Source organism: Perca flavescens, chromosome 14 (genome assembly GCF_004354835.1).
Source record: "Perca flavescens isolate YP-PL-M2 chromosome 14, PFLA_1.0, whole genome shotgun sequence".
Taxonomy (NCBI): Eukaryota; Metazoa; Chordata; class Actinopteri; order Perciformes; family Percidae; genus Perca; species Perca flavescens.
Genome location: NC_041344.1, coordinates 35171818 through 35243906, shown reverse-complemented (window position 1 = coordinate 35243906; position 72089 = coordinate 35171818). Strand labels below are relative to the sequence as shown.

Genomic DNA, 72089 nt, shown 5'->3' with positions numbered 1-72089 from the left:
TGCTCTGCCCGTTAGTCGTCCTCCCAATTCCCAGGAAAATTATTTACTCTTAGGCTTTGCACCAAAAGAGTTCCAGGGAGGACTGCCACTTGTTGATTTATTATCCGTTCCACAGCCCTCCTGTTTGTTTGTGGTCTTGCTGGTGCTAGTTAGCCGTGTGTTAGCATGCTTTTGTCCATTGTTTTGGTTCAGTGGTAAAGTGGTGTCATTTCCACAAGATCTGTTCACTTCCACGTTTACTTCTAACCGGTAAATTTTGGTTTCCAGAACTGCAATCTTCTGAAGGAGTTTGTAGTAGTCCTCCATGGAGAAGGAAGGCATCTTGCTGCTAATTAGCTTTAGCTACAGTCACTTTGACAGGCTTGAGCTATTTGTAGGCCATGCTCACGCAGAAAAATGTTGAAAAATGGCAATAGCCTACTATGCCTATAACAAAATGTATAGTCCAGTATAGTCCAGTGATTTATAAGTATCCAGAGCCACTGCTCATAGTTTCTCTCAGAGGGAAAGCAAGATTATCAGCAGAAGTATGCAAGCAGAGGCAAGAGCAAGCAGCAAAGCATCTGCACTGTACGAAGCAGGAAGCAGGGCTTTATTTGAGCATCCTGATAATAGGGAATTACAATAGTCCAGCCTGGAAGTAATGAATGCATGGACTAGTTTTGAGACAGGATGTTCCTAATTTTAGCGATGTTACAAAGGTGAAAAAAAGCTGCTCTAGAGGTTTGTTTTATGTGGGCATTAAAGGATATATCCTGATCAGAAATAACTCCTCGATTTCTAACAGTAGTGCTGGAGGCCAGGGCAATACCATCCAGAGTAATTACATCTTCAGCTAATGAGGTTCGGAGGTGTTTAAGGCCCAGCACAACAACTTCAGTTTTGTTTGAGTTTAACATCAGAAAATTGTAGGCCATCCATGATTTTATATCGTTAACGCATACTTGAAGTTTAGCTAACTGACTGGTTTTGTCTGGCTTGATTGATAAGTATAATTGGGTGTCATCCGCATAATAGTGAAAGTTAATTGAGTGTTTCCTAATAATATTACCAAGAGGAAGCATATATAAGGAGAATAGAATTGGTCCAAGCACTGAGCCTTGTGGAACACCATGGCTAACTTTAACATACCTGGAGGATTTATTGTTAACATTAACAAATTGAGATCGGTCAGAGAAATAGGATTTAAACCAGCTTAGCGCAATTCGATAGACTTTGGGCTAAAGAAATGTATATATATGTGTATATGTATATATATATATATATATATATATATATATATATATATATATATATATATATATATATATATATATATATATATATGTATTGAGGTAATGAATGGGTGAATTAAATCACTAGATGCATGCATGTAGACAAGTTGCTAGAAAATGCATGTAGGTATATGGGTTTGAGGCATTGTCCAATCACAGTGAGTAAACTGAGTGACTGACATGTCCGTTTAAGCCAATCAGGTGCAAGTAGGAATAATGGCACGGCCTACCTGTCTGAGCTAAAAACAAAAACTGCGGAAGAGAGACGTGACGAAAGATAACAGAAGTTTACGGAGAAATCCTGCTGTTTTATTGTCAAGAGCTTGAGAAGTTAAATATATTGGTGTTAGATCTTGCAGAGATAGTTGACGGTTAGTCGGGTCTTTGCATCCGCGAGGCCTCGTTGGAACTTGACAGCTTCGCTATTGAATCTGTTGGGCAAAAAGAAAAAAGACGCGCCAGGAGTTTTCTTCCGTGTTATCTTTCTTCAACTAGTTAGACAAGTAAGGTAAAACACTACATTGTGAATTAAGATGCATTATCAAGTGTTGTTCGCTATTTTTATTCTGTGAAAGAGTGCATATGTTTAGTAAGTTTATTTTTATTTCGCTAGTTGTGGAGATCTCGTGGTTGTGCTGGGTACCGCCATTTTGGGTGTGTCCAGGCTGCTACACCAAATCGGTGAGAATATTGATTCAATGAGATTCTATTAACTGTTAACACAGCACTTTTGTATATTGTGTATTTCTCTTGAAAATGTGAATTTGTGTATATTGTAAAGCAGCTAGTTTTACATTGTTCATTGTAATGCTGTTATTATTTATCAATTATGGTTAATAACAAATTGAACTTGATAATTTGATATAATTGATACTTTTTTTTGGTGAAGTTGTGTCACCCAGGATTGATGGCAAGCCTTCCCCCCAGGAGTCTGAAAGAGTTTTGAGTCTGTTCATGTACACTGTATCCGCTGGTGCGGTAGGACAGCTTTTGCACACATTCATTTCTGTACACCTGGACTGAAACATACACTGGTCTTACCAGCTCAATTATCTTGAGACTGTACTGTAATAGGTTATGCAGGGGTATATGATTGTGATTTCAATGAATGTATGTTTCTTTTTTTTCTTCCATAGTAACTTGAACATCGAACTGTAAACCTGAAGTGTAGTGTGACACAGGTTAGAAAGATGCACCTAAATAATTAGAAATAGAAAAAAAGGGATTGTAGGATCTTTATTTGCCAAAATTGTAAATCTTGGTATTCAAACTGTTGTCCTTATCAAATTGTCTGTTGTATTGGATCCATTTACCATTTCTTTATATAAAAAAAGCCGGCATTGTTCAACTTCAAAGCACCTAAACCTAAAATTCTTCTGGGCCCATAGTCATAGCAAGTGAGTATATGTTACATCTGCAACAGTTAGAAGGTCGTTAGTAATTTTCACCAGTGCCGTCTCTGTGCTATGATGCTTTCTAAATCCTGACTGAAAGTCCTCAAATAAGCTGTTGCTATGTAGAAAATCACATAACTGATTAGCAACTACCTTCTCAAGGATCTTGGAGAGAAAGGGAAGGTTAGATATAGGTCTATAGTTGCCTGAGACCTCAGGATCGAGGGTGGGTTTTTTCAAAAGAGGTTTTATCACAGCTACTTTAAATGCCTGCGGTACATAACCTGTTAATAAGGACATATTGATCCAACCCGGTCTCACGCCAGGTCGTGTAATAGTCACGTTATTTTGATTCATAAATTTGTGTACAGGTTACGATTTTGACGTTTTTTTCGTATATATGCAATGACTTTTGAACGTGTACAGGTCACGCTTTTCGAACCTGCTCTGGGGGACGCGACAACGGGGAAAAGAGGCGCCACAAGCCGGCCAAAACAACGGGACGGGCCACCACTCTCAGGACACGATCCCCGGCACAGGGGCACACAACAACGGGGAAATGAAACACTACAACGGGGAAATGAAACGCCACAATAACGAGACGGTTGGGGTTAGGAAATAAAAAGAACGGGGAAAGGAACCGTCACACGCGGGACACGCCAACAAAGGAACTGCAACTGCGACTTTCGCCTTATCAACTACTCGCTACCATCAGCGTTCTGGGATCACAAAATATGCTTCCCATTAAAATGCATTGCTTTCAATTTTGTAATTGCCAAACGAAAAAAACAGCATTTATGTAACCTGTCCACGACTTAATAGATTACAATAACGTGACTATATAACGACCTGGCATGAGACTGGGCTGTATTGATCATGTCTAGTAAACGAAGTGTTAACCACGGGTAACGCTTCTTTAAGTAGCCTCGTTGGTATGGGGTCTAAGAGACAGGTAGATGGCTTTGCTGAAGAGACCTTTAACATTAATTGTTGAGGGTTTATAGGATAAAAATCAGTTTAAGTATATGTCAGGTCTAGTCGTTCGTTCTAGCAGTATGTCATGTAAAGGTGAACCGTTAGAGGTTGAGGGCAAGAGGTAATTGTTTTTATTGTATCATTAAAGAAGCTCATGAAGTCATCATTACTCAGAGCTATCGGAATAGATGGCTCAGTAGAGCTGTGGCTATCTGTCAGCCTGGCTACAGTGCTGAAAAGAAACCTTGGGTTGTTCTTATTTTCTTCTATCAGTGATGAATAATAGTCTGATCTGGCCTTTCTTAGGGCCTTCCTATAGGTTTTCAGACTGTCTTGCCAATCTAAACGAGATTCTTCCAGTATGGCGGAATGCCATTTACTTTCAAGTTTTCACGAGATTTGCCTCAATTTACGAGTTTGGGAGTTATACCAAGGTGCTAGTTTCTTTTGCGTCATCGTCTTCTTTTTGAGGGGAGCAACAGAGTCTAAAGTAGTCCGCCAGCAGGCCGTAGCACCATCTACACAATTATCAATTTGAGAGGGACTAAAGTTGACATAAAGGTCCTCTGTTGTATTAAAACAAGATAATGAGTTTAGTGCTGTTGGAATTGCTTCCATAAATTTAGCTATAGCACTGTCAGATAGGCATCTAGTGTAGAATCTTTTATCTAATTTCGTATAATCGGGTATTAAGAATTCGAAAGTTATTAAGAAGTGGTCTGATAATAAACGATTTTGCGGGAATACTATTACATCTTCAATTTTGATGCCATATGCCAGCACAAGGTCGAGGGTGTGGTTAAAACGTGCGTGGCCAGCACTCCCTTCACCGCGCTGTAGATCACTGATTTAAGCACAGTTAGCTGCTTCTCCAAGACCGATCGATTAATTCCTCCATGTTAGAGAGCGTGTTCACATTAGCCACCACTCCATTAGCCACACACATGCTAGCAGACTTCTCCGAATGAGTAGACAGCCCAGATAACAACGAGACCCGCTCTTTTGTGCCTGCAGGCGTTTCACCGAGTCACCGTGACAACAGACAAAATTATTTGGCGTCGAAGAAAAAGTAAAAGACCTGGTTATTTAAAGAAATACGGAGGTGAGTGTAGGAGCTCAGTCTGTTGCAACCATTGTGGCCACGTGTGGTCACGTGCTTCTCCATATTTCATTATTTGTAAATGAACTTAGTATTTTTCAATGTAAATATATGTGTAAATCTCCTTCTATTTGCATGGGTACGTTGCCACTAAACAATTTGTGTTTCAAGTGACGATCCCAGCACTCTCCAGTAGATGGGGGTGTTAAGTAACTATTCCAGCAGTCTCCAGTAGATGGGGTTGTTAAGTGACGATTCCAGCACTCTCCAGTAGATGGTGGTGTTAAACTACATAGAAGCCCATGAAGCAGCCTTGTTAAATGTTTCAGAGACAGTTGGCAGAATCTACTTGACGTTCCTCCGGGTAAGTTGATATTATTAGGACTTTGTTGTCAAATAAATTACATTTATGTTTTCAGCATCATTGTTGCAGTGCATTTACAATTTGCTTTATGTTACGTTCACGTTCTTGTAGAGCGATGCTAACTTTGCTTGTTTAAGTCAGCCCTGTAACATGGGCTTTGTATGGAATTGGCAGGCTGAAATGTTATTAAGCTCTGCTTAAACTGTTAGTGGGCCCAGTTGTAAAGCTAGTGAATATGTTTGGTATCATACGAAAGTAGATGATCTAAGGACTCAATTGATGGTGTTGCAAGTTAAACTATAAATAATTTAAATTTAACATTTGCTCAACATATTGTAAACATTATACTTATTAGTATAGTAATTGTCACGTAAACTTAAATACATGCTGTTCCTTTATTCAAGACTAAATGTATGTGCAGTTGTACACCGTGATAAAACATGATAGCCTAGTTTAATCTAACACAGAATCTGCCGTGTTTTACAGATCTGACTGACCACTGATGAGGTGTACTTGGACCCACCTCTAATACTGTGAGGAGAGTCACAGTATGAGAAACATTCAGGGGGAAGTTATTGCTGTCATACTTCTCTACTGCTCAGTAACCAAAGTATCAACAGCTAGTGTGAGGACTGTACTGTGTCCATAGACATTGATCAGGCTGTGTGAAAGGGACTCTTGTTTCACAAAGTAATTTAGAGATTTTCACTTGAAGTTTTTTTCATCCGTTATATTTATGCTGTGAAATGTTTTTCAAGCTGCAGATTAGATTTAATACCCATTCAAAATACTTCAGTTTTATTCATATTGTCATCTGTCAAAACAATAAAGTTTAACTGTACTGTCACTATTACCTGCCATAAAGGATTAGATTTTCAAAGTCAGGATGTTAAATGGACTAAGTGTTTGACCCTTCTACATGCATTAAATCAGACATATCACCTGTTTAAACAATGCAATTACAGTCTTTGTTATACTGTATAACATGTTTTATAACACTTAAAGAGCCTTACTACTAAACTTAAAAATGACCAAACCCTGCTTAGAAATAAAGCACTTTATTCATAGTCAATGAAATGGAAATATAAAGTGTGTATACATAATGCACAGAGTAGCAGATGTTAATTGTCCAGATCATGTCCTCCACCAGTCTAAAGGGTTTCTTTTCTACTGAGGATGTGTCAGCTGGTAACGAGGCTCTCAGGTCACAGAAGTCATCCTGTGGATACTGAATCTTTCCTGATGCTGCTGTGTTGTCTTCAGACCATCGCTTGGCAGAAGTATGACAGCTGTCCCACAATACCTTCATACTGTGAGGAGAGTCTTGTGGGTCCAGGTAAACCTCGTCAAACAGGTGTTCAGGGCAGCATCTGATCAGTCAGATCTATCTGTAAAACAAATCATTTTTAATCAGGGTGTACAACTGCACATACGTTTTGTCTTACAGGAGAAGCATGTGCTGTATTTAACCCAGTGCGTGGCAATTACTGTACTAATAAACATGGTTACAATATGTGGATAGTTTATAGTTTAACTTGCAACATTATCTGAAATCTGTAGTTATGGCAACAGCTACAGTGTAAAACATGATGAATCTATTTTTATTCTGATTTCTTGAGGTGAGAGAGACTCCTTTGAAAAAGGCTTAACTTTAGAACCTTATTTTATATAGCCCTGTTATGGACAAGCATGACATGGTTGGTATCAATGGATTCCTTAGATCGTATAGTTTCATATGATACCAAATATATTCACTATAGCTTTTTAACGAGCTAAGTTAGCATCGCTGTTCAAGCTGTACAAGAACATGAACGTAACATAAAGCAAATTGTAAATGTACTGCAACAATGTACTGCAACAATGATGCTGAAAACATAAATGATTAATAATAATAATATCAACTTACACTGACAGGAACGTCAAGTAGATTCTGCCAACCATCTCTGAAACATTTAACAAGGCTTCTTCATGGGCTTCTATGTAGTTTAACAGCAGCTGGCATCCATAAGTTAGTATCCTATATTTAGAGAGTGTGGCCAACTCAAATCATGGGCGCCATATTGGATACCAACGTCAGATGTCTCTACAGTGTAACCCTATGGGGTGGATATGCTATCTTGAAATAAATCGCTTATTTTCACCTTAAACAGGCATATACATGTTATTATCAACATTTGTCAATATGTAAAAGGCCCTTACAGAAATATTCCAGTGTATATTTAGCTTCTATATCGTAAATGGGCCTCTAAAAAGGCCCATGTAGTGAGTGACCACATTACCTAATAAGTCTCTTAGCAGTGTTTACCTTTCTAATGTCCGCTAGCCTACAGGCTAACTGTAGCTAGCTATGTGTGTAACGTAGCAAAAACCCAGCCATCTCAGAGGAGCGAAGCTCAATATTTCATTCAATAAAATTGTGGTACAAAAGGAGCACTAACGTATATTTACCTTCTATATCGTAAATGGGCCTCTAAAAAATGCCCATTGTAGTGAGTGACCACGTCGCCTAATAAGTCTCTGAGCAATGTTTACCTTTTTTTTCCTCTTCAGTCTCCCGAGTCCTGATGTGACCCCCCCCTCCTCACGGACAGATTAGAGTTCAAGTCAATACAAGTCAATACTACATCAGGCAGTAACTGCAGTAAACGTACAACAAAAGTTGTGTTCTTTAAACAAAAAACTTTAGGTTTTATTCCTACCTGAAGCAAAACACCACCATCACATGATATAATACCTTTATCTTTAGGGTGAGGCTATTTGCACCCCTGGTACAATTAGCAGTGTATGCTATTTGCACCCCTGGTACAATTAGCAGTGTATGCTATTTGTACCCTGGTGCAATTAGAAGTGCTATTCGTACCCTGGTGCAATTAGAAATGAATGCTATTAGTACCCCGCCGGTGCACACAGCAATGTGTTCTATTAATACCCTATCTGGTACAAATATCAATGTATGCTATTTGCACCCCTGTGCATTTACAGTACCTTGGCATATATTTACACACAGTTATCCATACTACTCATGTATTACACCTTTTTGGAATATTATCGCCCTGACATTCTTACCCTAACCATAACCAATCCCACTCCTCTTGCCTAAACGTAACCAACCCAACCAGAGCAGGCATATTCATGAGTCTTCCCCTACCACCCTGCAAAAAACAAAATTTGCGTTCGCGGGTCCTGACTTGCGCAATTGCATGGAAATTATCCAATCCAAATTTAAAAAAATAAAATCACCACACAAGGGAATCAAACTCCAAACCCCCATACCAAAGGTAAGCGTACTAACCACTCACCTAGCAGTTCTTTCAGAAAGTTGAACAACTGTTTACCACTTGGTTTCTTCAAGCCTCGGTTGCTAGGTAACCATACTGTATACAATAAAAAAGGGACTTTCACTGGCAGAAAAGCGCAACGTTTTTTTGTTGTTACGTCACAGGGTGTGAATAGCTCAGCTGTGTCGCCGAGGCTATTCGTACCGGGGTGCAAATAGACACTACGTTATCTTTATTGCCCACTTCAACAATACATTTTGAAACAAAAGTGAAAATCTCTCCTGCAGACAGACTCATTACAAAGATACACAACTTTTCAAGAATCATAGCTGTCACAAAAAAAACATAAATTTAACTGTATCCAAAGTTAATAATAAGGATAATAAATTTAGAGCGTTGCCAGAATTTAACTTCATATGGTCAGAGCTTCACTTTCTCATGTGTTCAGATCATACCTAAGGGCAAAAAGAAAGTTCTAGGAGCAATTCAGTATTCACTCACAAATGGCATCAAATTAAATAACTACATTCGCTAAGAAATAAGATACATTCTATGTCTCATCTTAGCCTTGATACATAACAATAATAACAACAACAATACAAACCAAGTTTGGTGTTTCCAAAAAATACTTAACTGAATTGATTTTTTGGAATTCTATGAATTGATTTTGAGTCTGTAGAGCTTGAATCTTGATTCAAATTAATTTTTCTACACACCCCTAGTGAACATAGACAGTTTGATATTTTTTAATGAGGCCAGGCTCTGGAGTTCATAAACATGTAGAAAACTAACTTTTAACATTATCTCAACTTTCCCACCATTTCTCGCATGGCCATACTTTTGCTTCCCAATGCTCCACTTGACTGTTTTTTCTTGAGTTTAGCTTTTCGAATCTGTTCCTGTTTCCGAGCATGGAAGTGCAACCTTGTGGAGAAAAACTTGACCAAAAGATGGTGTTTAAGTCCTTGGCAAGTTGGTAAATTAATGTCCTGAGTGAAATGTTCAGCTTGATTTACAAGTGCTGATAACAGGTTTTCTTTACCAGCAAACTCATCTTGACTGGCCCTAAACAGCTGCTCTGCTTTCTCAAATAGTCTCCAGCAGTCATCTGTGCAAAACACCAAGCAGCCGTCTTTGTACTCTTTCAGTGTAGTAAGTTTTTGAACCAGACCTTTCTTCGGGGTTTCATCCTTCACAGCATTCACACACTCGCAGGCTGCTCTTTTCTGCATCTACCAGCCCTGAAGACGATGGGAGGTCCTGTATCTCGAGATCGACAGGCCAGTGTAACTACCATTTGAGGGGAATTTCAAAAACTGTGTATGACTGCTTCATTACAACAGTAATGATCTTCAGTGCATGCTGGAATTCAACAGCAGTAGGGATTGGATTTCTCATCCAAATACATCCAAAAAGATTTTCCAGGCAAAACCGGGATGTTAGGATGAACATATGGCACCTAGAGAGAATTTCAGATTGAACATCAAGAATTGACGATGTTGAAAGGACGACACCAGTCTGCACTGGTTTTCAATGGCTTTTTTCCTCAATAGACATGTTCTTCATGATGTTCTTCTGATATGGCAGAGCGCAGATGTGATAGCGCAGCTTCATATGTATCCTGGTTGAGTTGACTCAATGCCATGACAGGGTGTCTACTTGACATGAGATCAAACCATCTGGTGAAAAAATCCAAGCACAAAACTGTGGTAAGGAGGTCTGGATCAAATCCTTCTGAATCCACCAAGAAGCGCAGTGCAGAACTCACTGAATGGCTGAAGAAGTTTAGGGCATGAGAGACTTTAATTTTGCTGAAGTGTGATGGTGTCAGTATGCTTTCTGTGAGTTTGGGTGCAAGCTTCAGGTCTTTATCTTCCTGAAAGTCATGCAACATCTTTACATGCTTGACGGTAACTTTACTTGATTGTAAACCGAATTTCTCAATAACCTCCTTCCCTAACGTTATGTAATTTCCATTGACAAGGGCCGCTTTCATGTTTTTGATGATGTGGGGAACATCGGCAATGAAATGGAGAAATGTTCTCTCTTCCATTGGATGGGGGACTTTGTTCACAGTCCTGCTGAACTTTGAGCAAACAATGCCGAAACTTTGCCAAAGTGCACGATTGGAAGCACCCATGTCTGATGTAATTGCTGTAACATGCAACCCAATGTCTTTGGCTTTCTGTAAAATGTCAAGAATGAGAGGCTTCAGTTTTGTGCCGTCCACAGAGTTGCCAGTGAAGTGATACGCCACCATCTGTTTCCATCTTGTTGTCACTCCTCCAAGCATGATGACAAGGGCATGTGTAGCTTCGCCGCTGTGATCAGGCAAGGTTACATCTCCAAGCATATAGCTTGAACCTGCGTCATACTGGACGCCAGCTTGGATTGACATCTCATCAAGGGTGAGGCAACACTCCCTCTCTTCTTGTCTCATTGCCTCAATTTTCAACCGTAGAAAGGAAAAAACTTCATGCAGGATGCCTGGTTGTATGGGGAAAACTTCCAAACTTCTTCTTAGTGATCTAGCTGATGGCAGAGGGTGATTTTGGGCAAGAAGCAGGTTGTACACATTAGCACCACATGCAAACTTTAACTGAAGACCTTTTTTGATCGTGTCAGCTGACCATTTTGTTCCCCGTCTACTTGCTTGGCTAAGTTTGTAAAGCTAATTTGTGTTGAAGACTCTTGAAACATTTGCTTTGAGTTGTTTTCCCTGCTGATGACCTTGCACTTCTCTTTCCTTTCTTTTACAAGAGTCCGCTGGAGTGATGATACATCATTCAGTTGTTGTTCACCTCTTGCAGTTTCCTCGCAAACATTCTCCCTGCCCGCTGTCTCCCCGCTGACCGCCTCATTGCTGACTGTGTCCTCACTGACCGTGTCCTGGCTGACCGTGTCCCCGCCGACCAGGTCCTCACTCGAACCGAACTGGTCCTGCCAACAGTGCAGGTGTTCGTCAGATCAAAGTCTGCATGGCCAACTTGGATATCTGGAATTGAATTTAAAAAAAGAGTAAAAGCAGCATGATTACCATTTGTTACACGTTTGTGTAACGTGTATGCAGACTAACAAGACGTGTTGATTTACACACCGTCAGTACAGTCTTTTTCAGACTGAGAAAGATATAATGGTGTAGTATCAGCAGGGGCGCAACTACCCAGTGTCAGAGGGGTATGCAGCAAAAATTTTACATTTTAAATATATTTACTGTATATATTTTTAATATTTATTTATTTTTCTTCTTGTCATTTATTGTACATGGTACCTTATATTTACCAGTTTTCAGCTCAGCAACCTCAGTTTTGCATATTCTAAGCTAACCGTAAACCCCCATTTGGCTGCTACATTCCCAGTGTTAACAAACGCTAGCTAGTCTGTTAACATGAATATTTGAAAGCCTCCAAGCACAGACGTCACACTTTAACTCCTACCTGTTGCCTTTCACCATCCACTTATTTAACTCCTGTCACATCCATTGACATGCTATCTCCTTTTCCCTCTTTCTTTTTCTATTTTTAGCCCACGACAGCTGTTCATTCATCTTTTTCCATAGACAACAACACACTACTGTTGAAGTTAAAAAGCTAAAACCCGGCTTATGTTTTGAAAACAATGTACTTGCTAGATCTAATCAAATAACTACACCTAATCAGCATTGGTCTGGCTCACACCTACTCAAGTTTCTAAAAGAATTGATTAGGTCATGGCTGTTATTTAGCATACTGTAGGAGACTCGTCCCCACAGGAAAGGTAACTGTTGTCTCTTTTTGGGGAGCCACCCCCTGCTAGGCCAGACGTGATTAGAACAAAGAATGTGTATTCATATAGTTGGATTGATTGGGAACGTACACTTTCTTTTGAGAGACATCTGACCAATAGGGGAAGATTTCATTTGAGGAACCACCCAGATGTAGGGGAATAAATGTGTGATCCGGGGAATGTCTCAGGACTTCAATCTGTGACCCAACAAGGGAAGCAGTTGGAGTCCACTGTTTACAGTGTATTTGTTTGTCATGTCACATGACTGTTTTTATGTGACTCCGCAAGGAGAGCATGAGATCAGTCCGCTGTCAGCTGCAGTGTAACAATTGTCTTTTGACTGTCGTTTTCATGTTGTTTTATTAAACCTTTTGGTTAACTTTCAATTCCCCCAGCCTCTCCTCCTTCCTCCAGAAATCAGAACGAACACGTCTTTTAGAAAATTCTTAACACTACTCGTGCCTGCTTGCTCGGCACTCACGGCGCCCACCTGGCCCCCTATGTCAACATTATATGATGGAATCTTATGAACCTATTAGTCCTCTTGTTATTATTTTTTAGAATTGCTTTGGCGACCCCCATGGTGCCACATATAGAGCTTACCCAGTTTTTGCGCCACTGAGTATCAGTCATGGTCTGACAAATTGTAAACAGTACTGAAATTAATAATAAACAAAATGTGGCTTTCCTTATGTTGTTTGATGATTTAAATTAGTGTTTTGATTGATGTATCATCACTTTTACAGGGTCACTTTTAATGAAAACTATTAAACACCTACAAATAAAATATAGCAACAGTGCATTTATATTCTCCAATAAGTTATTTATGTGCACATTTCATTCATTTCATTAACTTTATACCAGCATTTTGCACCCCTCTGCTGAGATATTCAATTTCCAAAAAGTTCTCACTTGACCTTAAACATGATTACCTGTTTGAACATCAAAGGATGCAGAACATGATGTAGAGAAATATGAATGGTCAATTTCTATGTGTTCCTGTCCACCAACACACGGTTCATCTTCTGTCCTACTTCGCTTGGTGGGTCTACCAGGGATCTTTCGTGGTGTGAAGATGAACTGTTTTGGGACAGCAGTCGACTTGAGCCTCCTCAGGCCATCAACTCTGCCAGTCTCATAGGCTGCTTCATCAAAGTGGTCCTACAAGCAAGAATACAGAAGGGCATTCAGTAACTTACTTGTGCTACAAACACACGATTTCTGTACTTCCAAAAAACGTCATGACTAGCAACTGAAAACTTAACAAAGTTACTCACAGTTTTTTGACAAAATACACAATAACACAATGATAATTTATCTAAAGAAAACAGAATGGCATTTGGTGATACCTCATAATAGCAGTGTTAGAACTAATACAAACACCAAAAGAAAAGGCACGATATGTATGTCTCCATTTCAAACATCACTGCAGGTTGATTGTGGGCATACAATACAGTACAATACAGTCGTGGTTAGCTCGCCGAAACTCTGTTGCCATAGTTGCTTGGTGGCTCGGCAACGTTAACTAATGTCCGCTAGCATACTGTACAGGCTAGTGTCATAGAGCACTAGTACAGGCTAACTACAGCCAGTTAGCTTTGTGTGTAACGTTACAAAAACCCACCATCTGAGTGAAGCTTAATATTTCATTCAATAAAATTATGGTACAAAAGGAGCACTAACGCCACAGGTCTTAGGTTGACAACGTGGACGCAGACTCCAAAGGCAGTCGTAATATTTACCTGGCAGGCTAGGCTAACACTGTTGAGCTAAAGTTAGAAAACGTCAGCGTAGCTTTCCCTCCAACACTTTCCCTCCAATATTATAATAAACATAATCAAGACATCTGGACTCAGTCGAGACCAATTGGCAAGACCAGTGGAAGAGACCGAGGAAAGTCCAAGTCCAAATACCAGCGAGTCTGAGACAAGAAAAACTGTCTTGTACTACACCCCTGAACGTTATCATGCTAGCTATAATAACTTAGCAGTAACTGAGGCAAAGTTATGTAGGCTATTAATAATATTTGCTGATCTAAATCAACATAAATGACATGCCTGCGTGGACACAGTATATTACATCTGAGTTACAGATGACAATTGAAGTCAGACTAGCTTAAATTCAAGTAATGACTGGCAAAATCACGAGCATTTAGGTACAAGGAGTGCTAGCGAAAAAGCTAACGCGAGCATAAGGCTAACTTCAAACTTCATTCATTTCTAAAGCAGTGGTAGAACTTTTTTGACAGCATTACTGATGTTACACATTAATGATGGTATTACTATATTTGTGCTATGTAATTTCTTATCATAAGTCGACGAGAGAAATGTACTTTAACTCACATTAAATTGAATAGTCATTTGCCCTCCACTTCTTTTCACATTTAGCTCCCATACTTTTCTCCTTTTTGGTTCACGGGGGAACTTGTGAAATTTTTTGCTGCTTCCCGGTCTTGCATTGCAGCCAAACGCGCAACAGTTGGGCATTCTTTCAGAGTTTTATGTCATTTTAAAAATAATGTACTACATTCTTCCACTATTCCCTGCACTATGTCAGTGGGAATCACATGGAGTCCATGAAACACGTGACCACCTCGGAACCAATCGCTTAACGGGATGGCTCAGAACCAGTGGCGATTTCTTTAAGACTGCAAGGGAAGCTCAGCTTCCCCTAAAATGTCTCAAATTTAATGGTCAAATATGTACTATTGTGTTAACATTTTATTGACTAAAATGCGTTAGAATACGTTCATCTCGAAGACGAGTTGGTTCAGATTAGCTGACTCTATGTCCTTCTCATACATTCCCATAGCGTCTCAGTGCATTTCCCCGTTGAAGCCTGGCGTCCGTTGACTTCAATGGTCTGAGCTTTGAGCAGTTTCTTTCAGTGCTTCGAAACTAGACGGTCATTGGATAAATGCTGCGATTATGTACCGCCCACGGACGCTCAGCGTCTCTGGGGGTCAATGGGCTGGCCTGGACGCTGGGCTTCTGCGTGGTGATTGGAGGGTCTGTCGAAGTTTTGATTGACAGCGATTTCGTACTATAAAAAGTTGCCGAATCTGTTCAACTTCAAGCAGAGCTCAGCTCAGCCCCATCGTGGATTTTGCAAGTGTTGTTGAAAGACGAACTGCTGCAACCTATTTCTTGGTATTTGCTTGGCGAAATTGCTAACCAATTTTCATCATACATTTTATACAATGATACACCACATTCCTTGTTTCAGTTTAACCTAATTCCCACATTTCCTCCTTCGAGTTTAATATTGTTTTGTTAGATTGTTTGTTCATTCATTCATTCATTCATACAGTAGGCTAGGCTAGTGTTGTAGGGGTGAACTAGCCAGCAGCAAACTGCACAGGACGGCAGACAATGCTAATATTGTCTACCTGATTTTGGCAAAGCCATTTGAAAGTCTTTAATTAAACAGCAGGGTTATATCAACACTTAAGATTGATTTAGTGCAAAAGTCAGGGCAAAGAAACAGGTCTGTTCAGCTCTCCTGGTATGACAAAGTTAGCTGGCTGACTGGAAGTGCTGTGACAAAGAAAATGTACTGCTGGCCATGCCTCTTGATGAAACCTTCTCACGGATATTATAATTTATTATTATATAATTAAATTATTACATTATTATATATATTATTATAATATTAATATAACCAAATGGACAATTTTTATGATGTAGGCCAAAAATGAGCTTCTCCTCTTTGAATGACCAACAGCCGCCACTGCTCAGAACATTCAATTCCCTAGTTGACCACACTCTTTAAATATAGGGCACTACCATAAGTGTTGCGTTACCACAATCTACTGGAGACTGCTGGAATCGTTACTTAACACCGCCATCTACTGGAGAGTGCTGGGATCGTCACTTGAGACACAAATTGTTTAGTGGCAACAACGGTGCGGAAAAACAGTCTCAAAAGTACCCACACAAATAGGAGATTTACACATATAATTACACTGAAAAATACTAAATTAATTTACAAATGTTGAAATACGAATTACAAATTAGACAGATACGCATTTGCGGTTACAAATCGCTCTGCATTCATTTGTGAATTGTGTTTGTGGATACAAATCACTCTGTATTCATTGGTGAATTGTGTTTCACAAGTCACAAAGTAGAGGCACAGATACAACACAGATTTACGAATACAAATCACTCTATATTCATTTGTGCAACAAGTTGCAAATACTTATGAGACTATTTTAGCACGATACCGTTGAATGTGTCACCTGATTCACATACTACAGTTCCTCACCTTTCCATTGATGCCCAACATGTCCATATCTGTTGTGGAATTTTGGAGATATTTCAGCTCAAATATCAAGATTTTGACCATTTTATTGCAACAATTGCTGACTTTACACTGCCCCGTAATGGCCAAATATGGTTTCACGTTGAATGTGTCACCTAATTCACATACTACAGTTCCTTACCTTTACGATGATGCCCAACATACTATCTTTTGATTTTGACAATTTTTTGGCAACAATTCGTGACTTTGCACTAATGGCCAAATATGGTTTCCCGCTGAATGTGTCACCTGATTCATTAGGGATAGTGCCTACTTCAGAGGGCACTGTTCCCACCTATTTTGGCCTACCATCAAATGCTTTAGAAAGCTGAGACCCTGTAGTTTCTTAGGAAAGGATAGAAAATGAGTGAAAAAAGATAAGTTCCTTTAAGTGTAGTTATTGCTTATCGTGACGAGAAAGGTTATCATAAGCATCACTTGTAATGTAAAAAGGCATGGGGATAACAGATTTTTATTAAACAGATCAGAAATCGGTCATGCACACAAAGGACACTTCATTGTATTCAAAATGTATCATGGCATATGGCACTTTCAATTGATATGAATAGGCGTTTCCCTTGTATTGTCTTTCGTGTCATGGGGACTTGGTTAATTTATTTACATTTTGTATTAGCCTGTCCAAACGGTTTCGATTGCAGCACGGGTCTCTGGGCCCCCCGTGCCAGTTCACGTGAAATGACATCACATAGTACGCGAGGGTCACCGCCAGGCCAATGCAAAAAAAGTGCATTTTTTAAGGTGAAATCGAAACTTAAAGGGATATTTCACAGCTGGAAAGATGAATATGTATTAAATTGGGTCATTTATGTAGTAGAAATGTGAAATATTTTTCGAAGTCGGTGCCTTCTAGACTGAGAAAAGCTATAAAATGTATTTTTGGCTCATGTGGATGAAAGACAACTCCCAGAATGCACTTTCTTCACTTCCCTACGAGTCCACTCCCAAGCCATGCCTACCGGTTACAGACATAGACAGTGAGACAGTCAAGTCAACTCAAGTGTGTTTTATTGTCATTTCAACCATATACATGAAACAACGTTTCACCGTGGCTCAAGTGGTGTTACACATTTAAAATATATAAAAACGACATCATATAAAAACGACATAAGAAACAGGCTACATTTAGTGCACACACATTATAGGCTCCATAAAGTTCAGCTAACGCGTTGTTAGCATTAGCGCTTGGTTGGATGTAAACACTGCGTTTAAACACAGCCATGAATTTGCGTGCAATGTAGCTAGAATGGTCGGCATTTAACAGTCACAAACTCCACTAGCAGTTAGCATTTAGGCACCAGTCCATGTTAACAGCCCACCTCCACTAGTCTTAACGGACAGAGCAGCAGCTGCTCGGAAGCCTAGCAGACCTGGTATCTGGATAGCGGAGTCCGTTACACTGTTGTTCAGCCATGTTTCCACAAAACAAAAACAGCAGTCTCTGAACTTGCGTTGGGAGTTTTGTTGAAGTTGGACATAGTCCAGTTTGTTGTTTAATGAGCGGACACTTGCAAGCAGGATGGATGGGACAAGTGGTTGGCTAGCGTTAGCTTTCCACCTAGCTCAAACTCCTGCCCTCGATCCGCATTTCCGCTTTCACACACACCGCTTTCCATGTCCCCTTACCCGGCTAGCGGCATCGAGCGACACCGCAGGCTAAGGTGCTGGTCTCCGTAGCAGGCGAAGCTCGCATAGTGTGTCGAGTATTCCGTTTGTAATAAAGTTTCCTGAATATTCTCCGGTCTGTACCAATGTATCCCGGTGGTACACATGTGCGGTAGTTTGAATGCACATAATTGTTGTAAAAGTTTGCTGCTGAAAAGAGAAAGCCTGTTTAGCTTAGCTTCAAGATGGCTGACACTCGCCACGCATCGGCTAGTGACAGTCCCACCCCCTATGGGTGGGTTGAAAACATGCGGAACTAGCTGGCTGTAGTTCTTTTTTTTTTCTTTCAAAAAACTTTATTATTCCAGTACAGAAACATACAAACATTGAAAACATTAAATGCATACATACATACAAACATGGAAAAGGGGCGCTTGAAATTTACATCAAAGAGGTTGAAAGGCATTGTAAATGTTCAGAGTCCGGATGGCTTTCTTATACAGTATGTCAGTTCTTTTAAAGTTTCAAAACATAATTTCATGTCATTTTTAAATTGGTGAATATTCGGTTTTCTTTCAGACCATTTACATTTATGGATATAAAATTTTCCAAATAAAATTAAAAGTTTCAAAATGAAAATATGGCATTTATCCAAATAATTTCCTTCATAGTAAAAAATAATGTCTTTACCTTGTAATTTTATCCTAGAGCCACACAATACATAAAATACATCCTCCACATGAATCCAGAACAATCTGACATAAAAACATTCACGAAACAAATGTGCAATCGTCTCTGTGAAAACCCTACAAAATGTGCAGGATTCAGAAAGTTCAGGTTTATATTTCTTTAAAATTTGATTTGTTGGGTAGATGCAATGGACAATTTTGAAAAATACTTCATTAATGTTATTACTAACAACTTATTTATTATAATAGGTCCAAATCAAATTCCAATTGATATTCCAAAAGTGGTTATTCCAACCAGCAACTGTGGGGCAATATGTCAAATGTCTAAAATATCTATTATTGCACTTTTTATCCTTTATGTCAATGCCATTTAATAAGACATCTGTTCTAAATGTTGACTGGTCATTTGACACATTACTACTCTGCAGCAGTCTTCTATAACCCGTGGGTACAGCATCAAACACTATGCTATATTCTCGTGCAATTATTGGAATATTAAACTTCATTAAGAATTCTGAACATGTAAGTAAGTGACCATTGTCATTAATCAGCTGGGAAATCAATAAAATGTTGTTTTGGACCCAATTGGGATAAAATATTGACTTTTTCTTATACTTTACATCTTTATTATTCCATATCACATGTTTGTGGGATGGAAAATTGTGTTTATAAATAAGAAGCCATAATAAAAGAACCTGCCTATGAAAGTTAGATAGCTGACTAGGGATTTTATCAATATAAAAATTGCACTTTAGTAAAAATTCAATACCACCAACTTTTTGAAAAATAAAGTGAATGAAGTATGGAAATCAAGAACATTCAACCCTCCTTGATTGTAAGGATTACATAAAGTATTTTTATTTAAATAGTGAGGCTTATTTTTCTATATGAAATTGAATAATGTAGAATTTATTTTCTTAATAAAAGCTTTTGGAACATCTAAGACTTTGGCTGGATAAACTAATCTGGATAATCTTTCAATTTTGGATAAAAGTACCCGACCTTTGAGTGATAAATCTCTCATGAGCCATCTATCAAATTTATTTTTGACTTTTGGAATGAGAGGTTGAAAATTGGAATTCATACTTTCTGTCTGATTTTTACAAATATTAATTCCTAAGTATGTTACTTCCTCTTTAACAGGAATACCCTCAAATTCTGTTGTATGTATACTGCTCTCTTTGAATGGAAAAAGGATAATTTTTTAAATATTTAACGCTAATCCTGAAATTTTAAAGAACACATCAATAAGACAATAACTTTTTTAACCTGAAATTCATCTTTTAAGAAAATGGCTGTATCATCAGCAAGCTGGCAACATTTTATTTCTTTCCCTGCAACGTTAATGCCTTGAAAGTTGGCATTGTACAGATGTAGGGCCAACACTTGCATTACTAAGAGAAACCAGAATGGGGCCGCAACTGTTTTAAGTACTTTTCCCTGAAAAGATCCTTTCAGAATAGCTACACCAGCTGAGTTATTATTACCATAAGCCATCCATATGTTATCTCCCCATTGACGTTTCCAAAAATTTTAATCTGAAACTAAGGCATGCGTTTCTTGAACAAAATAAAATTCTGCCTTGAAACTCTTACAAAATAAAAAATAGCCTTCCTCTTTACCTGTTTTCGTATACCCCTTACATTAAATGAACAAAGTGACAAAGACAGGTTGAACAATAAAACAAAAAGTATCTAGAAAAACTAGTGTTAAATGAACAGTGTGCAAAATGCTTTTCTTCACCTTTTGAATATTAATAAATTACAACTAACAGGCACAAGATTATATACATCTGACCCCTGAGACTGTGCTTTTCTAACATTGAGAAAATATTTTTTTGGGATGAAAGTGCCTTAAAAAGTTGAATCTCAATATTTAAATTACTTCAGTACACTATTTCTTTTATTTTTATTTTTAGATTAGATCTAAGCTTCAGAACTAAGCTTTCAACAAAGCATAAATGTAACATTTCATATTTGTTTCCAGCCCAGTTGTGTGGAGTTTATTTTCACATCAGCTATTGCACTCTGATTTCATCAACGAAGGCTCTGGCTCCAACAGAGAAGGCTTTTTTCCCCTGCTTGCATGCCTCTTCAATCCGTGGCCAAAGTTTGTTGCGCGCTTCTTGTCTTTTGTGGTCAAATCTTCTCCAAATTTCAGCTTCTTTATCTTGAGGAACTCCGACTCCTTTGCACATTTCCACAGCATTTCTTTCGTCGATCGGGATGTAAATCTTGTTATCACTGGCCTAGTTTTAGTCTCTCCTTCCAATTCTGTGGCTTGCGTCAATGTGGAAGCATATATTGTCTCTGACGTTTGGTATGATTGTGCTACAGATGTCCACGACACGCTGCTTCACATCCTCCCCCTCTTGCTCTGGTAGGCCGTATAGCGTATAGTACCGTTCCATCTCGTTCATCTTATCTTCCATTACTGTTGTTCTCTTTTGATGGTCATCACTGACTGGTTTGACCGTTGTAATGTCTTTTTTCGCGTCACGTACTTCTTGGAAAAGAAATTCTGAAGTTTTCTTCAAATCCTCAATTGTATCAGTATTCTTTTTGATCAGTATTGTGAGACAGTCAGCATTTTTATTCAAAAGATGAATGACTTGGGGCGGCCTCTAACTCCCCCAGTAAGAACTCCCCCAGCCCCCATGTAGGCTGAGTCCTTTGCAGCGGCCCGGGTTTGAATCCGACCTGCGGCCCTTTGCTGCGTGTCATTCCCTCTCTCTCCCCAGCTGAGCAGGCATCAAGTATGCCTTTCCAGTTCAATAAACCAAGTACTGCCATCTGACTCACACATCACAAGACAATGTTACAATGAATTAAATCATACCAAAGTGTTGTATGGCTCAAGACTATGGCAATATAGTATTCATTAAAAATCACCCAAGCAGAAAGCACAATAGTAATTCTGAAACGTGATTGACTGAAGATACAACAATGCCATCACACAACACAGCTGAGTGCAGGTTGTAAAATAACAGTCACTTAGTCAGCTGCAACTTCACAAACTGCAAAAGCCAACATATAGGCTACTGCACTTGACAACTAAGTCTCACACAGGCCTATATAGCAGCATCACAAAATAATGATGCAATACGTCTGATATGCATGGCATTTCAATAAACTAAACAAAATATGTACATTATCTGGTCACATGGTCACAACAGATTATATTAACCTACTCAATTTACAGATAGCGTAATAGCTCTTACCTTTAGAAGTTCTAATTTCTTGTCTTTTTCTTTGCAAAGTCGCAGATCAAATCCTCAAAGTCCAGCTCCCTCAGCAGCTCGCTAACCCTACTACACTTGTCTGCTGTGTGTTGGGAGCACTTTACAGGCAACGCAACAAATGTCTCCGGTGGACAGTGATCTAGAATCCACTCCCGTGGTACCGTTTCACCGTTGTGAAGGTGTCGGGTCAGTGCCTCGTTAGTGAGAGAGCGGGTCTTTCTGCCGCCAGCCTCGTCCCCCCTCCGAGATGCTGGACATTTAGCCGCCGATTCTGAAAGGCTAATATCCCTCTGGGTATAACTTCCTCCCGGACGGTCTCTGTAATCGGTCCCCGTAGTGCAGGGCCTTCAGAGACGATGGTACCTGAGGGGCCATTACCTTGTTCTGTAATGCTGATGACCGGCCTCATCTCTGTCTTTTTCCACAACAACTTCGCTAAAGTTAACGTTAGCCACCGTTAGCTGTGGCTGAGTGTAGCTGGTAGAAGGCAGCGATTCTTCCAAGCTAACGTTGGCTAGCTCCTCGACATCCTCCTCTTCGTCATTCCCAGCTCTTTTTAAAAAGCTATTTATTCGCGGGACATTTTTTATAGCAGCCGCTTCTTTCTCTCTCTTTTCCACACTTTCACTCGCTGATACAACCCAATCTGACCGGGGATCAGTTACAAATTAATTCCACTCTTTCAATCTCAACTCGTTCTTAGAAAGCTGATCTTGGATCACTGCGATGTAAACAACCTGCTCTATGCCCACCCACCTTTATCTTTAGCCAATCTACACAGTGCATGCGGCCTTCTCCCAATTATTACATTAAACAACTTTTATTTTATTCTGATTGGATAATTATCACCATAATGATTAATGCCCATTGGGTAATACGGGTTTGATCGCAGTTTGCCAACAACCCCTACTTCCCGCGCCTATGAGAATAAGCCTTTAAATCAGACAAATCACAGTTAAAATCCCTCCGATTCAAAATCAATAAAACATTTATATAAAACGTCATCATGTTGAGTCGATTCTGAACCAATCAGCTGTTCGATCAGCTGAGAGGCCGGCGTTTCCCACCATGCACTGGGTCCGCCTGCGTCCGCCTGGCTCTTGCAGTTGGTGAAAAGCAACTGCGCTACCTGCGTCTCAGAACTGCGGCCACCTTGGTCTCGTGAGATTATCGTTGCCCACGTGTGCATGACGTCAGAGCGAGTCGGGATCAAGTCGGACACAAATCAAACCGGCATGCATTGGGTGGCGATCGCCGGTGATCGATTCTGCGCAGACCTGGCTCATCTCGAACGAGCCTAGTGTCTCACATGAGACAGGGAAGCACGGTCATTCGAAAATACTACCGTGTTTCTCCTGATACAAAGTTTAATGCTAATCAGTGAAGAATCCCTTTAAGGAGAACCGAGAGTGGAGCCAACTTCAGCTGGTGCTGTAACCATGAATGAAATTTGGACAATTCAATGGGTTTAAAAATACAAAAATCACACCTTAATAGAAAATGTATGTGTAATATTTTAGATGGGAAATTAAATCATTAAATTGTTGTAACCATTTTAGTTTTATTATTCCATTTTTTGCTTCATAAGTAATCAAATTTTTTTTTTTTAGGTAGTGGGTTTTATTTTTCTAATACATTTTTGGGGGATTTAATCAAATAGTCAGGAACGAGACAGTGTTGCCAACTTAGCGACTTTTCAAATCCCCTTAGTGACTTGCATCGGCGGAGCGGGGGGGGTGGCTAATTGGGCTTAAGCCCCGAATGTTTTTTCAAAAGCCCCGAATCTTTTAGGTATTTTAAAATAACTTCAACTTTGTTTCATTTCCTCTCTCAGTCTTTGTGACTGGAGCGGCAAAAAATGAAACAACAGCTCTATTACCGTGCGTGGTGGTGGACGGTAATGCATCGCGCATCACTCTGCTTGTTTCCCAACTGCCAATAAAAAGAAGAATATAAATCTTCTTCTTCGTCGTTAACTTGTCATCAGGGGCTGGCGGGCTGTTGTCATGCATGTTGTATGTTTCATCGGTGTCGCGAGCTTACTGCCTAACCGGCTTAAGTTATGGATATAACAAAGTTGTTTATAGTACAGAACAGGAACACTAGTAACCATAGTAACAGACCTCACCGGCCGGAGAGTGATTCAGAAGCAGCGTCAGACGAACCGCGGACAAGTGGTGCAGGTTTGGGAATCCGCTGTTGTAACACTTGAGTTAAGTCAATGGTGACTGCAGGCTCTCAAGTGTCACGAATTGAGCGTGACAGTCACTCATTTCGGTCTTTTGTCACGCACTCCCGCCACACATTGTATTTCTCACGTGGAAAAACTATTTATAATAAATTGAATATGCCGCAGCGCCCAAAATGTCTCTGCCGCGCCGCTCTCACTATGGAACCGGCAGGAATCAAGCGCGTCTCCCATGGAGTTGTTAGTCGATCCTGCCATTTTTCAGCCAATCAAAAAAAAGAAAGAGGCTACCCAATAGCTAATAAGATTTAACGCAACAACCAATGAAAAAAAGCAAAGAGCAGCGTACAGACACTTCCCTAAATATTCGCTCATTCAGAGACCAGAGACCCAAATGGGGCTCTTTGTCTGTCAGACGGTCTGAGATCTACCGTATCAGCAGAGCAATCACGTAATGCAAAGCAGATTATGGTGCAGGTAGATTATTTTCTGAAATATATTGACTATTATACCTTTATTTTTCTCAAAATATCACGACTCCTCCAAAACTCAGATAACACAGATATTCAAGTTTTGGACATGAGCAGAAATCTTACTCAAACAAATCTGAAATATTACAGTCCAGGGGTTTATTAATTCATTAAAATGAATTAATTTATCATTGACGTGAATAATTGTCATATGCACATTTAAGGAGGTTACTTCCTCAACAAAAGATGCAAAAGAAAAGGGAAGAGTAAATGATGCCTCTAAGCTACACATGTGCTGACTCAGATAGAATTAGAAAAGCCGATCTACAGGAGAATAAATAGATGAAAGCAATACAGAATGCCTGATAGCATTACTTCCATATATTCCATTATGTTTTTATATTTGGATTATAATCTATGTTTACCTTTTACCTCCCTGGTAAAGTCTACTCCAAGGTGCTGGAAAAGAGGGTTTGGCCGATAGTCGAACCTCAGAATGAAGAGGAACAATGTGGATTCCGTCCTGGTCGTGGAACAATGGACCAGCTCTTCACTCTCACAAGGATCCTGGAGTGATCCTGGGAGTACGCCCAACCGGTCTACATGGGTTTTGTGGATCTGGAAAAGGCGTATGACCGGGTCCCCCAGGAGATACTGTGGGAGGTGCTGCGGGAGTATGGGGTGAGGGGGTCTCTACTCAGGGCCATCCAATCTCTGTACGACCAAAGCGAGAGCTGTGTCCGGGTTCTCGGCAGTAAGTCGGACTCGTTTCAGGTGAGGGTTGGCCTCCGCCAGGGCTGCGCTTTGTCACCAATCCTGTTTGTAATATTTATGGACAGGATATCGAGGCGTAGTCGGGGTGGGGAGGGGTTGCAGTTTGGTGGGCTGGGGATCTCATCGCTGCTCTTTGCAGATGATGTGGTCCTGATGGCATCATCGGCCTGCGACCTTCAGCACTCACTAGATCGGTTTGCAGTCGAGTGTGAAGCGGCTGGGATGAGGATCAGCACCTCTAAATCTGAGGCCATGGTTCTCAGCAGGAAACCAATGGAATGCCTTCTCCAGGTAGGGAATGAGTCCTTACCCCAAGTGAAGGAGTTCAAGTACCTTGGGGTTTTGTTCGCGAGTGAGGGGACAATGGAGCGGGAGATTGGTCGGAGAATTGGCGCAGCGGGTGCGGTATTACATTCAATTTATCGCACCATTGTGACGAAAAGAGAGCTGAGCCAGAAGGCTCTACCGGTCAGTTTTTGTTCCTACCCTCACCTATGGTCATGAAGGCTGGGTCATGACCGAAAGAACGAGATCCAGGGTACAAGCGGCCGAAATGGGTTTCCTCAGGAGGGTGGCTGGCGTCTCCCTTAGAGATAGGGTGAGAAGCTCAGTCATCCGTGAGGAGCTCGGAGTAGAGACGCTGCTCCTACGCGTCGAAAGGAGCCAGTTGAGGTGGTTCGGGCATCTGGTAAGGATGCCCCCTGGGCGCCTCCCTAGGGAGGTGTTCCAGGCACGTACAGCTGGGAGGAGGCCTCGGGGAAGACCCAGGACTAGGTGGAGGGATTATATCTCCAACCTGGCCTGGGAACGCCTCGGGATCCCCCAGTCAGAGCTGGTTAATGTTGCTCGGGAAAGGGAAGTTTGAGGTCCCCTGCTGGAGCTGCTCCCCCCGCGACCCGATACCGGATAAGCGGACGAAGATGGATGGATGGATGGATGGTTTACCTTTTACATAAAGATTTCCAGCATCAATTTATTCAGAAAAAGGTATAAATAGGTGCATACAAATTCACCAGAATGCAGGAAATGAAGAGTTTAATGCTCAAAATGTTCTGGGGGAGGACCCCCATACCCCCCCACATCATAAGTCACCATGCGGAAATTGAATAAATACTTTGTATTTGGTTGAATTGTCAGTGCCATGTGTCAAATCTTTTGTTGTGTAAATCTGAGCAATTATTAATAATAACAAAAACACTAATAATAATATTAATGAAACACTCCTATTCATTTGCATCCTTATGTATTCTATTATCTCAAACAGCCTGAAAAATAGTGCATTTAGCTGACGTAATTGGGATAAAAATCTCCACCGGGGGAGCATGCCCCCGGACCCCCCTAGGTTTGGGCTAAGCCCCGAATGTTTATATCGTCTGGCTCCACCCCTGGTGACTTGTTTTCACAAAAGCTACTAGTGACAAATCTGGCGACTTTCTGAATGGCATATTAAAAATAATGGTCTCAGAAAGTGCAATCAGCAAAAAAGGGCAATCTAGCGTTTTAATAATGTCATAGAAAAAACTGAATACTAGAGGAAATTAGCCGCTATCTCTTCTTGTATCACATTGTCGGGGGTTACATAGGCAGTGCTAGTATTTCCAATAGACTTGAAGGCAGCATACGACGTCGACGGGCTGCGTGAGGCGTGTTTGGCCGGGCAAGGACACAGGGCTGGAGTGACATTTGTGTAAGTTGGCTAAGTAATTCTTATTAGCTTGTCACTAGCGATAACCTTTCCGTGACTAACGTTACTGTACAAAACCTAACCTTGAGAACCACTGCATCTAGACTCACTACAGCGGGTTTTTGCATGTAAAAGGTAGCTATCATTACAGGGACGTTTACCAAGCCGGTGGCTAGCACGCTACTAGCTGGTAGCCAAGGAAAATAATTTCTAGTTTCCTTGCAGCTAGCTAGCGTTAGTTAGTCTAGCAAGCTAGCAGCTAACATTGTCTTTCAAGCTTTAGCTAGGCAGGCAGCGCTAGCTAACGGCATGTAAGGTAACGTTAATGTCAACGTTTAAGGGAAGATATCCAGAGTCCCATGTCACGGCTATTTGTTGAGAAAAAAAACATGACTCAATAGTGATCAGTAACAACTTAAAATGTTGTCATTTCAAAAATGATCAGGCTAATGTAATACATCGTGGCATTAATCATTCCTTGTTAGTGCAATTGATTTGAAACTAAACTGCCTAAACAATAATGGTAACGTTAATGTTTTGTCTCCGTTTTATCAATTGTCATTCTTGATTCACACTGTTGACATTCGCGAGGGTTGCCATGCCTAGAAATTTCTAGCACTCGTTTATAATCAGGGAATATTAGTCATCATTAAACATTGTCATCTGTTGCACGTCACACATTATGTTTAGTTTACTTCAATTGATCATTTTAATTGTAGGTATGTAACGTTAACGTTTGATTGTTTATTTTGTCAAATGTTAAAAAAACACGACATGTCCTTCTCAAGTTAAGTAGCTGTTCTAAACCCAAAGGTAGAGTCACTGAGAAGATGTATACTTATTTCTGCTCCTTTGTCCAGCTGTAAGCATTCAGTCCTGTAAACCATTTCTTTGGTTCATTCAGTCTGCCTGTGACCAAGGAGTCTCTGATTCTAAACTTGTGGTCTGGCGCAGGTCATGTGCTCTTGGCATAGTCTCTGAAAGCCTCATTAGAAGACCCAGGTCAGGGAAAATCCATCAACTACAACTTGCTCCTGTAACGTTGGTACACTTGGGCCAATATCCGGTCTGTTGTACGAGCTTAAACCGGTTTGATTTAATGCAAACCGGCATTTGTCATTATGCAAATTAAACCGTTTCTTAGATCAGCAACCTGTGCTGACTGCGTTTGCTGTAGTAGTAGTAGTAGTAGTAGTAGTAGTAATAATAATAATAATAATAATAATAATAATAATAATAATAATAATAAGCAATATGACGTGGTTAATGTAATATAATGTTGGTTTATAATGGTGCTAACGTAGCCAATATTGTTTTTTATTGCCAATTAGTCTGTTGATTATTATCTGGTTTCGTTGTTTGGTCTGGTGAACGTGGTAAACTATCAATCAGAGTTTCCCGAAGCCCAAGATGGCGTCCTCAAAGGTCTTGTTTTTTCCACAACTCAAAGATATTCAGTTTCCTGTCCCAGAAGAGAGAAGAAACTAGAACAGATTCACATTTAACAAGCTGGAATCAGAGAAGTTTGACTTTTTTCAGGAAAAATGACCGAAATCAATTATCGAAATAGTTGGCGATAGATTTAAAAGTTGACAATTAATCGATTAATCTTTGCAGCTCTAATTGTCTGACAGGTTGGCACAATTTACTGCCAAGCCAAGGGCGGCAACATTATGTTGTATGAAACATTACGTTGTTAAATTGTACTAATGTTGTGGCCGGCTGGCTGGCTAATGATCTAGAAGGCTCAGTTGTCAGAGGAAGAGAGGGCTACGGTGTTTAAATTAACTTTTAAGATATAGGAAATGGTTTCATTTTGTAATGTGTAGGTATCTTGATCTTTTTAAATACAATTTATTTAGACAGTTTATGTTAAAATAAATATACCTACCAGGGCTCCAGACTAACTTTTTGGCTTGGTTGCACTGGTGCTTTTTTTATTTAGGTGCACCAGCACAAAATTTTGGTGCACCCTAATTTTTCCTCGCATCGCCGTTAACACTGAATGGCGATACACGATATATAGCTCTGTATTTTTTTACAAAGTGGGCTAAATGTTCAGTTTTAAGTCAAAGCCACTTTTCACAAGCTCTTTTATTAAAACAGATTGTGATTAAAATAAAATGCAAAGACAGGGTTTCCTTTACCAGTTTAAAAATATACAGCTGCAACACGTAAATGGAAGTTATCTGAAATAAATAGTCTAGGATATATCTCTGAGAAAGCTCCTTCACTTGTTTTCAACAACAATAACCGACTGATTAAAAGAGAAAGAGGACGCCCGGATTGCTCAGTTGGTAAATACAGAGGTTCGACTCCGACCTGCGGCCCTTTCCTGCATGTCATTCCCCCCTCTTTCTCCTCTTTCATGCCTTCAGTTTTCCTATCAAAATAAAAGGCCGAAAAAAAAACGACCGAAAGACCGGGGGAGTGCGATGGACTGAAGCATATGATACTCAGAGAGTGACGGCTGACTCATTAGCGGCGTTACACGTCTTGTGTAGGCTATGAAATGTCTGTATCGTCACTGCGCTGCATTTTTATGCACTATGATCCAGCAGGCTCTGTCTTACTTTGTATTACTCAACGAACTGTAGTTAGTTGCATTTAATAACTTCTAATGTGTTTTTCACCCGTGGCGGCCGCAATAACGGAGAGTTACCAGCGGAAACACTGGTACCAATACAGGTTTCCCTCTCATACTTAACAATATACAGCTGTGTTAGTAACAATTAAAACTGTAGACAAATGTCAGCAGTTTGGACCGGCGGCGCTGTGTCTCTCCATGTTGTGAGAGATCCAAACACAGGCACGGCTTTCCAGAAGGAATGGGTCATGTAACGCAACATTAAACCATATCCATATTAACGACATTGCTTCGTTAGTGGAGAGGCAGCGGTTGCGAGGACGTTAGGTGCACCGGTGCGACCTAGGAAACATCGTAGTTGCACCCTTACAAATTTTGGTTGCACTCTAGAGCCCTGCCTACACAAGTAGTTGTGTACCTTTTGTATGTTTGGACATAATGTGCAATTAGTTAGGGCTGCAGCTATCGATTATTTTAGTAATCGAGTATTCTACCAATCATTTCATTGATTAATCCAGTAATTGGATAAGAAATACTTTTGCTTTATTGAAGAGAAATACTAAATATTTACATGTATATTAGTTATACTTAACAGATTTCCAGTTATATACTGTATTTGATTACAATGTTTCAGAGCACAGATCTGTGTACAGTTCATGCTAGTAGATCGTTGATCAGCTGTTTCTCCGTGAAGAGGTGAGAGAAGTGTGCAACAATCAGCTATATACGCCTAACGTTAAAAATGTTCTAGACTGCCGCTAAATGCCAAAGAAGAACACTGACCAGCATGGAAAAACAGCAAATAGCCCCTCATCTCACTGTACAGCTTGTACCGCATTCAGCTTCTGGTTTCACCGTACATCTACAGCGGCGGCTTTCACCACTTCACCTGGAACTCCCAAACTGCAAGTGAGTCTATTTCTCTCTGCTGTTGTCTATCACAACCTAATGTGTGCTCTGATAGCGCTTGTTTTAATGGACCTCTATAACATCAGTTCACTTTGGGGCAGAGAGAAACAGACGTAACTAAACATGCTTGCTTCTGGGAGTTCCCGTACCGTGCGCTGGCTGTGTGGTGATGCCAGGCTTCAAAGCAACAGGCTGTGGGGGCCAGAAGACTGGCCCCTCACTATCTCACTCGTGTCCTCCGTTTGTAGTCGGTGCTGGGTAGCAAGGGTTCGTGACACACTGCAATAACTAGGATGACAGATGTTTACTGTCGGTCCAGCGTGCACCAATTTGGACAAACTAAAGAGCTGAGAGGGAGATATTTTTACTGAATATTTGAAGGGAAACTGTTAGCATTTATGCTGACTCATTAAATTGTATGTTCTTGAAATTATTAATTAAATATTCTTCATTATTTTGTCATACCAAGAATATCATTATCCTAGATATACAGTGGGTACGGAAAGTATTCAGACCCCTTTACATTTTTCACTCTTTGTTTCATTGCAGCCATTTGCTAAAATCAAAAAAAGTTGACTTTATTTCTCATTAATGTACACTTAGCACCTCATCTTGACAGAAAAAAATAGAAATGTAGAAATGTTTGCAAATTTATTAAAGAAAAACTGAAATATCACATGGTCATAAGTATTCAGACCCTTTGCTGTGATACTCATATTTAACTCACATGCTGTCCATTTCTTCTGATCCTCCTTGAGATGGTTCTACTCCTTCATTGGAGTCCTGCTGTGTTTAATTACACTGATTGGACTTGATTAGAAAAGGCACACACCTGTCTATATAAGACCTTACAGCTCACAGTGCATGTCAGAGCAAATGAGAATCATGAGGTCGAAGGAACTGCCCAAGGAGCTCAGAGACAGAATGGTGGCAAGGCACAGATCTGGCCAAGGTGACAAAAGAATTAAAGCAGCACTCAAGGTTCCTAAGAGCACAGTGGCCTCCATAATCCTTAAATGGAAGAAGTTTGGGATGACCAGAACTCTTCCTAGACCTGGCCGTCCAGCCAAACTGAGCAATTGTGGGAGAAGAGCCTTGGATAGAGAGGTAAAGAAGAACCCAAAGATCAGTGTGGCTGAGCTCCAGAGATGCAGTAGGGAGATGGGAGAAAGTTCCACAAAGTCAACTATCACTGCAACCCTCCACCAGTCGGGGATTTATGGCAGAGTGGCCCGACGGAAGCCTCTCCTCAGTGCAAGACCTATGAAAGCCTGCATAGAGTTTGCCAAAAAACACATGAAGGACTCCCAGACTATGAGAAATAAGATTCTCTGGTCTGATGAGACCAAGATTGAACTTTTTGGCGTTAATTCTAAGCGGTATGTGTGGAGAAAACCAGGCACTGCTCATCACCTGCCCAATATAATCCCAACAGTGAAACATGGTGGTGGCAGCATCATGCTATGGGGGTGTTTTTCAGCTGCACGGACTGGACGCCTGGTTGCAATTGAAGGAAAGATGAATGCGGCCAAGTACAGCGATATCCTGGAAGAAAACCTCATCCAGAGTGCTCAGGACCTCAGACTGGGCCGAAGGTTCACCTTCTAACAAGACAATGACCCTAAGCACACAGCTAAAATAACAAAGGAGTGGCTTTGGAAACAACTCTGTGACCAGTCTTGACTGGCCCAGCCAGAGCCCTGACTTAAACCCAATTGAGCATCTCTGGAGAGACCTGAAAATGGCTGTTCACAAACGTTCACCATCCAACCTGACGGAACTGGAGAGGATCTGCAAGGAAGAATGGCAGAGGATCCCCAAATCCAGGTGTGAAAAACTTGTTGCATCATTCCCAAGAAGACTCATGGCTGTACTAGCTCAAAAGGGTGCTTCTACTCCATACTGAGCAAAGGGTCTGAATACTTATAACCATGTGATATTTCACATGGTCATTTCTTTTTTAATAAATTTGCAAAAATTTCTACATTTGTTTTTTTTCTGTCAAGATGGGGTGCTGAGTGTACATTAATGACAAATAAGATCTAACTTTTTTGATTTTAGCAAATGGCGGCAATGAAACAGAGTGAAAAATGTAAAGGTCTGAATACTTTCCGTACCCACTGTAGCCTGTAAAATGTTGATATTATTTATTGGCCATATTACTGCTTCTGTTACCAGCTCTTTCCTCTCTTCTCTCTGGTTTCAGGTTTGTGGAGGTTTAGAATCGCCCAGAGTCATCAGGTTAAGGTGGTAGTGTGTGTCTCTGCGCTATCTTCCGTGCTGTTGCTGTGGCTGATGGTCAGCTGGTAACTGGGGTTGCCCTTGCCCCTGTGGTGAATGGCTGTGAGCAGAGGGGGCATCGCCTTCTGGGTGGGTTGTGTCTGCAGCCATGGCAGAAGGCAAGCCATCAGAAAACGAAGCTGGAGTCTCAGTCAGGTAAAGATCCTGCCCATTTCACATTTGAGTTGTGTTTAAGCTTAGACCAGTACAGGGTTTTGAGGCCCACTAGGCCAGTGGAATTTTGCATTGAAGCAGCTGATTGGTAGTAGTAGGAATTTATTCAGGGAAAAATAACAAGGACACCTCTCCCCTTCCCCCCCAAAGAAAAGTAAAAACTTGCCAACAAAACCGGAGGGGTGTGTGTGTGCGCGTTGTGTGTGTGTGCGTGCGGTGTGTGTGTTAGAAGGAGAACCGATACGTATCTAGATGCATGGGCTACGTTACGGTTCAGGAACGATGCATTTTACTATGAAACGATTCAGTTCGATTCAATGTTGACTACATTCAGTGCAATTCAATAAAACACCATTCAGTCTGATAGTTCATATCCGTATGATGGAAACACATGCATGTTCCATTTTAAATGAAAATTATCCAATTCTATAAAAGAAGCACTGCCTACCTTCAAATATATATTTCGTAAAAAGGACCAGGTAATACTCAAGCAAAGACATGCTAGTAGTATAGTGTCAACTTAATTAGCTAGCCACTTATAACCAAATAACAGCCACATCAGCTTAAAGGTCCCATGACATGGTGCTCTTTGGATGCTTTTATTAGGCCTTTGTGGTCCCCTAATACTGTATCTGAAGTCTCTTTTTATATAGGCCTTAGTGGTCCCCTAATACTGTATCTGAAGTCTCTTTTTATATAGACCTTAGTGGTCCCCTAATACTGTATCTGAAGTCTCTTTTTATATAGGCCTTAGTGGTCCCCTAATACTGTATCTGAAGTCTCTTTTATATAGACCTTAGTGGTCCCCCTAATACTGTATCTGAAGTCTCTTTTTATATAGGCCTTAGTAGTCCCCTAATACTGTATCTGAAGTCTCTTTTATATAGACCTTAGTGGTCCCCTAATACTGTATCTGAAGTCTCTTTTAAATAGACCTTAGTGGTCCCCCTAATACTGTATCTGAAGTCTCTTTTATATAGACCTTAGTGGTCCCCTAATACTGTATCTGAAGTCTCTTTTATATAGGCCTTAGTGGTCCCCTAATACTGTATCTGAAGTCTCTTTTATATAGACCTTAGTGATCCCCTAATACTGTATCTGAAGTCTCTTTTATATAGGCCTTAGTGGTTCCTTAATACTGTATCTCAAGTCTCTTTTATATAGACCTTAGTGGTCCGCTAATACTGTATCTGAAGTCTCTTTTATATAGACCTTAGTGGTCCCCTAATACTGTATCTGAAGTCTCTATTATATAGACCTTAGTGGTTCCTTAATACTGTATCTGAAGTCTCTTTTATATAGACCTTAGTGGTCCGCTAATACTGTATCTGAAGTCTCTTTTATATAGACCTTAGTGGTCCCCTAATACTGTATCTGAAGTCTCTTTTATATAGACCTTAGTGGTCCCCTAATACTGTATCTGAAGTCTCTTTTATATAGGCCTTAGTGGTCCCCTAATACTGTATCTGAAGTCTCTTTTATATAGACCTTAGTGGTCCCCTAATACTGTATCTGAAGTCTCTTTTATATAGGCCTTAGTGGTCCCCTAATACTGTATCTGAAGTCTCTTTTTATATAGACCTTAGTGGTCCCCTAATACTGTATCTGAAGTCTCTTTTTATATAGACCTTAGTGGTCCCCTAATACTGTATCTGAAGTCTCTTTTATATAGGCCTTAGTGGTCCCCTAATACTGTATCTGAAGTCTCTTTTTATATAGACCTTAGTGGTCCCCTAATACTGTATCTGAAGTCTCTTTTATATAGGCCTTAGTGGTCCCCTAATACTGTATCTGAAGTCTCTTTTTATATAGGCCTTAGTGGTCCCCTAATACTGTATCTGAAGTCTCTTTTTATATAGACCTTAGTGGTCCCCTAATACTGTATCTGAAGTCTCTTTTTATATAGGCCTTTAGTGGTCCCCTAATACTGTATCTGAAGTCTCTTTTTATATAGACCTTAGTGGTCCCCTAATACTGTATCTGAAGTCTCTTTTTTATATAGGCCTTAGTGGTCCCCTAATACTGTATCTGAAGTCTCTTTTTATATAGGCCTTAGTGGTCCCCTAATACTGTATCTGAAGTCTCTTTCCTGAAATTCAGCTTTGGTGTAGAATTACAGCCACTAGAGCCAGTCCCACAATGAGCTTTCCTTAGGATGTGCCATTTATGTGTCTGTAGCTATTGAGGAGGAGGGGGGGGGGCAAGGTGGAGGGTGGGGGTGTGCCATGGGACCTTTTTAAACAACATCTTTCCTACTGTAATCTTAGACCCAGTAACTCAAACATAGGTCCATGTTACACAGCCATTGTAATAATAATAATAATCCTATAGTATTACGTGAGTAAGTTACACATGAAAGCACAATAATACTGTTGCGTGCGTTAGCATGCGGCTAGTGGATTTTTATGCTAAGGTTGTCTATTCTAACTGAACATCTTGGAAGATATAGATGTCAATATAAACTTAACACACCCAAATACATATCTATTTTATATACATTTCTACAAGTTTACTCACATGTTTATGAATGCACACATGGATGGATGACTCACGGCTAGTACAATTTACACTATTCAAGAAGTATTCCTCTCAGCCACTTTCACTGCTAACTTCAAAAATGAAACCTAATAACAGGTTTTTTTTTTTTTTTGCAAACAAGGTTGCTGATTGGCTGATCCCTGCCAACCTGAACATGATGAGCAAGTCCCACACATGACCACACATGTTGAATTGACAGCAAAGCCTCAGTCTGTAAGAATCGGGCCCTCGGCTGATTCTTGGTCCATTTAGACCGATCCAGGGGTCCATGGTCGGATCTGTGAATCTTACACCCCTTGAAAACCGCACATTTTACACTGCTTAGAGATAGGGTTTCTCGATTATGGAAAAAATCCTAATCACGATTATTTTGGTCAATATTGAAATCACAGTTATTTAACTCAATCAGTCATTGACTTTTGGAAAGATGTGGCATTTATTGAACTAATAAAACAGTGAAAAAGTTAAACAAATCAACAGTGAAAACAACTTGAACTGTGAAATTTCTCTTTTTTCCCATTTGAAATAGTTTTTTTCATTCAGAACACAAGACAATATTTTTCTTGCTAAACTTAATGTGCAAAATACTCGTTTTTTTGAATATTCTGTTTTGTGATCATTAGGAGTTGAAACTGTAATCGCAAGTAAAATTGTGATTAATTGCACAGCCCTACTAAGAGTATTGGTTTTGTGTAGGTTCAAGCCGTTAGGCTACCTGGCTGTGTCTGGTTTGTAGGGGCTGTGTATGTGTGTGTCTCTGCTGCTGTAGAAATGGAAAGCAGTGCTATAGAGAAAAAGACTAGAGATGAAGTAATCTGTCCATCAATAACTCGCCATTCTGAGGGATCTCAAACTTTTTTGTCTAATACATAAACAAAATAAGCTTAAAACTCAACCAACTGTGGCCGCCTGGGTAGCTCACCTGGTAGAGCGCGCACCCATATACCGAGCCCATATGCGCAGCAGCCGCAGGTTCGACTCCGACCCAGGGCCCTTTGCTGCATGTCCTTCCCTTCTCTCTACCCTTTAATGTCTAAGCTGTCCTGTCATAATAAAGGCCTAAAAATGCCCCAAAAATTATCTTTGTGCTAAGATAGGTCCAGGACACGTTCGGTTAGGCTAACTCCGTACTGAATGCATAGAAATGAAACCAATAACTTCTAATTCTAATCTGACTATATAATGGCTTATAATAGATTTTTATCAAATGTCAGAACATTGTAATGAAATGTCCTTAACAGCACAGTATGTGAGCAAGCATTGTTAAATACAATCTTAGCATGTTCTTATTGCTCCTTCAGGGAGTCGACTGGCAGTGGATCCGTCAGACACGCCCCCTGAGCAGTGCATCATGGGCCCTGGTGCCCCCCAACAGCCTGCGATATCAGAGCATTAAGCAGCCATCGCTGTCCCATCCGTTCCACCATGCCAGCCAGTCTCAAAGAGGAGTTTACTACGAGGAAGAGTGGGAGGAGTCTCTGAGCGTGTGTGTGCTGGTGCGACAGGGCGAGGCAAACGGCCTCCATACCCTGCTGGAGATCCCTCTGTTTGTTCCCAATAAACTAGGAGAGCTCCTCGCTCCAGGGGCTCACAAGTCCTCGGAGTTCTCCTTCCTGTTGACCACGGTGGACGGCAGCAGAGAGGATGACATCAGCGTTGGCAGCTTCAAGAGAAACGGCGTTGATTCTATAAAGAGAGAGCACGGCTGTTTCAGGAGCCTGTTTGAAGCAGAGAGGTGTCCTGCACCGTTTATGTATGGCTCTCAGTTTTATTGTTTTCATTGCCCTGGCACAGAGCCAGTAGCTGGCAGCGGGCTGAAATATAGGAAGGACATTGGACATGGGAACAAGCCTGTGGAGTGGCCTCTGCTGCCTCCCACCTCTCTGTGTAGCCATGCAGATAAAGCAGGGGGGGGGACTACTGAAAGAGACAGTGAAGAAGAGGAGAAACTGGCCCTGATGTATGAAAGACTGAGGATAGAGGTAAGAATGCACCCTGTGTCTGGATAAGTGAATTAAAGTTGCACAGGGCACTATGACATCCTGTAACATGAGGCCAATGAAGGGCACATAACAAAGTATGGTATTTTATTGTTACTAAACTGGTGTCATTATTTAAAGGATTTTATCAATTTCAAAAACAATATAAAGTGTGTGTAATTTAAAAATGTCATAAGGCCCTCAGTCCAATATTGCATTATATATATATATATATATATATATATATATATATATATATATATATATATATATATATATATATATATATATATATATATATATATATATATATTTTATTTATCCATCCCTGCTGAGTCAACACACATCTAGATGATTTACTCTTCCCTCCTTTTTGTGTTTTGTTTAAGTAACTTCTTAAAATGTGCATGTTGCACCTATTCATATCAATGATATGATTCATTAAAATTAGGGCTGAAACAATTCCTTAAATAATTTGATTACAAAAAATCCTCGAAGCAAAATTCTTTGCCTCGAAGCTTTGTTTAATCAATGTAATTAAGGTTGTCCGGCTCACTGTGTTTCCGCACGGAGGATTATTACTGGCGCAATACTAGCACATAACAGGTTGATGCTTCTGTGGACACAAGACTGACGGCCCAGATTACAATTGCAGACGTGAAGGAAGATGAAAGTAGTGAGGGGGCTAAGAGACAGGCGAGAGAAAACGACAAAGTTTGGGATCATTTTAAGCTGCTACATCATCTCAGTAGAAAACATCCAGTGTACTCATCCATTCTATGGAGCGAACCCGACACGAGGTAGGCCAACTAACGCCTGCTGCTCTCGTCCACCGCGCTGTTTTACACAACTAGCCTACAGCATGCTACTCTGCAAATAGCCATGATTTACCAACAAGCTAAAATGAAAGCTGTCGGTTTGTAGTCTAACTGTTTATTAGTTTGCTATTAATCGTTGGAAACTTAGCTGCTGCCGGAGACAAACCGGCTCCTCCCCCCAGCATGGCCACTTAATATGCACGTGAATGACGTCATCATGCCGGTGATTTCTGCATTCTTTATTCTTTCTCCTCTCTGTGTATTAGGCTTCTGAAAATGTGTCCCCCAGAACAGTGTAGTTGAATAGCCCTGCTGTAAGCTTTGTACCGTCATATTTACCCTCTGGTCAGTGAACAGCTCTTTTGCATATTCAGTGCAAAGACCCAGAGGCAAGAAGGGGAAGGGGGCGAAAAAGATTTACATTTGGGCCACCAAAAATTAACTTTTTTTTGTTTTGTTTTTTTAAGGGTCTTGAAATTTGGCAATAAAAACATTTTAGCTTTTTCTAAAAAAGGAAACCTGTCTTTTGTATATCCTGTCTTTTGTATATCTTTTTTTTTTTTTTTTTTTTTTTTTTTTTTTAATAGTAAACCGCAATAATAAATATTTACTATTGCTTTTTACTAAGTATTTCTTATCCGATTAATCGATGGAATAATCGGTAGAATACTCGATTACTAAAATAATTGATAGCTGCAGCCCTAATTAAAGTTATATTTACTCTGCTGATATGGTAGTATCCCCTTCAGACCGTCTAACAGACCCACAATCTCTGCATGAGATATTTACAGTTGTGGCTAAAAGTTTACATGAAGTTGTAAAGAACATGTATGTCAGGGCAGTTTGAGTTTTCAATAATTAATAAAACTCCATTTTGATGGAATTAGAGCTGGGCAATATTGACATTTTTTTTATTTCAAGATTTTTTTTTTGACTAAATTGCATCAATGTTGATATTGACGCGATATTGTAAGCTTGACTATTGGTGCTTTCACAAAATCTTAACACAATGAGATTTTGATAAAAAATCATCAGTAATGTGGATACAATGACTAAGTGGGTAAAGGAAAATAATAAGACCGCTAATAAGTCTAAGTTCAGAAAATAACATCACTTTACTGTAATGTAGCCTTTAAAACCAGGAAAAGACAAGACTTGTCTTATCACAATATGACGATATTCAAAATTTAAGACGATATCTAGCTTCATATATTGATGATATAATATTGATATATATTGCCCAGCCCTAGATGGAATCATTAAAGTCTTTTTTTGACTTTATTATGGGTCTTGTGACCAAAATGTGACCAAATCTACTGGGTCAAAAATATAAGTACAGCAATGTTAAAATTTGGTTGAATGTCCCTTGGCCACATGGGTGGCAGTGAAGGTCAGGGGCCTCGACGGACCAGACCCGGGCGGCAGACGCTGGCTCTGGGGACGTGGAACGTCACCTCTCTGGGGGAAGGAGCCGGAACTGGTGCGGGAGGTGGTGGGCGCTACCGGTTAGATCTGGTGGGGCTTACCTCTACGCACAGTCTTGGTTCTGGAACCATACTCCTGGATAGGGGTTGGACTCTTTTCTTCTCGGAGTTGCCCAGGGTGTGAGGCGCCGGGCGGGTGTGGGGATACTCACAAACCCCGGCTGGCGCCCGCTGTGTTGGAGTTTACCCGGTGGACGAGAGGGTCGCCTCCCTACGCCTGCGGGTTGTGGGGGAAAACTCTGACTGTTGTTTGTGCATATGCACCAAACAGGAGTTCGGAGTATTCGGCCTTCTTGGAGACCTTGACTGGAGTCCTGCATGGGGCTCCAGTGGGGAACTCCATTGTTCTGCTGGGGGACTTCAACGCACGTGGGCAATGATGGAGACACCTGGAGGCGTGATTGGGAGGAACGGCCTCCCTGATCTAAACCAGAGTGGTTGTTTGTTGTTGGACTTCTGTGCTAGTCATGGATTGTCTATAACGAACACCATGTTCGAACATAGGGATGCTCATAAGTGTACCTGGTACCAGAGCACCCTAGGCCGAAGGTCAATGATCGATTTCATAATCGTTTCATCTGAGCTGAGGCCGTATGTTTTGGACACTCGGGTGAAGAGAGGGGCAGAGCTGTCAACCGATCACCATCTGGTGGTGAGTTGGGTCAGGGGTGGGGAAGACTCTGGACAGACCTGGTAAGCCCAAACGTGTAGTGCGGGTAAATTGGGAACGTCTGGAGGAGGCCCCTGTCCGACAGACTTTCAACTCACACCTCCGGCGGAGCTTTTCGTGCATCCCTGTGGAGGCTGGGGGCATTGAACCCGAGTGGACAATGTTCAAAGTTTCCATTGCTGAAGCTGCGGCGAGGAGCTGTGGTCTTAGGGTCTTAGGTGCCTCAAGGGGCGGTAACCCACGAACACCGTGGTGGACACCGGTGGTCAGGGAAGCCGTCCGACTGAAGGAGTCTTTCCGGGATATGTTATCCCGGAGGACACCGGAGGCAGTTGCAGGGTACCGAAGGTACCGAAGGGCCCGAAGGGCCCGAAGGGCTGCAGCGTCTGCCGTGAAAGAGGCAAAGCAGTGGGTGTGGGAGAAGTTTGGAGAAGACATGGAGAAGGACTTTCGGACGGCACCAAAGTGCTTCTGGAAAACTGTTCGCCACCTCAGGAGGGGGAAGCGGGGAACCATCCAAGCTGTGTACAGTAAGGATGGGACACTGTTGACCTCAACTGAGGAGGTAATAGGGCGGTGGAAGGAGCACTTTGAGGAACTCCTGAATCCGACTAATACGCCCTCTATGTTAGAGGCAGAGCCGGAGGATAACGGGGGATTGTCGTCAATTTCCCAGGCGGAAGTCACTGATGTAGTCAAACAACTACACAGTGGCAAAGCCCCGGGGATTGATGAGATCCGTCCAGAAATGCTCAAGGCTCTGGGTGTGGAGGGGCTGTCCTGGTTGACACGCCTCTTCAACATTGCGTGGAAGTCTGGGGCGGTGCCAAAGGAGTGGCAGACTGGGGTGGTGGTTCCCCTTTTTAAAAGGGGGACCAGAGGGTGTGTGCCAATTATAGGGGTATCACACTTCTCAGCCTCCCTGGTAAAGTCTACTCCAAGGTGCTGGAAAGGAGGGTTCGGCCGATAGTCGAACCTCGGGTTGAGGAGGAACAATGCGGATTCCGTCCTGGTCGTGGAACAACGGACCAGCTCTTCACTCTCAAAGGATCCTGGAGGGAGCCTGGGAGTATGCCCAACCGGTCTACATGTGTTTTGTGGATTTGGAGAAGGCGTATGACCGGGTCCCCGGGAGATACTGTGGGAGGTGCTGCGGGAGTATGGGGTGAGGGGGTCTCTACTCAGGGCCATCCAATCTCTGTATGACCAAAGTGAGAGCTGTGTCCGGGTTCTCGGTAGTAAGTCGGACTCGTTTGGTGAGGGTTGGCCTCCGCCAGGGCTGCGCTTTTGTCACCAATCCTGTTTGTAATATTTATGGACAGGATATCGAGGCGTAGTCGGGGTGGGGAGGGGTTGCAGTTTGGTGGGCTGGGGATCTCATCGCTGCTCTTTGCAGATGATGTGGTCCTGATGGCATCATCGGCCTGCGACCTTCAGCACTCACTGGATCGGTTCGCAACCGAGTGTGAAGCGGTTGGGATGAGGATCAGCACCTCTAAATCTGAGGCCATGGTTCTCAGCAGGAAACCGATTGAATGCCTTCTCCAGGTAGGGAATGAGTCCTTACCCCAAGTGAAGGAGTTCAAGTACCTTGGGGTTTTGTTCGCGAGTGAGGGGACAATGGAGCAGGAGATTGGTCGGAGAATCGGCGCAGCGGGTGCGGTATTGCGTTCAATCTATCGCACCGTTGTGACGAAAAGAGAGCTGAGCCAGAAGGCAAAGCTCTCGATCTACCGGTCAGTTTTCGTTCCTACCCTCACCTATGGTCATGAAGGCTGGGTCATGACCGAAAGAACGAGATCCAGGGTACAAGCAGCCGAAATGGGTTTCCTCAGGAGGGTGGCTGGCGTCTCCCTTAGAGATGGGGTGAGAAGCTCAGTCATCCGTGAGGAGCTCGGAGTAGAGCCGCTGCTCCTTTGCGTCGAAAGGAGCCAGTTGAGGTGGTTCGAGCATCTGGTAAGCATGCCCCCTGGGCGCCTCCCTAGGGAGGTGTTCCAGGCACGTCCAGCTGGGAGGAGGCCTCGGGGAAGACCCAGGACTAGGTGGAGGGATTATATCTCCAACCTGGCCTGGAATGGATGGATGGTCCCTTGGCCATTTTCACCTCGATTAGGCGCTTTTGGTAGCCATCCACAAGCTTCTGACAAGCTTGTGGATGAATCTTTGACCACTCGTCTTGACGCAGTTCCCTTTGGTGCAGTTCAGCTAAATTTGTTGGCTCTCTGACATGGACTTGTTTCTTCAGCAACGTCCACATGTTCTCGATGGGGTTCAAGTCAGGACTTAGGGAAGGCCATTCTAAAACTTAAATTTTAGCCTGATTTAGCCATTCCTTCAAAAAATGTAATACAATACATAAATACAATACAAAATTTATAAAAATGTACGTTTAAAGCGCTTGTTGTGCTGTCTGATAGCCTGAGGTATAAAAGAGAGAGCATACTGCTTAGTTGGTGTCACGGGAGGCCTTAGCCTACCACTACGTTCCATAACTCTACCAGTCAGATTATCATGAAGAGGGTGACCAGGTTTACCATCTTTTGATGTTTGTTTGGTGTCATTGTCTAAGGTTTTCCTGAAGAATTTGAAGGTAATCCTCCTCCTCCATTATTCCATTCACTTTTTGTAAAGCACCAGTTCCACTGGCAGCAAAACCGCCCCAGAGCATAATACTACCACCACCATGCTTGACGGTAGGTATGGTGTTCTTGGGGTTAAAGGCCTCACCTTTTCTCTTCAAACATACTTCTGGTCATTGTGGCCAAATAGCTCGATTTTTGTTTCATCTGACAACAGAACTTGCCTCCTTGGAGCAAGGGATCCTTTCAGCCCATGGCGATGTAAAACACGCTGATGTGGACACTGACACCTGTGTTCCGGCAGCATCTAATTCATTGCAGACCTTTTTGGTGGTTCTTGGTCGACTCCTGACCAATTTTCTCTCCGCAGCGGTTGATGGCTTGCGTGGTCTTCCTGATTGTGGCAGTGACACAACTGTGCCATGCACTTTATACTTACAAACAATTATTTGCACAATGGTTCTTGGGACCTGTAGCTGCTTTGAAATGGCTCCACATGACTTTCCTGACTTGTTCAAGTCAATGATCTGCCTCTTTAGATCCGTGCTGAGCTCCTTAGACTTGCCCATCATAATGTTTGTGGTTGAGTCTAATGAGTGTATCAAAGAGCCCTATTTAAATGGGCTCAGAGATGTCACCAGCTGTAGTCAATCATAATCACTAGTGAGAAGTTAAAGAGTTTATGTCACAATGCAAATCTGATTGATATAACCTTCTACATCCCCGCAATTGATCGTTGAGGTTGCTTTATGTATATTTTTGACCCAGTAGATTTGGTCACATTTTCAGAAGAACCATAATTTTTCTGACTGTTTTTTGTGACAAAGAAGTATGTGCTCCAGTATTAATTATTGGAAACAAAACTGCCATGACATGTTCTTTACAACTGTATGTAAACTTTTGGCCACAACTGTTAGCAGCTGGGTGCTGTTTTTCATCTGGGGTGGGAAGCAAAACTATGTAATAACACATAAAAAAAATCAAAAAAAAATGTTCGGTATTCAGAAAAGTGGTGACCAAAATAATTGATAGCTGCAGCCCTAATATGATTTGATCAGTTTGGATGACTCGTGCAGCCCCAGTCCGCAGTAGATGGGTATATACAGACATGTAGCGAGAGTGCACAGAGAGCAAGATGCCTGAATATTTATCTGTTTTGAATTTGATCACATCCATTGTGTCAAATTGCTTTGGACTGGAGTTGTACTTACAGTACTAGGTGGTAACTGGTTGTAAAATGACACTTCTATATATTGTTTTGCAGATTCCAAGTTTCTTTATGAAGAACCATGATTACACCATGTACTCAAATGATGTGGAGTTCATCAACGGCCTCCTGAATACCAAGACCAGGTAATGCTCACTCCGTTTGGGCTAATGGCGAGACATTATTACGGACGCTCTTATGCTCTGTTGTGTCAGTCCCTTTCTGTGTGACCTGCCCGTTACTGTGTGTGTTGGTGTAGAGGCCGTATGGTGTACCAGCTCAGCCTCTCGCTGTGGCGCCTCCTGTGTCTGTGTTACTATGCCAAAGCTCGGCTCGAGGTCCTGAAGCTCACCAAGCACATGGAGGACGGCACCATTAAGGCTCGCTGGAGGATCCGAGGCCTTCCCTTCTACTCTCTGCTGCTGCGCTTCTATCGTAAAGACAAGTCTCACCTGTACAGGTAACACACAGCGCAGCCAGACTGGAGCTCGTGCTGGGATACAGTAGGGCTGCACAGTTAATGTAATTGCAGTTGCGAAGTCACTCTGTCCAATTACATAATCGCAAAAAGTTGTGCTGTGCGCGTGAATACTTTTGTGTGCACTGCACTCTCCACGTTGTAATAGCCTTCACTTTACCTACGGTATTAACAACAGATGAAGCCACCGTGTCTTTTTATTGTTCACTGTTAACTCACTTTACATCGTCTTTGCTGTTTCCTCTGTTCCTTCTGTCCTCTACTTTGCTGTTTCTTTTCTGTCACACAGCTGCTCTCACACTCCCTGTTGCTGTCCTCGCTTGCTTCACCACTCACACACTGACTTCACTCACTCACTCAGCACTGAGCATTCTCACGCTCACTAATGCCTGATTTATGCTTCTGTGTTAAATCTGTCCTCTGAATTATGCTACGTCATTGTTGTATTAAGCGCTACCCTCATAACAGCGTCCACAAAAGATCTGACCAGTCAGTGTGTTTCGGCAGTAGCGTTTGTGGTCATGTGAGTATCAGAAATGCAGACGTTACTCCGGATTTCCACTGAATGCAGAACTGCTGCGGAACGGCTCCGCGTCTGCTGCATGCTCCGCCGTCCGTCAATACCCACCAGGTCCGGATTTGTTGCGGCATGGCTGCGGCCATGACTGACAGCTGTAGTCACCTACGAGATCTCACAAATTCACGTAGAATAGAACCACAAAACAAACATTTCTTGTTGTCCTCTGGATGTTTCCATCCAGAGGAGTAGAGGGAAACTACTCTGTGCTGTGTTTTCAAGGTGTAGTGCAGGGAAATATGATCCGACGTGAGCACGCTGTATTTTATTTTGAAAATTAACCAGATGTTTTGTTTCTGTGCACAACTTCCTGTCCCGCACTATCTTCCCTGTGCTGAATTGCTGCTGTCAAAAATAAAAGCTCTGTGTATATCTGCTCCGGAGGGCTGAGGATCGCCGGAGCTGTGCCGGAGTCGGGACGCAGCCGTTCTGCAGTCAGTAGAAATACACACACTGACTCTAATGGAAATCTGCAGTCGTTATGCAGCCGGTGGAAAGTGGGGGTTAAAGGGGCGCTATGCAGTTTTGGCCATTTCTTCGCTTTGCTTTGTTTTCTGGCTTTTTGCTGGCAGGTTTCTCTATAGAGCTCCCCCTACAGCTTCAGAATAGATATTTGGCAGCTCCTATGTTTACTTGTGTCTGACTCCTCTCTTGGTCAGTCTGCCGTTTCCTCTTTCTCTGTTCCTCCAACAATGCTTTCCTAGCTTTTTGCTTCTTTTTAGTCGGCTCAGCCATGACGATAGTGTGAAAAACTCCATTGCTACCTTGTTAGCCGGTTCCTGAATGGGCGTATGTGTGCAGTGCCGTGAAGCAATTTGTTACATCGTGAGACCTGATATCACGCCATACTTTCTGACGCTCGCCAGCTGGAAGTTGCAAGGGTGGTTTTTTCACTCACAGGCGCTACGGGGGAGCGAGACGACCACCATTCAACCCGAAAAAAGTCATATACCCATTCTAATGACTCCAAAGCTGTTCAGTTAAGGTAAATTAATTACATAGTTCCCCTTTAAAACGTCTAAACACCATGGTTTCCCCCAGCACTTTGCAGTTAAGGTGGCCGCATTAACACGCGCCCGCCGCCTTAACTGAGTAAAAATATCCACCGTAGGGGTGTCACGATTCTCCAAATCTTCGATTACATTTTCGATTCTAATGTCACGATTCAATTCAATTCTCGATTTATTTTTTTAAAGCACAGGTTGCTATGCAATTTTTAGACTAGACTTGTATGTAATATAATATCTGACCATTGTTCGCAATGTACCACATTACATTGTCAAATTTAAAGGTCCCATGACATGGTGTTCTTTGAATGCTTTTATATAGGCCTTAGTGGTCCCTTAATACTGTATCTAAAGTCTCTTTCCCAAAATTCAACCTTGGTGCAGAATTACAGCCACTAGAGCCAGTCCCAGAATGAGCTTAGATGTGACATTTCTGTGTCTGTAGCTATTGAGGAGGAGAGGGGGGGGCAAGGTGGCCTTGACCAACTGCCATTTTGCTTGTTTGAAAGCCATGATGTCGCTCTCTTTCTCATGGGTGGACCAAATTCTCTGGGTGGGCAAAGCAGAGAAAGGGGAGGTAACCTTTTCCCTTATGATCTCATAAGGAGGAGATTCCAGATTGGCCCATCTGAGCTTTCATTTTCTCAAAGGCAGAGCAGGATACCCATTTCTAGCCAATGGGTGTTCAGCACACAGTTTGGTGTTTTGAAGCCCAGTTTGGTGTTTGAAGCCCCCAACGTTGTGGTCTTTGGTGTTTTTGGCCCCCAACGTCTCCTTCCAGGCAGCACGGCAATGGTTATGTTTAGGGTTCAGGTTAGGGTTGGCTGCCTGGAAGGCACCGTTTGAGGCAAAAAACACGATCTGAGCTATTTGTCTTCCAGACAGCGCTGCCTTAATACATCCATGAAGGCACTAGGGCTGAACGATTTTTGAAAATAATTAATTGCGATTTTTTTTCAAAAATATTGCGATTGCGGTTCGATATGCAATTATTTTTTTAAGCTCTTTGTCTTCTGTATTATTCAACAAAAACTAGCAATAAATCATTGTATAGTATGAACAACACAAGATTAGATAGATTAAACAAACTGTTCTTTTCTGGAGGCCAGGTCTTTATGTGATGATGAAATTAGGCGATGCATGAATTTATATGATTTTATTGGCAATTATATCTATATAGTATTATATCTTTTATTTAACTACTTCAATCACAGTAGTATATTGAGCACTGACCAAGCCTGGTGTAAACATTCATATGAAAGTCAAACAAATCACACTAAAGTGCAGATTGCAGAATATAAAACAACATATAAAAACAAATGTGGCTTTACCACACTTAGTAGTATTTAGATTTAATTATTATTTACATAGACATATGTAAACATGTGGATTGCACTTTTTAAACACTGTCTTTGAACTTTACTAGACGGTTAAATAAGTAAAAATATATACAGTGGGGGAAATAAGTATTTGACCCCTTGCTGATTTTGCAGGTTTGCCCACTTACAAAGAATGCAAAAATCTACAATTTTAGTCATATGTACATTCTAACAGTGAAAGACAGAATCCCAAAGAAAATTCCAGAAAATCACATCATATGAATTTATTAAAATTGATAACCATCTGATGAGGAAAAACAAGTATTTGACCCCCTGGACAAACAGCATGTTAATATTTTGTAGAAAAGCCATTATTGGCCAGCACAGATGTCAAACGGTTTTTATAGTTGGTGACAAGGTTTGTGCACATTTCGGCAGGGATGTTGGCCCACTCCTCCCTGCAGACAGCCTCCAAATCATTCAGGTTCCGAGGTTGTCGCCTGGCAACTCGAATTTTAAGCTCCCTCCAAAGATTTTCAATCGGATTCAGGTCTGGAGACTGGCTAGGCCACTCCAGAACCTTGATGTGCTTCTTCTTCAGCCACTCTTTTGTTGCTTTGGCGGTGTGCTTAGGGTCGTTGTCGTGCTGAAACACCCATCCTCGACCCATCTTCAGCTCTCTCACTGAGGGAAGGAGATGTCGGTCCAGAATTCCACGATACATGGCCCCGTCCATCCTCCCCTCAATACGATGGAGTTGTCCCGTCCCCTTGGCTGAAAAGCACCCCAAAGCATGATGTTGCCACCACCATGCTTGACGGTGGGGATGGTGTTCTTTGGGTTGTACTCGGTGTTCTTTGCCCTCCAAACACGGCGAGTTGAGTTGAGGCCAAAAAGTTCTATTTTGGTCTCATCTGACCACATCACCTTCTTCCAGGCCTCTTCTGAGTCGTCCAGGTGGTGAATGGCGAACTTCATGCGGGCCTGTACATGTTTCTTCTTGAGCAGGGGGACCTTGCGTGCGCTGCAGGATTTCAATCCATGACGGCGTAGTGTGTTACCAACCGTTTCTTTTTGTAACTGTGGTCCCAGCTGCTTTCAGTTGATTCATCAGTTCCCCCCTTGTGGTTTTGGGATGATTCCTCACCGTTCGCATGATCAGGGACACCTCACGAGGCAAGATCTTGTGTGGAGGCCCAGACAGAGGGAGGTTGGCGGTGGTGTGGTGCTTCTTCCATTTCCTGATAACTGCACCGACAGTTGATCTTTTCTCTCAAGTTGCTTTCCGATTCTCTTGTAGCCCATCCCAGCCTTGTGCAGATCAACAATCTTGTCCCTGATGTCCGTAGAAAGCTCTTTGGTCTTGCCCATGGTGGTGATGTTGGATGCTGGTTGTTTGGGTGTTGACAGGTGTCTTTTATACAGGTAACGAGGTGAGGCAGGTGTATTTGATGTAGATAATTGGTTCGGATTGGGGCTGTGTCTTAAAGAAAGACTAACTGGCTTGTAGGAGCCAGAATACTTGCTGTTTGTCCAGGGGGTCAAATACTTGTTTTTCCTCATCAGATGGTTATCAATTTTAATAAATTCATATGATGTGATTTTCTGGAATTTTCTTTGGGATTCTGTCTTTCACTGTTAGAATGTACATATGATTAAAATTGTAGATTTTTGCATTCTTTGTAAGTGGGCAAACCTGCAAAATCAGCAAGGGGTCAAATACTTATTTCCCCCACTGTACATAGGTGTATTTTCTTTTACTGCGCACAGAGAGAAGCTGCCTCCAGCCCCTCCTCCCCTCATGAAGTTGCGTGCCGTGTGCATGACTTCAATGACGCTGCACTTTCTCAGAGAGGCTATCGTTACATTAGTAGTAGCATGCAGGTGTTGGCGTGGGATTACCTGTACTAATAAAACGTGGTCACACTGCTGTGAAAGCTCCCCGAACGTCATTTATCAGTCTGGTCAAGCTGGTTATTCAGTTCTGCGTGCCTGTATTCATTATCTGCATGTATGGACTGGAGCCCGAATAAAACCCTTACAAGTTTTAAACTACAACTCAGAGTTGTTTGAGTGACAGAAATCTGCTCAAGGTACGGCGTAGCATTAGCGTGCTGAGTTGATGCTTTCTCTGCGGAGTGCAGACTGATATGCTCTCGTGAGTCACGTGACCAAATCGCAGCCTTTGCGATTAGGAAATCACGTTTTAACATATCGCGATATTATCGCAAATGCAATTAATCTTTCAGCCCTAGAAGGCACTAGGATTAGGCAATGGTTATGGTTGAAGACGACGGTCGCAGGGCTGCCTTGAAGGCTTAGTTGGGGGCTTAAAACGCCGCCGAGCCAGCACAGCAGCTGAGCAGACAGAGAGCAGGGGGGTGCGGCTCGGGCAGTCCGCTAATGTTTTGATCTCTAATATAACCATTATAAACTGCTCTGTTTAGGCTACAAAACGTGCATGTAGAGCTGGAAAATATATCAATCGTGATAGGAGACTAGATATCGTCTTAGATTTTGGATATCGTAATATCGTAAAATGGCATAAGTGTTGTCTTTTCCTGGTTTTAAAGGCTGCATTACAGTAAAGTGATGTCATTTTTTGAACTTACCATACTGTTGTAACTGTTCTATTATTTGCCTTTACCCACTTAGTTATTATATCCACATTACTGATGATTATTTATCAAAAATCTCATTGTATAAATATTTTGTGAAAGCACCAATAGTCAACACTACAATATCATTGCAGTATCGATATTGAGGTATTTGGTAAAAAATATTGTGATATTTTATTTTCTCCATGCATGCAGGCTGAAATTCAACCGTGCGGTTTTGTTGGAATAAAGCTATAAGCAGAAGGAATATCTGCTAGCTGCTAGGCTAATGTGCAATGGTAAACACACAGAGTATGGTACACGCACATAGCAGAGCTTCCAAACTGGCTTTTTTTGTTGCCAATGCGAACGTTGTCAAAATAACTCACTGGAAATATAAAATACTTCCACATTTTTACACATATAGCACATGTTTTAAATAGTTTACTGATCTTAAAATTGCACATTGCAACTGTTATTTTGAAAAGCTGGTTATTTATTAATTCTATATTATTTAAATTTGTTTAATAAGTAAATGTAGTGCAGTGTCTGTAGTCTCTTTAGATGTTTGCTATATTGACCGTCATGAAAAGCCTGTGCTCACGCGGAGCTCTGTACCCAACTGACAACCACCCTATCTCTGCTTAAAATTACGGCAAGAACCACTAAAAACAGCACAAACTAGGTCCCCTCTACCCTACTCAGACATACTTTCTCAGTTTAAAATGATGGCATCAGCCCGACTGACGGGCACTCTTTCTCGGCTTAAAATTACGGCAACAACCGCTAATCACAGCGCGCTCACGGTCCTCTCTACCCGACTTACAGCCCCCCTCTCTTGGCTTCAAATAACTCCGTTGTCAGCTACAGCCGCTGAACAGGCTACACATTGTGTACAGCCGTGGCCACTTTCCTGGTCCACCGGTAACATTAGCAGTTATGGCTGCTTTTGCGAGTAACCAACTCGAGTACTCTACAGTGGGGCAAAAAAGTATTTAGTCAGCCACCAATTGTGCAATTTCTCCCCACTTAAAAAGATGAGAGACCTGTAATTTTCATCATAGGTACACTTCAACTATGAGAGACAAAATGAGAAAAAAAAATCCAGAAAATCACATTGTAGGATTTTTAATTAATTTATTTGCAAATTATGGTGGAAAATAAGTATTTGGTCATTAACAAAAGTTCATCTCAATACTTTGTTGTATACCCTTTGTTGGCAATGACAGATGTCAAACATTTTCTGTAAGTCTTCACAAGGTTTTCACACACTGTTGCTGGTATTTTGGCCCATTCCTCCATGCAGATCTCCTCTGATGTTTTGGGGCTGTCGCTGGGCAACACGGACTTTCAACTCCCTCCAAAGATTCTCTATGGGGTTGAGATCTGGAGACTGGCTAGGCCACTCCAGGATCTTGAAATGCTTCTTACGAAGCCACTCCTTCGTTGCCCGGGTGGTGTGTTTGGGATCATTGTCATGCTGAAATACCCAGCCACATTTCATCTTCAATGCCCTTGCTGATGGAAGGAGGTTTTTACTCAAAATCTCACGATACATGGCCCCATTCATTCTTTCCTTTACACGGATCAGTCGTCCTGGTCCCTTTGCAGAAAAACAGCCCCAGAGCATGATGTTTCCACCCCCATGCTTCACAGTAGGTATGGTGTTCTTTGGATGCAACTCGCTATTCTTTCTCCTCCAAACACGACGAGTTGAGTTTTTACCAAAAAGTTCTATTTTGGTTTCATCTGACCATATGACATTCTCCCAATCCTCTTCTGGATTATCCAAATGCTCTCTAGCAAACTTCAGACGGGCCTGGACATGTACTGGCTTAAGCAGGGGGACACGTCTGGCAGTGCAGGATTTGAGTCCCTGGCGGTGTAGTGTGTTACTGATGGTAGCCTTTGTTACTTTGGTCCCAGCTCTTTGCAGGTCATTCACTAAGTCCCCCTCCCATGTGGTTCTGGGATTTTTGCTCACTGTTCTTGTGATCATTTTGACCCCACGGGGTGAGATCTTGCGTGGAGCCCCAGATCGAGGGAGATTATCAGTGGTCTTGTATGTCTTCCATTTTCTAATAATTGCTCCCACAGTTGATTTCTTCACACCAAGCTGCTTACCTATTGCAGATTCAGTCTTCCCAGCCTGGTGCAGGTCTACAATTTTGTTTCTGGTGTCCTTTGACAGCTCTCTGGTCTTGGCTATAGTGGAGTTTGGAGTGTGACTGTTTGAGGTTGTGGACAGGTGTCTTTTATATTGATAACAAGTTCAAACAGGTGCCATTAATACAGGTAACGAGTGGAGGCCTCTTAAAGAAGAAGTTAGAGGTCTGTGAGAGCCAGAAATCTTGCTTGTTTTTAGGTGACCAAATACTTATTTTACCGAGGAATTTACCAATTAATTCTTTAAAAATCCTACAATGTGTTTTTCTGGATTTTCTTTTCTCCTTTTGTCTCTCATAGTTGAAGTGTACCTATGATGAAAATTGCAGGCCTCTCATCTTTTTAAGTGGGAGAACTTGTACAATTGGTGGCTGACTAAATATTTTTTTGCCCCACTGTAGCTATATAATTTAATGTGATGTATGTTGAAATTACTTAAAATGCCCGTCCCTAGTAGCCGTGATAAAATTAGCCTATTACATTCCGTCACTAAACGAAAATTTCAAAGGAGAAAATACTAGCTTCAGCATTGTCAGAGAAGATAGAATTTCAGTTAAGCATGTTTCGTTAATATCTGATGACATATTGTGTTCATTTTTGGATTTATACAGTAAATATGTTACATATTGCACCTTGTGCAAGTGTTTTTTAAAATCTTGTGTCAGTGGTTCATAATCTAATCCACATGTCATCTGTTATAGGTCATATGATGCATTCTCTACTTTTTACATTGGACATGATGGACTCATTCACTGTCATAAAGTTGAAAAGGTAAGTGGCTAACTGTGTGTTATCGGGCTCCCAACCTTTTTTTCAACGCATATTGACTGTGAACAGAAAATTCCAACAATTGTTGGATGCAGCTGTCCCCATTCTACCGTTGGAAAAGACCTTTCTAACACTTATAGACAATCCAACAGCCACACCTTGTTGTCATTTAAAAAATGTTGTTGCCGTCAGTAGTTTAATTAAATGGGAACCCAGACCCAGAGATGTTATCAGATCAAGTTACATTAAACTGTTAACAAACCCCTTGAGTAACTTTTAATATCCCATGCCAAGAACAATTCACTTATTCTTGTATTATTAGAGATGCACCGATTATGACTTTCTAGGCCGATACCGATTTTATCGGCATCTCTAATTATTATTTTCTGTTTTTCAATTAAAAATGTCAACCAGATTATTAGCTGGACAATAGGTTTGGGCTGGTGTCAACATTTTCAAACCGTTTTGAAATCAAGCCAAACACCGGACTGATATAGTGAATTATAGGTGTCGCACTTGTCTCAGCCGCTCCCGAGTCAGACTGATGAGAGCCCATAATAAGTGCGTGGGGACTCCAGCCCATAATAAGAGCGTGGTGACTCCAGCCCACATGGTGGCAGTAATGCACCTCTAACAGCCCTTTGACACTGATGGGGGATGGCTCAATCACAGGTTGACTGTGTGTCAGAATGGGTTAACCCTCCTCAATCAACTCGGCTTCACAACCCAGGTCACAAGGTGGCTTTGATCAGGGGAGACAAGAGGGGATATCCATGGGAATTGCCCGCGACCTGGGTCACGACCGGGCGGGGCAGTAGTCACAGGACGCCACACACTCTGAAAAACAACAACACAGATTTAGTCTTACTGGGCTTCACGCTGAGATTTCACAGGCATCTTCAACAGCAGAGTGGAGCGGTTCCATTCATTCCCTGTGAGGACGGTCTGCGGACACTGTGCCCGGACGTTCACTAGTCTGCCGGCCGCTCTCCAAAGTCGACTCCAGGAGTCAACTTTTGCTTAGCGGTGGCGGAGTTTTACAGGCAAAACTGCCCGTTAAAAACCCAGCGTTAGAATGTAAACGTATGAAAATAAGTAGAATTCTCTGGGCACTGCTGCTCTGTCGCCTCTCTCGCCCGAGACTTCTGCAGACTGCAGTTCAGTGCGGCACCAAAGCCCAACTTTACTTGTAATGATCTCAAACAAAGAAATGTTCTCCCCTCGTCTTAAAATAGTCAAAAATGTCTGCTAGAGAAACCTACTTCCTCGCCAGCTGCTGCAATAAATATGCAGAGGAGGAGAAAGTGTTTGATGGTTATTAATTAGTGAACATAAAACAAGCTTTTATTAGACAAATTCAAGCAGCTACAAAACAGTTCATGTGGTATACAGATGGACGGGGGTGTGTGACAATATGATGTGTAAAGCTCTGCCCATTTCTGAATTGTCATGACCAGGGATGTACCCATGTTGAATGGGTTGGTTTCAATTTCCATAAGAAGGGTTGAACACTGGTCCGATAACCGTAGCCCGACCCTGGCCAGTGGTGGGAAGCCATGACTTCTTACGTGCAGTGAGCGTATAACAGCCTCTTTGGTTAGATGTCGACTAACTGCCATATACCATCTCGTCACCCCAAAAACACAGGAACTTTCTAGTAAACCGATACAGTGTTGGCCGTTCCCCCTGCCACTGCTACTGACAGTTACTCTACAGTAGGGCTGCTATTAAGAAGTAGTTAAACTAGTAATGCTAATATTACTGCCCAAACTGCTTGCAATACCAGTGTTATTTAGCACCGTGACAGCGTCGGCAAATGTTACTAATTTTTTAATTAGACAGGAGGTGATATCAGCTGCTTTTCATGTCCCTCATCTGATATCTCCTCGGTCCTCGGCTAAACCAGAAGTTGTTCTGTCCCTCCTTGTGAGGGCCGTCTCAAAGCTCTTATTCCTGCCCCGAGGAGCGAGGAGGGATCACTGAGGAGCTATAGCCGAGGATCCAGTGAGCAGCCTTCCCAGAAGCCGTGCAGCTGAAGGAGTTACTAACTCCACCCAAACAGCTGACTGATTCATGTGACGCTTCACAGGAAAGGACGTCTCATCTCTCTAAAACACATTTGCTCGTTGCCTCTCTCCTCCAATGATTTCCTCCCGTCTCTCCATGTGCCTCCTCGGTGGGAGGGACTAAGACGCGAGGAAGGGAGGCAAGTGGACGACTCAAGGCAATTTAAGCGACATGGGAAGCAGCCATAGTGAAAAATGCCAGTTCAACTGAATGGCATGAAATCAATCGGGTTTGGCCTGCTAAAACAGCAAATGGGCCCAGCTCTTCTAGCCTGTTAAACGGCTGAAATTTCATGCTTTTTGGTCTAAACGACATACCCAAATTAAAAGTGGTACAGCTCTACTTTGACACTCTGGGGTGTGCCTGACGTCATTGGAAAAGAAACACTCTCAATTTTCTGTTACAAGTGTCAGGGTCATTCTAGGCCTTACTGACAGAGTTACAGAGGCTAGAATAGAGTTATTTTTATTTCCGTCCAAGTCATTTAATCTGTTAAATGATTAAAATAAAATACTGTAAACACATCTCTAAGATACAGATACACCCATGCCATAGCCACATGTCTCAGCTTACTATAGAAAAAATCCAGAGGCCAAAAGACTCAAAAATGATTTTATATGATTTTTTTTCTACAGAAATGTCGGTCTGTTTTTCTTATTTCAATTTGAAAAGTGCAAAGAAAAAAGCCAATAAAGTACATAATAAAACTTCTCAAATACACAAACACACCCACATCAATCACACACATACTTGAAATAACTATATACATAAATATATAGAAATAAGTCATTACAAATTCCATAGGCTGTGATATTCTGGTGATAGGCCCAGTTTTTGCTTTGACAGAGCTCCTGCCAATACAGGGTTAAAATCTCAGGTACATATTGCATATCAATCATTGTCTGCTCATTGGCTAAAAAGGTAGACGGGTCTTGAAACATTTAAATCTAACTTGTCCGAGCAAACGTCGATCGTCTCAACGTGGTCCCTGACATGGTGTCATCGGCTTGTCCGGTTTCATTGGCCATATCTGAGGCAAACCTGAACGGATTGGCTAATATGAGCTACCAATGGAAAGCTTAGAAGCTAGGGAATTCAGTTACGCCCACAACAAGCATGTAACAAGCTGGGGACAAGAGCTACCTGCGATTGAATCGCGGAAATGAGAAACGGTTTCGTGTTTTTCCGTTGCGATTCGGCCAGAAACTTCAACGTTGTGAGGCAAACAGATCGTTTTGGAATATAAAGCTTGGATATTACATTTCCTTGGACTCTTGGGGATTTATGAAAATCAAGTTTTGGGCAAAATACCACTTTGTTGCTGAAAGGACAAGGAAAAAAGGTATGCGTGCACTCTCGGCTCTGGGCAACAGCTGCGCAGTTTACGGCTGAATTGTTTCATTTTCTGTTACTTTGTAACGGTTGTGTAACTGCTATAAATCATCTCATGCTTTGTATGTGGGCTTAAATTAATCATTAGAGACTAAGCTTCCAATTGGTGTGTCGCGTGGCTGTATATTTTGAAGATTTAATGCTTTTAAATTTATAAAAACGCTAATGAGTGGAAGTTTTATCGAGGTTACAGCGAACAAAGTGTCCTGTTGACGGGACAGTGATCCTTGAGAGGCTAGACAGCGGTTGAGTGAATCATTCTGAGCTTCCGGCTTGATTGTCTCTGTGCTGCAGGTGATGCCGGATCAGCCCCCTGTCCTGCCCAGATTAACTTCACTCCTGGCGGGGGCCCTGGTGGCGCTGGGAGTGCAGGAGCATCGACCTGCTCTCAACCTGCTGCCCTTCCTCCTGTCTTCGCTGCGACAGAACAGAAACTGAGCCCAGGATGACATCACAGAACTCTACATTCTCAGCATAGGTTAAGCTCTGTATCTTGACATCTCACAATGTTGCCCCTGAATTAAATACAAAGTCAAGACTTCACACTGATTTGCATTTAGCTATTATTTGAAATAATGAAAGGGGTTAACCTGAACACAGAAGTTGGTTTTTGGGGTCCATCAGTCACATGGTCAGTCAGCCGCCAGCTGTTGTATTAACAGACACAGCATGTTTTGTTTGTTTTTCACATTTAAAACCGAAACTACTACATAAAAACCAATTCTTTTAAAACTGTGTGTGTGTGTGTGTGTGTGTGTGTGTGTGTGAGAATTTGGGATACGTGAAATCCAGCAAGAGCACGTATATTGGGAGAAACCCAAAGCTTTCAAATTAAACTTGAGTTCAACCTAAATCATTTCAAATGTAATTTTTTTCTAAGTCTGACCCAGGGTCAACCAGGACGTCCTAGATGATCTATTGTAGCTAACTGCATAGGAAATATGCTCTTTAACCAAACTAACTGTCTATTCACTGCTGCATGCTGCATTTTTGGGACAAACAGGTGTGTACAGTTGAACAGGCCAACCAACAGTCTAAACTGAGAGTTTAGTGTTGGGTTAGTAGTGTGTACAGAAAAGTTAGTAGTAAACAAGCCTTTCAGTTTGAAGCCTGGCTCCTTCCAGGGTTAGACACCACCCACCAACACCTCCGAAGCTCACTCATTTTATAATAATTTATTATTAAGAATGATTGCATTTCCCAAAAATATTGAGTAAGGAAGTTCACAGTTAGCCCCAGAGAGAGAGAGAGAGGAAAAGACTCGTTCTCATTGTTTAACAGCGATTCTATTCTAAATCCCAAATAAACCCACCCACTCCTCCGCAGGAAGGTGCAACGTTGTCTGATTCTGAGTGATGCAGGGCTTCATCCTGTCTGTTTGGGTTGTGTGTGTGCTGCTCACCCTGCATGGACGGTACACACATGGGGCCAAAGGCTCTGACACAGCCACACAGAGGTGTCTCCAACACGGCAAAAGAAAATAGAAAATCGGGCAGAGTATCTGCAAATACAGACAGCAAAACACACTTCTAGTGGGTCATAAGTTTTGGGCAGCAACTAGTCCTGCGCAGCTCTGTGCTGTAACGTCTGGCAACATGAGCATACACTCCTGTTCAGGATAAAAAAACACTGTTTGCATTTCTTTAAACCAATCCCAATGGTCATGGGTGGAGCTAAGCTCCAGATGGAGCCACGCTGGCTCTGCTGAATAGTCTCAGGAAGGAACTTGTTTTGGTGGAACAATAAAATTCCATATCCAATATTAAATTGAGTTAACTGTTGACACAATCCAGTAACGTGAGTTATTTAAATCAGCTGATACATTCTTAAACCTCATTGGCTCTTACCAGTGTATCTCCGTGTGTACTTGGTCCACAGCAATCCCATCAATCTGTCCCCAAATGTCCCAGTTAGAGGAAATGTCCTAAACATATTCTTTATAAATCTTTACAATCATTCCCTGAAAGAACCAAGCAGGTCTGACTTGTTACACCATCCTCATTGTTCTTAAAACTTGACATTTTCAGTGTGTAGCGTTTTATCAGAGGTTCCGGTTAATGTTTTTGGTTTTCTGGAATTTAAAGTTCACACAAAGAAAGTGGAATGTGAGGGACATCCGGCAAAACTTCCGGCGGCCCTGGAACTATCTGGTAAATGAACCGTCACCAATCTAGACTAGTCTGCAACTAGCAGCTCTGTTCATGGTGGAGTAATGTGTGGATTATTTTCTGGATGAGTGGATTAGTTGTCTGGCCTCTGAAATGTCAGACAATGGTGAGGAGAAACTAGAAAACATATTCACATTTAACAAGTTGACATCAGATTTTCTCAAAATGAAATAGTTGGTGATTAGTTTAATAGTTAACGACTAATTGATTCATCTTTGCAGCTGTACATAAGTGATGATTGAGAGGGTTTTACTTTTGTATTAGTCTATACATAGTTTTTTTGAGAAAGCTCTGCATATTACACCTTTTGTAAATAGCACATTTCATGATGACATGGCTGATCCACATGAAGCCCCTGGCCCAGTCCCAGGGACCAGCATCTCAAGGATTGACCCGTTTTCAGGAACTTGCCAAAGTGAAATTTTATTAAAGAAACTATTAATTACATTTGTTGGGGATTATTTTCAGTGGACGAATCTTCTGTGTGTGTGTGTGTGTGTGTGTGTGTGTGTGTATTCCTCTGTGCCACAGCGCACGGGCGTTGTGGCACAGAGGAAGAAGATCCAGGCTGTGAATACACACACTATACTCATTAGTAGGACAGATAATATGTTGTTGGTTTTGGGTCTGTTGACATGAATAATATATTATTTATAAATATATAATATTGCCAGAATGATTCTTTAACCGTTAACCACCCATAGAATGCGAACGCCTCATAGAACTTTCAAACACTGCTAGCTCGTACTATGAGAGTTCCATGATCATGAATATGGAATATGTATCGATAGTTTACACTCAGTCTTTGTGGTCATTTCCAAAAACCCGTTGTAAAAGCAATCCAGGTACCAATCACAAAAGTATACAACTGAAACTTAAAAAAAAACAAAACAAAAAATAGCAATCCTAATGACTTTTGGTCATGTTTGTGTAATTAACAGTGGACATCTTGGATCAGCATGTGAGCCTCCCAACCTCGCCCTGACGCAAATTGGGAACATGTTCTTGTTTGACTTTGTTAAAAGTAGTATGAGCCAGCTGTTGCTGTCCAATTTCACAAAAACCAACTGTGATAAAGTGATCCCTGACATAGGTTTGTGCAATTTAAATAAATCAATAAATAATCTATATTCAGGCCTTGCGGATTGCGTTCTTGTATCTGGTGTTCTCTAGACTGGAAATAGACTCTAGCAGCCTGACCGGTGACACGCTGGATGCTCCGCTCTATGGAACATGAATGAACAGCGTTACGCAGTACGATTACACGGTTGTTGACTATACCTCCATCTGTCCCTTGGAAAAAACCTGACCTGTACACAATGTGAAAAAATTTGCTTGTGAAGTTCTAGCTTAATAAGTAGCTGCACGCGGTGCATTCGTTGTGACTTCACTGAAACTGTTTGACACAGCGATAATCGAGTTGTTCTGTAAGCCGAGCAATAAAGCATGCTGCAACAGTAGCTGTGGTACATCAGGAAATGAACATTCTCTGGTGTGTGTGTGTGTGTTTATCACTCATATCTGGTTAGAACATGCCTTGTCAGTTTATACGTCGCTTCCTTTCCACCTGTACTGCTGCAATAACTCCTGTATGAATCCTCGTTGTGTGAATAAAATAAAGTGATTAACAATAAACACTGTTATTTTAGTCTCTTCTTTCTTCACAGACCAACTGTAAGTCACAACGTGCTTTACAAGTAAAGGGCATAAAACAACATACCAGAAAGAAATCAAAGAAGATAACGTGACCATGACATGTTTAACCCTCATGCCCTCTTTGGGTATTTTTGTACATTTTTCTCAATTTGTTTTTTTTTCATTTTGTGATAATGTTTGCTATGTTACTGTTTATGGCATGAAATTTTGTAGGAACCTTTCTTTTTAGTCAATTTTTAAATCCAGTGTTACTCTTACATGTTTTTTATACTTATTCATTTTGTACCCTCTAGACACCTTCGTGGCAAAAATGTCCACGCACACAAAAACTGCTATTAAATCATATATCAATATTTTTTTTTTCATAAATCACTTAAATAACTTCTAACTTAATCAAAAGCACCAAACATTCAATCATTTTCAGGATTTTAACCCTTTAAATGCCAGTTTATTTATTTGAAGTATTGCATTATTTATTACAAAAAAACTAAAAATGGAGATGGGGCTTTGGTGGTGATTTAGAGTCTTGGATATGTCAAAGATAAGCAACAAAACTGATTTGATTGCATTAGTATTTTTTATGTAGTTCCAGATACTCCCTCTGGACACCTTCGAGGACAAAAATGCCTCATTGACTTCCATTATAACCACATGTTTTGATCTCACTGCCTTTACAGTATAAAACCATGCATTCTGTAATGTCAGCATTTGGTCATATTTGACATTTTTACAGTATTTCACCAGATTCAACCATTTTGCTCTTGTAGGCCAATGCATGAAATCATTGTATTTTTTCCAGTTATATTATGGAGCTGTGTGTGTGTGTGTGCGTGTGACTGCATATATGCATGTCTGTGTGCGAGAGAGAGTTTATGTAAATCTGTAAACAAGCGCTGATAATTTTAGGGGTGAAAAAAGGGCACCTTACTTTTGCCAGTTATATTATGGAGCCGAGTGTGTGTGTGCGTGCGTGCATGTGTGTCTGTGTGTGAGAGAGAGTTAGTGTAAATCTGGGTGAAAAAAGGGCTTCTTTTGAAGATTGCATTTCATGTGTCTTTTAAAAACATTGTCTCCTGCATTTGTTGTAAAGAAAACCAACTATTAGTGTGTTGATGCACCTGGCTCTAGAGAAGGAGAAAGACCTGGAGCAAAGAGAAGGAGCCTTTATCTTCCAGCCAACTGCAGGACTCATCTGAAGATGACACAAGCTTTGGGAGTCTGACACAAAATGGTCACTGGTGTCCTCCAACTCTGTGAGTGCCTCTAACCCTTCCTCTGAAAGTGGAGAGGACACTGAAGATCCTGTCCATCCTAACCTTGAATGGACAGTGAAGAATTGGCCAGTCTGGTCTCCATCGAATACTGAGACGCTGCGCAATATTCAAGCACCGACCGGCATGATGCCAGAGCCCACGAGATATGCCATATCAAGAATCCATGATGTGGCATCCTCTTTCCACCTTTTCTTCACTCCTGACATGATCCAGCTGATTCAGGAAATGACAAAGCTACACGGGAGGTGTTCAGTCTCAGGATGGAGTGATGTGGATGCTCAAGAGATTTTAACATACGTGGGACTTCACACTTGGCTGGTGTGTACCGGTCCAAAAGGGAATCCACCCGGAGCCTGTGGGATGTCCGTAGTGGGAGACCAGTCTTCAGGGCCACCATGTCCCACAAACCATTTGAAATGATAAGCGCCAGTTTACAGCACATGCAGGAGACAATGTTTTTATTCAAGCACGTCTCCAAAGACACATGAAATGCATCCTTCAAAAGATGCTTTTTTTCACACCTAAAATGATCAATGCTTGCTTACAGATTTACACAAACTCACACACACACACACACACACAGCTCCATAATATAAGTGGCAAAAATACAATGATTTCATGCATCGGCCTACAAGGGCAAAATGGTTGAATCTGGTGAAATACTGCAAAAATGTCAAATATGACCAAATGCTGACATTACAGAATGCATGGTTTTATACTGTAAAGGCAGTGAGATCAAAATGTGGTTATAATGGAAGTCAATGAGGCATTTTTATCCACGAAGGTGTCCAAAGGGAGTATCTGGAACTACATAAAAAATACTAATGCAATCAAATCAGTTTTGTTACTTATCTTTGACATATCCAAGACTCTAATCACCACCAAAGCCCCTTTCCCCATGCGATTTATTTTATGGAAAATAATTAATGTTCTGTTGGGTTTTTCTTAAATAATTGAATTGGCATTTAAAGGGTTAAAATCCAGAAAATGATTACATGTTTGGTAGTTTTGACCAAGTTAGAAGTTGTTTAAGTGATTTATGAAAAAAAGCAAAACATTTTTTTTTTGGACATGTACATTTTGGCCATGAAGGTGTCCAAAGGGAGTATCTGGAACTACATAAAAAGTACTAATGCAATCAAATCAGTTTGGTTGCTTATCTTTGACATATCCAATACTCTAATCACCACCAAAGCCATCCTCCACCTCCATATTATTCATTATATGGAAACAATTTCGTGGGGGGACGGGGGGGGAACCTTTTCTGGTGCAACCACCAGAACCTCGTCTATCAGCATTGGGCTCACAAATCCATAATCGTGTTATGTCAGTCATAGTCTTGCATTGTCAGACCTTCCTGCACAGCGCTGTGGAGGAGGGTCTGGCTAGTTCACACAGCATTCCTGGATGGGAATAAAACGTGCTCTGGTTTATTGGCATTTCTTTAAACCAATCACAATCATCTTGGGTGGTGCTAAGCTCCGGATGGAGCCACGGTGCCTCTGCTAAATAGTCTCAGGAAGGAACTGGTTTTGGTGGAACATGTGTACGTTCAAAAGTAGTTTTAGTCGTGGAACAGAAAACTCAGATTGGACAGATAGTCTAGCTAGCTGTCTGGATTTACCCTGCAGAGATCTGAGGAGCAGTTAACCATAGTCCTCACAAATCCACCGGAGGTTAGAACGCCAACACTAAGGAAACCCAAGGCAACGGATACCCGGCCTAAATGAGTGATTTTCTGGCGGCAACGGAGCAACCCCCGAAGTGGAACGTCGAGGATATAGACTAACGTCAGTCAAGAAGCCTGGATAAACTGAAAGCCTCACTGGGGTTAAAATAACAAACATATAGTATATAAGGTAAAGGTACTTTATTGTCACATACACATACATGAAGCGAAATTCATTCTCTGCATTTAACCATCCCTCAACGGAGCAGTGGGCAGCCAATCACAGCGCCAGGGGACCAACTCCAGATCTGAGCCAGTGTCTTGACCAAGGGCACTACCTGGAGAACCTAGTACATGTTTTAGATGGTGGAGGAAACCGGAGCACCCGGAAGAAATCCACGCAAACATGGGGAGAAGATGCAAACCAATTTTCAATTGGTTTATGATCTGTTCCAAGGGCAGCAAATATAAAGAGAAATAAACAGGTTATACAGTTGTGGATTTCCTAACCATCTGACACAAGTTTTCCTAGTCTGAATGTGTGGCACTGGAAAGGACATAAAGCAAATTGTGTAACACTTGTTTAGTAATGTTTTATTTCTATAGGACTTATCCATATAGGACTGTTCCACAGTACAGTTTTTTGTCCTACCTTGTCCTATCTTGTGACCCCCACAGATGTCTCTTTGGGACCCCTCGTGGGGCCCTGGCCCTGTGTTCCTCTGAGATTCCTTGTAAATAAATCCATTCAGGAAGGTTTATTTAGAAGTTCATTTATTTCAGCGATGTTAACAAGCAGAGTAACCGCTGAGTTTGACAAAGCTCTACTGAGTGCCGTTGTGCTTCAGACTAACATCACACATGTCTACCATCACCACAGTGGCACATTATTATACTGCAGTGGAAGAATCAAACAGTGGAGATAATGCCCTAACATACACACATCATCTAATCATTGTATCGTAATATCAATTAATAAATCATATCACAAGGACGCTGTTGTGATATGATTTATTAATCTCGATGATGCAGGAGGAGAAACTGCTTAGTATTTGAGGAGAAACCCAGAATTTCCTCAGCAGTTGAGTTCACAGAGTTGACGTTGCTGTCCTCATTAGCATCTCTGGGTCGTATGGAATCATCTCGCCCAGAAGAACACAGTAACAAATTGTAAAGACAACTAAAACAGCATAAATTAGATCTGCATCCTGCTAGAACTTCAGAATATCTAGAGACAAGATGCTAAAAAAAATAAAAATCTGATGCAGTGGTGAGCCCCACTATTTATGGTACACGATTGACATGGACAAAGCTCTATGACATCACTGTCCTTTACTATGTACAACTCATTTCCAGTTTGGCCTTGTCTATATAATACAACTACAGTTGTAGCATAGGATACTAGTGCTCAGTATGACCGAGTATCAGGACCACTGTTAGGCAACAATGTCTGAATCAGTGTCTGAATATTTGGAGAAAAAGCTCATGTTGAAATAAGAATAAAGTCATTTTTATAAGAAAACATCATATGAGAATATAGTCATAATATTTCATGAAAAAGGTTGCAAAGAACACCAAATTTCATTAGTTGTAGGGTAGATTATATTGCATGTGTTCACATTTTCTGACGGCCCATATAATATGTAATAGCTATTTTTCCTTGCAAAAGTGTCACGATTTACTAGGACAGACAACTAGTGTGTTCTATTATTTAAGACTTCATTCTTGAACTTTGTTTCTCGTCTTCTATAATGCCCGGACTGTTTTACAGAAGAGGATTAGTTCTGAGATGATGTGAGATATGTTTTCCTGTGGCCCAGTCCTCCTGTCCCATCTGGTCTTCTAGTCAGTGTTTAGTACTAGGACTCCTCACTAACTGGTTCCATCATTAGTCTCTCAGAGAGCAAAGGGAATGTTTTAGCAACAGGTGACTCAAGTAGCTCTTAAACCAAGTCTGCAGGTTTGTCCAATCTAAAACTCCAGCAGCTGATGTCCCACTCTGGAAGAGTTCCATGCTGCACATACAGTATGTAGTGTGTGTGTGCAGCTGCTGGGCTGTGGAGGACTACAAGTCTTCTATAGAGAAAGCTTGCTGTGTGTTGGGGAACCGCTGGGCGCTGTAGTCCGGATCGTCTCTCACTCGCTCTTTGATGTCACTCTTTACCTGGCAGGAGACACAGACAACAGGTTACACACAGAATGACCCATATTTTTAGGATTTACAATTTTTATTTTTATTTAAAGTGACTAAGTGTAACTTCTTTAATGTTTCTAAAGCTCTGTCATGTTTCATATAATAGTCTTAAATGATCTGTAACAGCAAACTAACAGTGGAAGAACGCTAGTTTTATAGTTTTTGGTAAGGCCTCTGCCTGGTCGGATTTTTCCCGTGAAGTCACAGAATAATTTGTGGCAGGTATTAACACATTTTGACGGGTCACAGATTTCTCTGTAACACCAGAAAAGCCTGTGTTAGTATCCAGCCAGCTGAGCTAGGTCAAAGGAAGCAGGAGATGTCCTTATATAGGCCTAATAGTATTTTAATATTATTTTAGAAGTCATATGTTGTAGTTATGACTGATACTGGGGCAGCACCATTACAGGACAGAAGGAAATTAAACCAAGAACAACAACAAGATAAAAGGGAAAGGGAAAGACAACGATAACATGAGTCACACTCGATCGGGCTTTAACAGATGGAGACAATAACTGGATTGTAAATGATTTAAAACCGACTCTGAATTGGCCCTCAGCCTATGTAATATATCTATTTCATTCATAAAAGAACTTTACATTGAGAGATGTGGTTGTACGTCAGTAGCCTACATTAATGATTGATTTCTTTTCAGTCGGTGTTTGTGTTGGTCTACTATTTTCCCTGTACTTGTATAAAGCGACCTTGGGTTTCATGAAATGCGTTATATTAATCAAAGTTATTATTACGTTGGTTGCTACAACAATCTCTCAATGCTTCATTATGACCATACCTCCCGGTAACTAACTCAGTAATCTAGAGTGGGTAATACAGCAGCGTATAGAACAGACCTTTAGACAGCAGGTGTGGTAAAAACACTACCGCTTTAGTCCAAAGGGGTCGGGATCTTTATAGTTTGGCTTATTTCAAGCTAATGTGCTTCTAAGTGATTCTTGCTGTTCTGAGATTGTACCTTTATTGTTGAATGCACTTCTGGAAGTCACTTTGGATAAAAGCGTCAGCTAAATGACATGTACTGTAATGTAATATATACACAAAGTCACATCATATTCATATTCTTGCAGGTACCAATAGAAGAATGTTGTTTAATTGTACTTTTTACTATGGAACTAGAAAACTGCAAAATTGTGACGTCTGATGGTGATTTGGTATCCAGGAACTAAAATGTATGAAATTAAAGCTGCAAGGAGTGATGAACGGGCCCTCGCACCTCCCCACACCTGGGGGGCACGGATGGGATGCCAATTGCATTTCAGCGACCGCCGGACAGTGTGCAGAGTGCGAGGAGCTGGAGATGGTGTATAGACACTTCCTGTCTACTATGTGGTGTTAGAAAACACACACTGAACATGCATTATTTTGCTCTGTATCAAGTTTAGACCACAAATTGTAACTTTTGACTGGTTCCCACCATTTTCATGCACACAAAAACTTCCATTAAGTTTGGGGACTTAGGAGATTCAAATCTATGCTGACTTTTAGTCTCCAGAATATGTCAAGCTTTGGAACTTAATCATACGTGTCCCATAATGCAACTGGATCCATGCATTGAGAGCAGCCAAGTCTTTCCAACTCCACACCTGTAGTTTGTAACACAAGTGTTCCGTTATAAAGTTATTTTCTCACAGTTCGCAGGCTGAGTATTTTTAATTTTTTACTGTTTATTGATCCCCAGTGGGGAAATTACAATTTACACTCTGTTTGTTAGAAATCACTACACACAGGCCTGAAATACACACAGACATGCTCAGGACCTGTTCATGCACAAATGGAGAGATGTCAGAGTGAGTGGGCTGCCAGTGCTGGACCAGCACCCTGAGCGGTTGGGGGGGTATGGTGCCTTGCTCAAGAGCACCTGGCAGTGCCCAGGAGGTGAACTGGCATCTCTCCAGCTACCAGTCCACTCTCTGTACTTTGGTCCGTACTGGGACAGCGACCCTCCGGTTCCCAACCCAAGTCCCTACGGACTGAGCTACTGCCACCCCAAAGTAGAGTAGCACTCTCTATTACTACTATACGGTGGAATGATAATGAAATATGAGACCTTTTCATAAATCATTTTAGTGAGACATGTTGATGCCTTGTTAGTGCCTTTATTGTTTGGACTTTTTAATATTTTAGATTTGGGATCCAGTATGATTTAGTAAAGTGATCCACAGTGCCATGCCAGCCAATCATATGAGTGCTGCTAATCATGGTTTCCACTAGGGCTGCACCATATGAGGAAAATATGTTATTGCTATTATTCTGACTGATGTTGCAATTGCGATATGATTTACGATATTGGAGGGAATGATAATTTTTTTTATCATTCTCACTGAAAAATATTACAAACCCCAATTCCAATGAAGTTGGGAAGTTGTGTAAAACGTAAATAAAAAAAGAATACAATGATTTGCAAATCCTTTTCAACCTACAGTATATTCAATTGCATACACTACAAAAGACAATATATTTAATGTTCAAACTGATAAACTTTATTCTTTTTTTGCAAATATTCACTCATTTGAATGTGATGCCTGCAACATGTTCCAAAAGAGCTGGGACAGGGGTAGGCCTGCACGATAAATCAATATAAAATCACGATCTCGTTCCGAGAAAAGGCTGGCATTCGGTGGTGTGAAAGTATTTTGGATTCAAGCAAGAAGACGAAGGTCAGTCTGATGGGATTTGCAAGGCATGCTTTGCCCTCGTTGCAGCACCACAAGGTAACACTACCAATCTTTACCAGCCCCTCAAACATCACCACAAAGGACAATACAGTGAAGCTGTACAAGGCAAGAGGTCTGAAAGTCGTCCAACAACGCAGACATCTATTACGGACACCTTGCTCAATGTGACGCCATACCCACATAACTCCAGTAGGAGTAAGGAAATAACAAAAGCAATTGCTTACCATTTAGCAAAAGATATGGCTCCAATATACTCCGTAGAACGTGACGGATTTCAAAAGATGATCCATGCGTTGGACAAACGCTACTCAATACTAAGGCTGAGCAATTTTATCGATTCTGCGATATAAATCGATATTTTTTCCCCAAAGAAAGTATCAATTTTTATGCCGCGAGTATCGATACATAAGTCCCATTCAAATCCCCCGTGTTTACCACCGTCCACGTTGCAGGAAGAGCAATTTGGTCAGCTAGCCGCTAGTGTCGCTGTAGAGCAGCCAACGTCAACTGGCGGCCCGCCGCCAAAACTTTTAGTCTGGCCCCCAGAATAATCATGAATTCACTAAATGTAAAGAGGAAAAAATATGTTCTGTTATTTATCATTTCAAGCATTTAGAGCAAAAACCCAGCCCCCTGTATTTACATCTCTATTCACATGCCGGGATTCTGTAGCCTACAGCGATGACCGAGCTCCACACACACGGCTGAGCCGAGATGTGTGTCCGTTAAAACACACACACAGCTGAGCCGAGATGTGTGTCCGTTAAAACACACACACAGCTGAGCCAAGATGTGTGCGCGTTAAAGGTTAAAACACACACACAGCTGAGCCAAGATGTGTGTGTTAAAGGTTAAAACACACACACAGCTGAGCCGAGATGTGTGTGCGTTAAAGGTTAAAACACGCAGCACCGGACTGGGAAGGATACAGAGTTACCCACGGCTGCTGGGGCAGATGAACTCACGCTGGTCTCTTTTCTGTAAATATGCTACAATTAAACCTTCGTGAGTAGAAAGTCAATACTTATCAATGCACTCACCTGTGTAGACCGGCATAAACGTGTAGAAAGCCATATTTCAATCTGCTCAGTCCACTGCGCTGTTTTACCCAAACACAGCTCTACTCTGCAAATAGTGAATTTTTACAATCAAGCTAAAACAAAAGCTGTCGGTTTGTAGTCTAACTGTTTATCTTAGGTTGCCGGGAATCTGGACATTTTGACAAATTCTTGTAAACCTGACTGCTGGCTGAACAAACCAAACCCTCCGCTAGAGCAGACAATCTGGAGCTACTTAATATGCACGTGAATGACGCGATCATTATGTTTGAGTGATGATGATGATGATGGTTGTATTATTTTGCAACATCGTTTCATTGCAAATGAGGCATACATGACGAGTGCATAGCCTGCTTATCATCATTAAAGCTGGGCTTTTGGCTTTTCCACGTCAACTTTTCCCTTCAGCCTCTTTGACGGGGACATGTTTACCTGACAACAGCCTCTCTTTCTGCAAGCATTTTCCACCAATCAGGATGCTGCATACTACAATAATGTTTCCATAATCACAGACTTTAACCATCACTCCTCAGTGAACTGCCTCCTAGTCTGAGATCTTTTTCTAGTTAGCTAGAGCCAGTTATCATTATGGAGTTTCCATGTTTATTAGGAGTTTGCTCACACTAATACATGTTAAAAAATAGTAGCATTAATTTAGTAAGAAAGTGAAAATTTCGAACAAGAATAGGCGTATTAGGTATAAATTCATTTTATTTTCTTTATTTGAAAGTCCAGCCGCCAGAGTGCTTAGAAAAATTCTGAAAAAAATGTAGTTGATGATCCCTGCTGTAGACTCTGTCCAGTCAGAGACATATATTGTGTAATTGATGTTTTCAGTTCAATTAATTAAATCCAAGTAAATGGAACACTCACAAGATGTCAACAAAATCACTCGGCCCCCTTTAAATTTTTCAGAAAATGATGTAAGTGTATCGAAATATATCGAATCGTATCGTTGGCTGAATATCGTGATATATATCGTATCGTGAGCTGAATATCGTGTATCGTATTGTGAGATTAGTGTATCGCTACAGCCCTACTCAATACCCTCCCGCAACTATTTTTCATACGTTGCACTGCCAGCTATGTACAAGACAGTGCAGACTGTAGTCCAGGCAGAAGTGCAGCAAGTGGATTATTTTGCAAGTTTGTATGGCCATAAGCTACATGTGTTAATTGGTGAGTTGGTGTGTGTGTGTGTGTTTCACCAAGTTAGCCCTTGAACTGTAGGACATACTACTACTACTACAAATAAACAACTAAATAGTTATTTGTGATACAAGTGTGTGCTAAGAAATCATTCTGTTTTTGATACTGTACTTAAATTGGCAATTGACAAACTCCATTTCTCTAGAGACTGAAGCTGTAGCTGCAGCATGTTGATTGACTTAATGTAATTACGTAAAGACATGTTCAAGGAGTTCAGATAGAGCCTGTATCAGGGCCATATTTAGTTTGTATTTAGTTTGTTTATATATATATATATATATATATATATATATATATATATATATATATATATATACATACATACATACACACACATATACCTACACACATACACAGTACAGGCCAAAAGTTTGGACATACCTTCTAATTCAATGTGTTTCTTTATTTTCATGACTATTTACATTGTAGATTCTCACTGAAGGCATCAAAACTATGAATGAACACATATGGAATTATGTACTGAACAAAAAAGTGTGAAATAACTGAAAACATGTCTTATATTTTAGATTCTTCAAAGTAGCCACCCTTTGCTTTTTTTGATAACTCTGCAAACCCTTGGTGTTCTCTCAATGAGCTTCATGAGGTAGTCACCTGAAATGGTTTTCACTTCACAGGTGTGCTTTGTCAGGGTTAATTAGTGGAATTTTTTCCCTTATTAATAAAAAAGTAAAGGGTGGCTACTTTGAAGAATCTAAAATATAAGACATGTTTTCAGTTATTTCACACTTTTTTGTTAAGTACATAATTCCACATGTGTTCATTCATAGTTTTGATGCCTTCAGTGAGAATCTACAATGTAAATAGTTATGAAAATAAAAAGGAAACGCATTGAATGAGAAGGTGTGTCCAAACTTTTGGACACACCTTATATAGATATATATAGATATATATATATATATATATATATATATATATATATATCTCTCACATATCCCTATTTTTGGTAGCCCACTATACTTAAATGGCCAGTATGTATATATATTTATTCATTAAAGCCTTTGTGTTTACAGGCTTGTGGTGATGTGCAATGTGCTATAAGGTGCCAAAAAAAAATCTGTTTGGTACTGCCAATTTGTTTTGTTTTGTCATGGTTCATGTGTGCAATAAACATTACATTTCGTGAGAAAGAAATCATGGCAGATAATCGTGATATCAATTCTAAGCTAAAAAAAATCGTGATTCATATTTTTCCCCAAATCATGCAGGCCTAGACAGGGGCAACAAAAACACCCATTTAGAACATTCCACAGGGGAACAGGTTAATTGGTCATGATCGGGTTAAAAGCAGGGATGGGGCGAGGTTCACCACTTTGTGAACAACTGCGTGAGCAAATAGTCCCAACAGTTTAAGAATGTACATTGCAAGGAACTTAGGGATTTCATCATCTACAGTCAATATTATTATTAAAAGATTCAGAGAATCTAGAGAGA

The 72089-nt window shown here is 41.3% G+C and overlaps 2 protein-coding genes across 4 annotated transcripts in view; one reads left to right on the top strand and one right to left on the bottom strand.

Annotated features, from left to right (window-relative positions):
• The first annotated feature begins 26874 nt into the window (after positions 1–26874).
• On the top strand, positions 26875–57448 carry c14h6orf136 (chromosome 14 C6orf136 homolog). 3 transcript variants are annotated; one of them, XM_028597247.1, is made up of 7 exons: positions 26875–27123; positions 32823–33052; positions 36910–37590; positions 44403–44491; positions 44605–44805; positions 53191–53260; positions 57011–57448. In XM_028597247.1, the coding sequence occupies exons 2-7, from the start codon at positions 32954–32956 to the stop codon at positions 57152–57154; spliced, it is 1284 nt and encodes a 427-aa protein (XP_028453048.1). In that variant the 5' UTR covers positions 26875–27123; positions 32823–32953; the 3' UTR covers positions 57155–57448. The 3 variants fall into 3 exon arrangements, with proteins under 3 accessions (XP_028453048.1, XP_028453049.1, XP_028453050.1); XM_028597248.1 differs by lacking the exon at positions 26875–27123 and adding an exon at positions 27130–27255; XM_028597249.1 differs by lacking the exon at positions 26875–27123 and adding an exon at positions 30534–30616.
• Positions 57449–64144: 6696 nt separating this feature from the next.
• bag6l (BCL2 associated athanogene 6, like) overlaps positions 64145–72089 on the bottom strand; it is a 70157-nt gene continuing 62212 nt past the window's right edge. The window contains exon 24 of the mRNA XM_028596659.1: positions 64145–65647. Coding sequence (XP_028452460.1) covers positions 65549–65647 — 99 coding nt within the window. The 3' untranslated portion in view covers positions 64145–65548. The remainder of the gene's footprint in view (positions 65648–72089) is intronic.

Bases quoted from the DNA above. Each gene is read 5' to 3' on its own strand.
- c14h6orf136 (XM_028597247.1), top strand. From the start codon at position 32,954: ATGGCTGTGAGCAGAGGGGGCATCGCCTTCTGGGTGGGTTGTGTCTGC. The intron at 37,591-44,402 runs GTAAGAATGCAC...ATTGTTTTGCAG, and splicing joins ATGAAAGACTGAGGATAGAG to ATTCCAAGTTTCTTTATGAA. The intron at 44,806-53,190 runs GTAACACACAGC...CATCTGTTATAG, and splicing joins GACAAGTCTCACCTGTACAG to GTCATATGATGCATTCTCTA.